The sequence below is a fragment of the Pantherophis guttatus genome, chromosome 7, assembly GCF_059756535.1.
Source record: "Pantherophis guttatus breed Tessera chromosome 7, ASM5975653v1, whole genome shotgun sequence".
NCBI lineage: Eukaryota > Metazoa > Chordata > Lepidosauria > Squamata > Colubridae > Pantherophis > Pantherophis guttatus.
In genome coordinates, this window is record NC_142069.1 from 18,824,063 (window position 1) to 18,896,151 (window position 72,089).

A 72,089-nucleotide genomic window follows, 5' to 3' on the forward strand; every position below is an offset into this window, starting at 1 on the left:
GTAGTCCAGGCGGGAAGTGACGAGTGCTTGAGTGATCGTGCGTAGGGAGTCCCGATCCAGAAAGGGACGCAACTGGCGTATCAGGCGAACCTGATAAAAAGCCCCCCTGGCCACGGCCGTCATATGCTCTTCTAAAGACAGCCGTGCATCCAGGAGGATGCCTAAGTTGCAAGCCCTCTCCATGGGGGCCAGTGATTCGCCCCCAATAGCCAGCGATGGCACCAGCTGGCTATATCGGGATGCCGGAAGCCACAGCCACTCGGTCTTGGAAGGGTTGAGTTGGAGCCTGTTTCTCCCCATCCAGGCCCACACAGCCTCCAAGCACTGGGACATCACTTCAAGGGCATCGTTGGGGTGGCCTGGGGTGGAGATGTACAGCTGAGTGTCGTCAGCGTACTGATGGAACTCCACCCAAAGCCACTGATGATCTCACCAAGCGGCTTTACATAAATGTTGAACAGAAGGGGCGAGAGGACCGACCCTTGTGGCACCCCACAAACAAGGCGCCTCGGGGTTGACCGCTGCCCCCGTCAACACGGATTGCGACCGGTCAGAGAGGTAGGAGAACCACTGCAGGACGGTGCCCCCCACCCCCAGCCCCTTCAACCAGTGCAACATGATACCATGGTCGATGGTATCAAAAGCCGCTGAGAGGTCTAACAGGACCAGGATAGAGGAACAGCCCCTATCCCGAGCTCTCCAGAGATCATCCACCAACGCGACCAATGCCGTTTCTGTGCTGTACCCAGGCCACAAACCGGACTGGAGCGGTCCAGATAGACAGCTTCATCCAGGTACCGGGGAAGCTGCCGCGCTACCACACTCTCAACCACCTTTGCATGGGAGATTTGGAATGTCAGACCAGACAATAACAATGCATTGTCTAATTGGAACCAAGGTCACCTCAACAGATGCTGGCCAGAGACTAAGAGTTACCAGGGAAACACCAGAACACCTAATTGGACAATGTGACCCGTGACAATGGGGGACGGAGCTAGTTAATTTTTAATTATGTTGAAACCATGGGAAATAGTTAAGAGTTGGTTTTGTTTTCATTCGTGTCAAAATGATGTACTAAATAAAACAGTTCTTTGAGGAAGTTTCAAGTCTCAGAATGCTGAGTTGGTTGGATTCGTAAGTTGGAACCTTGACAATAAAGATATTAGGGGAAGGGGTTCTTAGCTTTTCCATCATAAGTAATTGGTTACCAGGGTCTTATCTATCATCTTGACAAGTAGACATTCCTAAATACAAAGGCAGATAGTCTGGTTTCCCTCTAGTGCCGTGATGGCGAACCTATAGCACGCGTGCCAGAAGTGGCACACAGAGCCATTGTCAGCCTTGGAAGCCATATTAAGCTGGAAGCTTCAATGCTGCCATCTCCTCATGTGTGGGAAAATAGGAGGGGGGATTTAGGAGAGGAGAGGTAGTAGCCATAATAACAGTTTTTCCTATCGGTCAAGATCAGGGCGGTCCAGCAGCTGGAGGAGGAGTGGTCAAGGGCTGGGCCAAGGCGAAACCGACAGTGATTGGAGCATGTGACCAAAAGGGGGAGAAAGGGGTTGGTTTTGGGAGCTTTGTATTAGTAAAGGAAAGCCCGGGTTTTTCAGATTTGGGATTTCCCAGTGTGCCAGTTTACCTATTGCTAATAAAGAGAACTTTGGAAAATGCCTGCTTCCGCGTCTTTACTGGGAGTCGGGGGTTTTCTGGAACGCTGACAGCCATCTCTCCTGGCACGCAAGCTGTCACCCGTTGCTCGGCCAGCTGGTCTTCACACATCTGGGAGCGCTGAAAACCAGAAGAGCAGCCCTCAAGTACACATTTGTGTGCCGGGAAGATGATATTCTAGTTTCCAGCGCACGCATGCGCTCCAGCCACCTTGTCTTCTGCTTTCTGGCGTGCATGCGCATGCGAAGGCCAGCTCACTGGTGTGCATGTGTGCACCACAAACCGGAAGATCATCTTCCTGGCGTGTGCGTGCACACTGGGTGGCTGCTCTTCTGGTGTCTGATACACGCTCACACACACGCGCTCCTGTTTCAGCACTCAGTGCCGAAAAGGTTCACCAACACTGCTCTTGTGTCATCATATATACCAGTGATGGCTAACCTTTTCCAGACCGAATGTCCAAAGCGCGCGTGCATGCAAACTCCCCAAATGCAATGTGCGTGTGGCCCCATGCATGCATGCGCACCCCACATGCACTGTGCCCCCTACACATGCACACATGCCCCCCACCCTCACGAATGCATGCGCCTCACCCCACAAATACATGCGCCCTCCACATGCGCTGTCCACCGCGCATGAGTGACAGAGACCCAAAGACCAGCTGGCCGGTGGGAGGCGTGTGCACATGTGCGGCAGAGCTGAGCTGGGGTGACAGCTCACGTGACCACAGAGAGGGTGCTCCGTGCCATCTCTGGCACGCATGCCATAGGTTCACCATCACTGATATATACCGAACAAGTAGGTTCACCAGCAGAATAATTCCAAAGTATCAGAGCTATAATTATGTGCTAAATAATAAGCAATACATAAATTTAAATGGATTAAAGTGGGCTTTCTCATAATCTCTGCTGTTGTTCCATCTAAGGCTCCTGAAAGTTGAACAGAGGGTTCTTACCATCTTGCCTGGTGTGTTATGCAAGTTTTTTGACTCTGTTTAAATTTACTTGCTAAAGTAAACAATAAAGCTTTAAATCTCTTTACTAGCTGGTGTGTTTGTTTTGGTCTTGTGAGATTTAAATTTCTCAGTTTGAATCAACAGGAGACACTGAACAATACAAGAGCTTTATTTGAACTTTCGCAAAAGTTGGCCTTCTGTGCTCATATGGGTAGAGCCACACAAGAGCAATGATATACAAGTGAGTACAGAGTTTAAATACATTTCCAAATCCCCACCCCATCATTGGTCAGTTTGCATCAGATAAGCACAGTCTTAACCTCTGGTTTCCTAGTCATTCTACCCACTTGACAGCTGCTACATCCTGATAATAACAACATTATTAATTTTAGCATGACAACTGCTTTCCTGTTATGTTTAGTGTGCCAACTAGTTTCCCAGCATGGAATGTACTAATAAATTTATAGCCTTGTTATTTCCTTAAAATTCCGTAGCTAATGTCTCACAGCTCCTGTCTTAGGTTATACAGAGGATAAATATGGCGTTTCTATTGCTCTTTTCTTTACAGGAATAATTCTCATTTCTCTGAGTCTTTAAAAAAAAACCCCAATTATTCAGCAATATGCTTCCTTGAAGAATCTTCAGAATGACAGCAGAATAATTTTGGATTAACCAAAAAAAAACAAAAATCAGGGAAAGGAAATAAACCCTCCTGCTGCTGTTATTCTAGAAACATTGGAAATTCAGTTTAAATCTTTTTTTTTTTTAGCGTCTTTCCTTTCTTCTTATCTTCACGGCATTAGGAAGGTGGTTCTCAACCTTCCTAATGCCGTGACCCTTTAATACAGTTCCTCATGTTGTGGTGACCCCCAATCATAAAATTATTCCTAAAACTATTGAAAATATGTGTTTTCCGATGGTCTTAGGCGACCCCCGTGAAAGGGTCATTCGACCCCCAAAGGGGTCCCAACTCACAGGTTGAGAATCACTGTTCTAAGTGGGGAAGGAAGTCACTTACCAGTGGGTTCCCAAATGATTCCGATTCCGACAGAAACAGACCAAAACAAAAAACCAAAAAAACCCCCACCTTTACTGATTTCAAACAGTATTGAGCAGGCTAGTCAGAAGCTCCGGAGACCGAGATCATCGACGGCTCAATTCCCTGGTTGGGGCTATTCTACCGTCCGGCGTGTTTTCAGTCAAAAAAGCGTTCTCGGCTTCCAGTCACGGTTCTGCAAGAGGGGGGGGGGAAATGCCCTCAGCAAACATAGACGTGTCCTCACAACCTCTTTCGACGCTCATCCCGTTTTTTAAGTTACTCTTTCCTCACATTATTGCAGAAGCTCCTGCGTCGAGACTCTCGGCTCAGCGTCTGCGGGCCGGAGCGATATTCAAGAACCGACGCTTTGGTCTACCCTAAAGCCCTCCCACTCGTCTCTGGAGAGGTCGGGCCCAGCCTTGGGGACCTTCCTTTTCACCGCCCTCTTCCCAAGACCGAGGCGAGCGACGAGGAATGCGCGGCCTCGGCAGCAGAGAGCGCTCGCGGAGCGCGGCACGGAGAACGGCGTCCGCCTTGCCGCCAGCGCCTCGAGTCTCCCCGAGGAGGCTTGTTTTTCTCCTCCCTCGCCTCGTGGGCGGCCCCGCCTGAAGCTTTGGGGGCGGAAAAGCCAAGAGGAGCTTTTCGGGACTGCCGAACCTCAGTGCGGCGGCGGCTCGCAAGGCGGAGAGCGGGGGACGCTTTCTAGGAAGCCGCGGCGGCTCCTTGTTTTTCCTCCCCTCCTGCTGCTTCTTTCCTCGGCGCACGGCCGCCTTTCCTCGCTCGCTCTCCCGGCGGATTCAGCCAGGCAGTGGCTCGAACCTTCCTCGTCTCGGCGCTGGGCTGAAAGGGGCGCGCTCGCCTTTGGAAAGCTACTCTCGCCCCGCGCCTTCCTTTCCGAACCTGGGAGCCTCGGACGGAGATTTTTCCCCCGCCGTCCTTGTCTTTGGAAACTTGGCTTCCCGGGAGGTGGCTGGCCGTGCCAGAGCGCGCCCTCCACTTCTACCGCGTCGGTGGGAGCCCCGCCTGGCCACCGAGGGGATAGGTAGGTAGGTAGCGCCTCAGCCCCGGCGTGCTTCTCAAAGGGAGCCCGGAGGCGAGTTGTGGGAATGGACGGGTTGCGTGGGAGAAAAGGAAAGGGCTTGGGGGTTGGGGTGTCCGAAATGACGAACGGAGCGAAGGAAAGGCCCGCTTCGCCGCTCTTTTAATTGCAGCCGAGCGGGAAAGGAGGCGCGTCGTTGCCGGAGTCAGCTGGCCCTCCCCTAGCCGTCCCTTAGCGGGGTTGCTCTGTCCCTGGTGCAAAATAGCAAAGCCGGGCATGGGAATAGCAGAAGGGGAGGGGGGGGGGAAGGATTCAGGCGAAGGAAGCCCGAGTGAATTTTTTTCCCCGCCTGGCTGTTTTTTTTTGCTGCTTCATAACTTCCCAGTTAGATGAAAGTGTCTCGGAATGCTGGATGCTGATTTCGCTTTATCTCCAGAAGGGGAAGAGTTTTATACCAGTGGTTCCCAACACGGGGGCAATTTGATTTTACTTTTTTGTAAAAAAAAAAAAAAATTTTTAAACAAACAAACAATGCATCCTTAATCATACAGTGTGTCATCTGAGTACATATTTTGTGACCTCTACTTCCTCCTCCTCCTCCATCATTTTCTTACTGTGTTTCTATCATATGTTTTCATTTAATTTATTACAACATTCTTTCCAATTTTTTCCGTTTATGATAATGTGAATGATGTAGGAATAGTACAGGATCAGCTATATGAACACTGAAGGACCCTCTTTATTCACATTATTAAAGAAAGAAATGTGCTTGTTTAGAAATTACAATAGGTCAGCTAAATTCCATTCTTGGTTTTATATATATATATGTATGTATATATATATGTGTGTGTGTGTATATATATATATATATATAATATCTTCTGAGGAGCCTATCTGTCAAGGATGCAGAGACATCCATCTGAAACAAAAAGTTAATTATTATCCAAAAGCAGTCATGAATCTACGCATCAGCAAACACAGAATTGAGGTTGTTTAGCTAAAATAATCTCATGTACTAGAAAATAATGAAAGAATTTAGTAATTAGAAAGTGTCAATTATAATGTAACAAATGTATGTTAACCATATATGGAAAACTGCTGTGCTTGCAAAATCCTTTTTTCTTGGAGATGTATAAAAGCAGTTGTATCAGAGCTCTTCTTGGTTCAAAATTGTCCAATTGGTTCTGAAACTGCGCAATAAAACTGCCTCTGGCTGACCCAGGAATATTATTTGGTCCCATCATTCCATAACAATGTTAATTCATTTTATGCCTCCTTTCTCCCCCATTTTTCTTACTACATTTCTATCTTGCTTTTACATCTTCATTCAGTTCGTTACAACATTTTCCCCAACATTTTTAATTGTTTTAATGTTCGTGTATACCTCTTCTCCAACTGTTGATAAAATGGGGCAATTTGATTTTTAATGGGGGCAACTTGAACCTTGTTTAAACCAAGTTAATGGCCTTTTAGGCTTCCTCCCCGTGAGTAAAGTTCACTTTTTGAGTAAATAAAGAATTATATGTGGGGGGAGGGACAATCAGGATTTTAGAGATGCTTAGGTGGGGCATGGCCAAAAAAAGGTTGGGAACCACTGGTTTATACTAATTGGAACTCTCTTTCTTTTTCTCTTTGTTTCTTTTTGCCCCCCCCCCCCCCCCAAGCTGTGGAGAGAATTGGAGACCCGGACCAGGGGGCCTCTAGCTTTGCCTGGAGCAGAAGACTGCACATCACTGAGACCCCCTCACCCATCTGGAGGATTACTGATACCTGAAGGATAGAAATGATGTGCCTCTGAAATTTGGTGCTGCTTTGGAGAATGGGTAGAAAGTGAGTGGCCTTCCCACTACTGGGCTCTTGGAAGCCCCTCTATATATCAGTATCCTGTCAGTTTTACTCATTCCTATCACTTGCTTAAAAGGGTTTTTTCCCTAGGTGGCCAGGATATGAAGTAGCTGCAGCCTTAGTATACAGGTAGTCCTTGACTTAAAACAGTTCATTTAGAGACCGTTCAAAGTTACAACGGCACTGAAAAAAAATGGCTTATCATTTTTCACACTGCAGCATCGCTATGGTCACGTGATCAAAATTCGGATGCTTGGCAACTGGTTCCTATTTATGACGGTTGCAGTGTCCTGGGGTCATATGATCCTGTTTTGCGACCTTCTGCCAAACAAAGCCAATGGGGAAGCCAGGTTCACCATTTTACTAACTGAACAACTGCAGTGATTCACTTAACAACAGTGGCAAGAAAAAACATATAATGGGGCAAAACCCACTTAACAAATGTTTCACTTAGCAACATTTTGGGCTCAATTGTGATCGTAATTCGAAGACTACCTGTATCTGGAGAATTGGGAAAAGTGGAATGGAATATGAAGTTATGTGAATGTGATGCCTTTGCAGCTTAAGATACGTAGCTATATAGTAGGATGTTTTTAAAAAGCTGAAAGTACAGGTTATATATGGGTTGACCGCTATGGATCTTGTTTAAGTATACATCTAAGACGGTTATGCAAAGTAATGAATGGAAAGTTATGGAAGATAGAATGGATTTTTAAGCTATTTGGACAAACCCTAAAATGTGGGAGTTGATTGGCTCTGAATACCCTCCCCTCCAGAATGATGAAGGCCAAGGCAAAATTAGCAAAAGCAATTGGAAGACTTTATTCAAAAAATGGGAACCAATGAGGGCCAGCTCAGCTATTACAGACTTCTTTGTTTTGCTGGACAGAGAATCTGTCAGAGAAAATTGCACAGCAAATGTCCAAATGAAGTCAGAGACACTGACATGAACTTGTAGTTTTATATAAATAAATATATTTATCGTTTATAGTAGACTAGATAGTCAGGAACACAGATATATCATGAGGTAAATCTAAACAGCATACAGAGCACACAGAAAAAAAAAGGGGGGAAAGGGGAAACTCCACCTTAACACCCACAGCAACCAATCACAGCGTAGATTGCCTCATGCTTGAGCCAGCACTCTCCAACCAGTTGTAGTTGAACCACAGTTCCAACTACAACTGTGTGTTCTGCCCCATTATACACCTAACTGTTCCAGCTACTAAATTAAATACCTTAACAATCAGTTGGATTGACCACCTGATTCAGACTGAACCTTGATGATTAGAATGTGATTTTTTATTCAGATAGACTAAGTCTTTTTCTTCTGTGTTTATTTTAATAAACTTGTTTTATGGGATGTAACCTTATTCTTAGTAAACATTGAATCACATTCAGATTTAGAATTGCCCTGAGGTAACATGGGTGGTCAATAAATTTTACAAACAGATTTATTTATTTATTGTTTATTTATTGGTTCGATTTATATGCTGCCCTTCTCCGGAGACTCAGGGCGGCTTACAATGTGTTAAGCAATAGTCTTTATACTTTTGTATATACCTGCTTAGTAGGGCTTCCCCCCCCCCAAGCGGTGTTCTTTTTTATACGAAGTCAGCTTATTGCCCCCACAAACCGGGTCCTCATTTTACCTACCTCGCAAGGATGGAAGGCTGAGTCAATCTTGAGCCTGGTGAGATTTGAACTTGCAGTAATTGCAGGCAGCTGGTGTTACTTAACAGCACTTTAGTCTGCTGCGCCACCAAGGCTCATAACTTTTTTTGATCCAGTGAATGTAGAAAGAGAAAAAGTGTGTTTCCTCAGGGAGTCAAAACTATACAAGGTGATGGATAACATGGTATGGTAGAAGCACTGCCAGCTTTGTACACATGTGCAACATCAGTTCATGTACAAAAAGGGTAAGGCTTCAATCATTGTGCCCACCATCTTGTAAATTTTAATATGCCCCTCCTCTATAGATGTTACTGATGTGATATAGTAGTGCATGCATCCTTTATCAAAGCTTGATAAAAAGTTACACTGAACCTCTAGTGTCTGCATTGCTAATGCTTTGCAGAAATTGCAGGAATCACTCTAGACTCTTATCTTAAATTACAGTAGATATGGACTGTGAGATAATTCAGTGTCCTCAGTAAAGAATAATCTTTGATTGTTGGATATTTATGAGTTTTTTGGCTATCCAGATCTGTGGAACTATAATTTTCTAGGGAAATAATTATTTTATTGGGTTGTCCACCCTTGTAATTAGTTTCATCACAACCATATCATAATAAGCAAACTTTCAGATTTATTCAGCCACTGCTTGAAGTTTACTAAGGAAATTGTTGACTATTGGCAATAACCTGTAGACCTATCATGGTCCAGATATTTGCAGCCAGATCTAGTTACCTGATATAACGCACTGTGCTAGAAAAATAAATGTTGAATCTTATTTAACAATTTGATCTGGTTCTATCTTTTCCTGTCTTCATGGTAGTCCAGCAGTGATGATTGGTGTAGAAATAATTGTAGCTGTGGTTTTTCTTGCCCTTGACATTTTCTTATTTTCCTTTATGGGTCTATAGCAACCTACCCAACTGGTGTCCTCCAGGTGCACATAAAATGTTTGTGCTGCCTGTGGTTGATGGGAGGTGCAGGCCTGAAAAAAAAAAGCACCCACCAATTTGAAAAAGCCTTAAAGCTGAACATAGCTTCTATTTTTTGTGCTAATCCATAACCACCCAAACATCCACACAACAGACCAAGTAATGCTGTCCAATAGCTCACTGACAGTGGCCCTTTAGTTCATTGTTGAGTGCAATTATAGCTCTGGGATAAAAACTATTCAGAAAACGTGTGGTCCGAGTTTTAATTGTTCTGTATCTTCTGCCAGAAGGCAACAGTCCAAAAAGATTGTAAGCAGGACGGGAAGAGTCTCTGAGAATGTTATGCAACTTCCTCAAACAGTGAGATTCAAAGATGTCATCCAGGGCTGGTAGCTGGAGCCCGATGATATTCTGGGCAGTTTTAATGATTCTCTATAGAGCTTTTTTGCCCGCTACAGAGCTGCTCCCATACTGTGCAAGGATGCCATATGTCAGGACACTCTCAATGGTGCTGCGATAGTAGGACAGAAGTAGATGCTGAGATAGATTTATCTTTCTGAGCATTCTCAGGAAGTATACTTCCTGAAAACACTTAGCATAAAAAATGTCCCAGGTGATGTTGAATTATTGCTGATATGTTTCTCTGGAGACCTGATACTGTCCCTCTTTCACAGATGTGACTCCTCTATCATCTTACTAAAACCTTGTTTCCTCCTAACAATAAACACGATTTGAAAGCAAGGCCATAACAGCCTGTACTGTACTGTACCTGTTATTTTAGATACATTACAAACGTGCATTTTTAGAAGGCTTTCATTGTTTCATTTGGTCTTTGTGCTCCATAGCAAATTTCCTTTTGAATCACCGTTAGTCAAATATGCAGGAAACATAGTAGGAACAAGTGAAATTCATTTTTTTAAAAAATCAAATCATACAATTGATCCTGAAATTTTTGAATTAGTGTGTGCTAGGGAGCTGAAGCCATATTTAGATAATAAATTTGTATACTTTGAATATTTTGTCCCAGTCTTTTGCATCAGTGTTTTAAAATATGCTTTGCTGCTTTTAATGGGAGTTACTTTCAAGTAAATATGTTTTAAAATTTTAGGTGTGCAGCACAGACTTCTGCATGTTTTCTTGAAAGTCAGTCCAACTGACTTCACTGGGACTTACTCCCTATGGTATGTTATGATTGCAGCCTTCAGCTGCTAATTATAATTGTTCCTCCGTTTATAGGAATGCTGAGGGTTATATACTTAGAACCAATTTCATTTTCTCAGTTTATATTAAATTACTAGCTGGACGTCCATGCTTCGCTACGAAACTGTGCTCGGGCTTGATAAATTGACACTTACAGCCTGAAACTTAATGTAGAATGTGTAACTCCGTAGCATCAGAGTGTGTTAATATAATGCAACTGGCAGTTGGAGCAGAGGGGGAGGGGAAGGGGCAGTAGAATGTCCCAGCCTGCAGCATCCATCGTTATTCATCTGGCTAGCATCCTGTCAGTGTGTGAGAGAGTTGAGGGGTGTTTGGAAAGTCAAGCAGTATTTGCTTTGTGAGCAAGAAGGAGACAGGAAGGAGGCTGGGCATGGCTTAGCTGAAGCGTTCTGTAGTAAAGCTGCTTCCTGCTGTAAAAGTAAAACTGAAACTCCTCTGCTTGTGTTTTGCATTTGGAACAGATTTCTTTTCAGGTGGGGAGTGGGAGTAGAACTCCTTAGCATCAGAGTGTGTTAATAATAATATAGGAAATACTAATGCTCTGATGGTCATTTCGAAAAATCCTTTCTTAGTGAGCACCTAGAAGCCAAGAGGTTTTTCCTACGTAACCAAGGTTTTGCTGCAGCCCTAGCTCAGTAGAATCACATCCACTCGATTCTGGGCTTTTTTCTTTCTGGCAGCCAGCAAGTTCTTGCTGCCAGGTGAGAGACTTATATAGATCTATTTCTAGCTCGTTAGCCATCATCAGTAAGCCACACCCACATCTCATGTATCCTCCCTGTAAAGGTACAATATCTATTTTCTTACTTCTTCGTAGGATTTATGTGTGTTTTTCCTCTAGCCAGGTTTTTCCTACGAAACCAAGGTAAGAAAATAGATATTGTACCTTTACAGGGAGAATACATGAGATGTGGGTGTGGCTTACTGATGATAGCTAACGAGCCAGAAATAGATCTATATAAGTCTCTCACCTGGCAGCAAGAACTTGCTGGCTGCCAAAAAGAAGAAAAAAGCCCAGAATCGAATGGATGTGATTCTACTGAGCTTGGGCTGCAGAAAAACCTTGGTTACGTAGGAAAAACCTGGCTAGAGGAAACACACACACACAAACACACACACACACAAACACACACACACACATATATATATGTAGGTCTTTGGTTATTCGGGTTTTCTCCCGCATAAAATTGGAGGTGTCTTGGCAACGTTTCGACGAAGTATCATTCGTTTCGACGAAGTCTCATATATATATATGTTCAACTAGATGCTGTACATGATATGTCAGAAGTTTCTTTAGTTCCTGCTTTTATATGAACTAATGTTAAAACTATTGAATACTAGTAATCTTCTTTACTGTATACAAACTGTCCTATTGTTGCAGAAAATTAAAGGAGTCGGATTTTGAAGTCAAAAGAAGCTTTATTTTGGCCAAAATGGTTCAGACAGATAAAATAATCATCTAACATCTGAACAACGTTCTGTTTAAGACACGCGTTCTTATAGTCTTCTAAAGTGGCAAAAACAGGAAATATGTGAAATCAGTCCTAATGTCTAGGTCCCTTGTTGCTTAGGCAGAAAAGCTGATTCACGCTGATCCATGTGGTTTTTAGTTCTGCATTTTGACATGGAAAGAGAAAGTTAGCTAACTCTGCGGTTTGACTTTTTGAACTCAGCAACTGTCTCTTACAATAACAAATCAAGGGACCCTTAGAGATCATCCAAGCCAACCCCGTATCATTTCACTCTTATATCCAAATTTCACTTTACGTCCTACTTTACTATAATTTTCAGGTTAAGTTTAACATATTACTACAGGATTTGTTTTGTTCCTCCCTTTCTGATAAATAATTTATTTTTAGAGGCTTAAAAACAATAAAACCTCCACCAGAACTATTGAATATAAAATCAGATGATTTAATATTTGTTGGACTACTATCTTAGGATATATAGTTTGTATTTCATCTTAGAATGCTGTAGGGAGACCCACACCTGTTGGATTTTAACAGTACCCTGGAATTGTTTATATAATCTGTTTTAATTTGTTTCATTTCTCAACCTGTTTGTTAGATTTATATCTTACTTTGGGTTCAGAAATTCAAGCCAGCATACATAGTACCGGTCCTCCTGTTTTCCATACAATAATAACTTGTCAGGTGTGTGCAACATTTTTAAACAATAATTCTTCTAATGCACCTCCCAGAATAGTACTCAAGTTGCTGTAAGTATTGCTGCCCAACTAGGCTACACATTCACACAATACTCAAATACAATCTCAACACAGGTGACCAGAATGGGCTGGGAAGCAGACTTAGGGTGTCATCTTGCACTTCGGAGGTCTGGGTTCATTCCAGTCTTCTGTTTATACCCAACTTGTTTACTCTAAAATTCATGTGTCACATCAGGAACTTCACATGTTTACTCTCTGTTCTATGACCCCATGAAAAATGCAATCCATTGCATTGCTTGCACCCACTAATGTTCCAGCTGTTATCATCAATGATAAATTACTCATATGCACATTCAGGACCTTTTGTTATCATCAGTATTGCACACATTCCAGCAATGTAAGGTTCCCAGTGGATTCATGCAAAGAATAAATATGGCTAGACTACAAGCCCAATATATTTATCTATATATATAAAAGCCAAATACCACTCACTCATCACAAAATCTCCAGAACTGTAAAGCCTACAAACTTGAAATTTGGCCCATATGTTCCTCTTGGCTTCTAGGTGCTTGCTAAGAAAGGGTTTTTCAAAATGAACATTAAATCATTAGTATTTCATATATAGTATTATATTCACATGGTCTGATGCTAAGGAGTTAGATGTTCTACACCCCCTCCCCACCTGAAAGGAACTCTGTCCCAACTGCTAGTTGCCTTATATTAACATGCTCTGATGCTACCCCTTCGCTAAACCGGGCGTGGGCATGGCCGGTGCGTGACTCATCCGGCCTGTGGGCTGGGACATTCTACTTCCACTCCCCCTCTGTTCCAACTGCCAGTTGCCTTATATTAACACGCTCTGATGCTACGGAGTTACACATTCTACATTAAGTTTCAGGCTTTAAGTGTCAATTTATCTTGCCCAATCACATAGTGAAGCACCGGCGTCCAGCTACTTTTAATATATAACATAGATCATATTTGTAACATATTCATAACATATAATATTTAACATCTTTGGGATGGATATTTCATAACTAGAGGCAGCCTCCATGGAGAAATCCTGTTCCACCAGCTGTTCCTCAGCATGGAAAATTCTAGTCAGCATTTCTATTCTTTAGGACTGGGGTGGAAACACGGAGGAAAAGGTGTTTCCTCAGATAATGTCACCGCAAATGGGTAGAGCTTTACAGCCATCTTGATAAAAATTGCATATTTCCCTGAATGATTTTTACCTTTCTCAAATGTGTTTAAGACTACTGTGTATATGATTTTCAGTGCAGTGTGATCCCAAGGCTGGAAGATTGGAGGGAGAGTTGCTGTTATCCATAGGAAGTTCACCTTGGTCACCAGAAAATCTGTTGGAACTAAGGCAGGTAAGGAGTTGCTTTACTAGCTGAATAAGAAAGACTGGAGTTACTGTGGTGTATCACCTATTGGCTGCTCGATAGCTTCCTTGAACAAGTGAAGATGATTTCAAATATGTATATTGTTGGAGAATTCCAGAAGTGGTGGCTAATTCCATATGCTTGCCATGGAGAATACTGCACCGATTGCTGAACAGATTGGCTAAAATCTAATGTGATGGACAGCCCACACACTCAATGATTTGGTGCAAGGATTTTGTTCCTATCGAAATGATGACACAGATTATTAATGAGGTAAACCTAGGGACATTACAGCTAGTCCTGAAGGCACTTTGTCTCCTGGAGAGGAGACGGTGCTTGTCTTACTGAGAATAGGGCCTCTACCTGGGATTTTTCATGAGATCTCAACAAGATGGGGACCTGATTTGATCTACCTGTTCATTGCAGTAGGCAAGTGAGATATATTTTCTCCACGTCTAAAGACAACGGAGCAAAGGGGATTGATATCCCATGTTACTGTTGTGAGAGGTTCTGCTCTGTGTTTTTGGTGAATACCAACATTATTCAAAATATTTTGCAAGGTGAAAATATTCAAGACACGAAATTTAATGGTGGCTTAAAAGACGAAATCTGCTTGTTTGGAGAGGGGACTAACAGAAAGAATAATATTTGGACAAGCAATTGCTTTGGGCTCTGTTCTCCTAAGCAGGTAAGGGGTTTTTCTGACTGATCACTCTTCACTTGGGCCATCTCAGGAACACAAATCTTTCATCCTGGGACAGCTGTTACTCCTTTCTTCTTTTTGATAGTCCTAACCTCTGCTGAAAGGATTGGAAAATTCTCACAATTTCTTTCTGTCAGAGGGAATCTATGCATATGCCAAAAGGCAAGTGATATTAAGAGTAGATCCTTGTTTTTGACCAAGGTCTATTCTAAATTCTGTATCAGACAAGAGGGAATTGCAAGAATTTTCCCAATTTCTGCCCAGATCCTTCCCATCCTAGAGAATGTACCTGGCAAAGGTTAGAGGCGGGCAGGCTGGTAAGAACATTAGGAATGGTGCAGAAGGTGAGGGTTTGATAGCCCATTGGTCTGCTATAAAACAGGAAAACAGAGAAGGCTTACAAGAGCTGTTAATTAGCAAATGCATTGCTTTGGCATGCTCAATTAGCAATACCATTACCACCCCAACAGCTCATTTTAATTAACAGCAGGGTTTTACTAGTAGAATAATGATTTGGGCAGAATTATCTACTTGGATAAAGAGAAAGTTGTCTCTTTGCAAACATAACTTGGGCTACATGGTACTGCCAAATGTACTTACAATATTACTAATCCTCTTTGGGAATATTGCCAAAATATACTTCTACTGTCAGTTCCATCCCTGGGGACTGATAATTTACCATATAAATACTTTTTTTACTTACAAACAGTTGACACTCTTTTGAAGGGGGAAAAATTTAGAGTCAGTTCAAGCAATTAAGGAATCACTGTAAACTGCCTTACTCTGTTTGCTATTATGCATGGTTCTTCCATTTTTCCTGTTTTCTTGACTAAAACAACCTTTGTTATTTTGGTGAATTATTCAGTACTGTAATGAGTAAGCTGAATTGACCATAACTGAAAGGGATAGTTTCTGTCACAGGGCAGAAAGATTTATAAACCCTGCCTTCTAATTGGAGAAGGTGGCTCTAACTTTTTCCTGTTGGATCTGTCTTTTACTGAGCCCCCAGATGGATGCTCTCTTTTAGGAAAGAAAGGAGACTGCATCTCTATTGATCTTATTCATCAGCAATTTTTGATATAATCGACTGGTATTCTTCTGGATAAACTCTGTAAAGTAGCACCTGTTGCAGTAGCTTCACTACTGCAGTGGACTTTAGTCTGATAACAATGTCCATGCAGTTGTGCTATTATTTCTAGAGATCCAAAGTTCTTTGCGTGCTTGGTCTAGAAGCTGAAGTTGCTACAGAATGTGGCAGCCAAATTGTCTTTGCTGGGGAAAATTCCCGACACCCTTTTAGTGAATGGGAGGCCATAATCATAGCTGTGAGTTAAATTTTATTGAAATACTATGCAGAAGGATAATGTAAGATATGTAGACAGAGATTTTTATGGCTTTTATGATAGGTTTTCATCTTCAGGCAATTGAAGCAACCCTGCCCTGTTAGATCGTTTATAGCAATAGCACTTAGACTTATATACAGCTTCATAGTGCTTTATAACCCTTTCTAAGCAGAGTCAGCACATTGCCCCCAACAATATGGGGTGACCTCGAAAGGATGGAAGGCTGAGTTAACCTTGAGCCAGTGAGAATTGAACTGCTGGCAGTCGGCAGAATTAGCCTAGAAATTGCTAATTCAGCAGTTTCCCAGACTCTCACTTCCTTTTCCATGTGGCCGTTTCTAATGTTCCTTGCTAGATTCTTACATTTTTAGCAACTTAAGCAATTGCATAATATGCAGCCCCTCAGAGAGCAGACTCAAGTTACCAAACAGGACAAGGATCATTTATTTAATATTTTCTCTTTCATTTGCCTTGTTTCCTTTTTTCAAATACTTGTGTTTCATGTTCTAGACTGTGGGAATAGAAGAAAACAAGCCTCATTAGAGAAACGTACTGTTGTGTAATATATTGAAGAACAATGCTCTATTTATGATGTCCTGGGGCTAGTCAGCAAATCAGAAATTATTAAGGGACTTCATAGACTCTGTGAAATAGGGTTACCTGGGACAGTCTTCTTAGAGAAAAATACCGTATTTTTCGGAGTATAAGACACACCAGAGTATAAGACGCACCTTAATTTTGGGGGAAGAAAACAAGAATTCTGCCTCTGCCTACCAGCATCAGGATCAGCGGCGTCCTCACTTCCATTCGGATTTTGGAACTGCAGGAGACTGCGGAAAATGAGGAGGGCGTGCGGCTCTGTGAATTGCTTTGGGGAATCGGGGAGGAAAAAGCATTGCCTCCATGCATTGCGTTTTCCGGTGTTTTTCTCCCCAATTCCCCAAAGCAATTCGTAGAGCCGCATGCCCTCCTCCTCCTTTTCCGCAGTCTCATTTTCTTTTTCCTCCTGGCCAGATCTGTTTCCCGGGCCAGAAGGAGAAGCTGACTGCCCTCAGCCTGGGTTGTTTGGAAAAGGGGCAGGCCAGGCAGCGAGCCACCTTGCCTTACACATCTCGCACAGAAGCGCCCGCTTTGCAAGAGCATTGCCTCCATGCATCATGTTTTCTTTGAAACGTAACTTTAAAGAGACAAATACCCGACAGAAAATAGATTTTTAAGCAAACTATTTGGAAACCTTAAAAAATTTGAGAATGGTCAAAGGGTTGGAAAAAAATAAAGAGATCCTTTTTTTTTTTCTCTCTTTTTAAATTTAAAAAAAAAATAGAGAATGGATAATAAGCTTTAAAAAAGAAGTGATGTACAAATAAAAGAGGAAAAAAAAGGAGGGGGGGGGAAAGAAGTGAGATTGAATTGAACAAATTGATGACCGGATCAAAGCTCTGTTCCGAAAAGATGTAATTTGTATGTTTGGAAAAAAAAAAAAAAAAACTTTTTGCAAAGAAAAAAGAAAACGTGGCGGCAGTAGTTTTCAGCCAGTTCCAAGCGTCACCCTAACCATTTCCGCCTCCCATCTCCCAGCATGCGGAAACAGAAAATGCGATGCTCATTTTTGGCAATGTGAGGATCCCCGTCACCTGAAACCACCAGAAAATGCGACACGCAGAGGCCAACAACCTCCAAAGGGTGGAAGCCAGTGGGTGGGTGGGGCTACATTCGGACTATAAGACGCACTCAGTTTTTCACCCTCTTTTAGGGGGTAAAAAGGTGAGTCTTATACTCTGAAAAATACGATAGGTAGGCTGCTAATGCTGCATTATTCCTCAGCCATGAAACTATCACATCAGAATGGGCCTTTATAAAATGTCCCAAACCACAAGAATGTCACAATATCTTGCAAAACAATGCTTATTCGTGAACAGCTTCAAATTGTATTTACAAAAGACTTGACATTTCAGAATTAACAGAAAATGTCATATAACAAAAAGGTTAAAGATGTGGCCAAGTAGTCTTAAAGGAGCATGAGAGAAATAAGAATTATTTCTGTAAAAGTAAAGAGCAATCGTTACGCCATGCTTATCCTCTGTGTAACCTCAGAATCCATTTGGGAATATTAAGCAAGAATTTGATTTAGCAAAATTATCAATCTATTATGACAAGGACATTATTTGTTAAAAGCAAAATCTGGGTCAAAAAGCTAATTGCCAGGAAGTCAACTCTCATGACACCAGATGTCCTGTTAATAATTTATTGTTAAAATATGGCAACTGTTGTTAAGGATGTAGCAATGATTGTGTAGGGGGATATAGTCATATAACCATTTAAGAGAATAATAAGATTGTGAACCCAAAAAGGGGCAGTTATGGGGGCATGGTCTTGGAAAGTGTATTTAAAGGCCTGTATTCCTTTGTCTCATTGCCCTTCGGTCAGCTACCTAGACTAGCACAGAGGGCCAGCTTTTGCAAAAGCTTCAATAAAGGCTCTTGTATTGTTCATCGTGTCTCCTGTTGATTCAGCTTGAGAAATTCAAATCTCACAGAGCAGTAGGCAATCAAACTTAAGATTTTCATCTTGCTTAGAAAATATGAGATGATGATCACTTTTCACTAGGAAATTCTGCTGCAAGCCACACTGACATACAAGGGGATTGTCAGTCTAATATGGACGCAAGGATGTGTCAAAGTGCATCAAGCATTTTTAGCAGAAACTGGAGAAAGTAACCAAGAAATCTAGATGCAATTGGAAAGCAAATCTCTAATACCTTGGAGTGGCTCCAGCTTACGACAGGACTATAAATATGGTTCAGTTGCCTTTTTTATAACTATATTCATGGACATTTTTAGCCTGACATTTAAAGCATAATATAAAATGTCCATTGACCTAGCATGTGCGTCGTATAAAGATGGTTATTGATAACTTTGATCCAGCAAGCTGTAAGTGTATTTCACTTCAATATAGAGATTGCCAAACTTATTGGTACCACCTCCACACATTCCCCAAAAAATAAGTTGACATGGACAGAAGTGAATGGTATCCATCATCCTTTATTCCATAGACATTTTGCTTTTGATGTATGACAAACCATATTCTTGTAAATAATAAAACAAGTGAAAATGGTATGCAGCATGTGTTTTACAAACTCCAGTCTGGATTTTTATATCTGTATTTCAGAAGTAGAGTGTTCTTAGGTCTTCTATCGTGAAGGCCTCTTTCAGTTGGATAATGCATCAGCAAGGATGGTGTAAGTTGATATTGTGTTGTATCTTGATCTTGGGGTGGTCAGCCAATTTTCTTGGTCCTTTCTCTATAATTTGAATTATCCTTCTGTTCAAACTAGGATAGAGTCTCTTTGTAACCATGTCCATAGTTGTTGGCTACAGTTCCATGAACCTTGAGATTCTTGATAATGTTAATAACTGTGGTTACAGGAACATGAAGCTCTTTGGAGGTGGTACTGTAGCCTTAACATTGCCATGTTTGGCTGTTACCTTCCTTTCTTTCTCATATAACTCTGCTTTTCTTTCTGTTGTCCATGTCCATGTGTCCATGCTGCAATGAACACAAAACACCTGAGTGAATACTGTTCTGTCTTCAAATAGATTGAGTGATAGATTATGAGACTGAAGACACCTGTAATATTAACTGCTTGAGAGATCACTCAAATTCAATGTCTTAATTTCTAAGGGTCATCAATAATGTCCATGCCATTGCCATTATTCTTTACAAGAATGTGTAAAGTCGTACATCAAAAGCAAAGTGTTGTGGTCCGCCAGCAGCCTGCGGAGCTGGCAGTGGAGTCAGACAGTGAGGAGGCTGGGTGTTAGAGAAAAGTTATTTCTCATTTGCTGTGCCTATTAATGGCATTTGGAATGGACAAGTAAATAAGCCAATCAGAAAGCGGCTAATGGGTTTGAAACTCCCTGGCTTTTATATTCCCTCCCCTAACTGTCACTAGGACAGTATAAAAGGAGATTCCTGACAGAAAACTATTGTCAGTTAGTAGTTAATTAGTTGTCAGTTAGAGGGCAGCTCTGCAGTTCTAAATGTCAGTTAGATGGTAGTTAGAGGGCAGTTCTAAAGGGCAGTTCTGCAGTCAGTAAGCAGTTTAAAGGCAGTTCTGATGGCAGTTAGTCATCAGTAAATTGGCAGTTAGGAGAGTTCTGATTAGGGATCAGAGGTAGATCTGATGTTTTAAAAGACTCCTTCTGAGGAAGAATAGCCAGAACTATAATCACATAGAGTGATTACATATATATATATATATCTGACAGGATATTTAAGAAAAGGAATGACATACTATTCAGTATTTGAATAGATATTGTTTTTATTATTATGTAAATAAAAACAGTTTATTGTGAACTGCTAGTAAGTCTCATTTGTTATAGTAGATTGCTATAGAGATAAGGTTTTACGGTGCATTGATTTAACCTCCACGGCAATTGATAGCAGACCAAACCTTATCACAATCTACTAAACAAAAATGCCAAATCTCAAATCGATGAGAAAGACAAAGATAGCAACCCGAGCCTTCACCAGGTGCATGGCACCCCAACGCCAACTAACTGAACCTGGGGCCAGGCGACTTCAGCTGAAGTGCCACATGCTTCAATAGCAACTGAAGCCAGAGATATGACAGGTACCAAGGCGAATATACCGGTTCTAGAGGTTCTCGCAGCCACGAATGACAGCCCTCAACCTACAGAAGCCAAGACAGGAAGGACACCCTTCTAACCTCGAATATGAATTCTGCAGAAAGGGACGAGATGAGGTCTGCAATACTCCAAGCATTCAGCTTGCAGACAGCAAGCGAAGACCTGGTTGCAGATCTCAATGGTCTACTCCAAATTACAAAAATGGCGCCACCTGTCAATATGTCAGATACCAGCAACCCACAATTGCAAGTGGGCACTGGCATCGAAGCCACCCACTTGGCAGCATATAATGCTGCGGTGGCCCAAAGCGACCAGCCAGCTGAAGAGCTAGCTCCGCTGGCAGCAGTGGCACTGCTGGTCCCAGCCGTGCCGAGCATGACACCAGCACTGGCCGAATGGGCCCACGCCCAGGCGACCAGTCTGGTCGCAGTGGCCCAAGCAACAAAAACAAGAAGCTCGCCTACCGAGTTTGAGATAGAAAATGCAGTCAAAATACTGACAGAGGCTTTCGGGGCCACCTTCCAGCTCCCTCACACCTACCGTGTGACAGCGGCCCACACAGACACCCTTCCAATGACTGCGGCCTGCTCCTTACCTACTTCCATGATGGTGGACTCTCCTGTGGCGTCTCCAGTCTTCGGGGCCATTTCCGGGACTACTCCAGCCGAGGCTGAGGTCCCAGAGGCAGGCCCAAGGCCTTCTGCAGAGGACAACCTGAGGAAGGACAGGGTGGTCTTCCACAGGAAGGAAAGACCAACAAGGAGATCTAATAGCCCTGAAAGGGTAAACACTGTTGGGGAGTGTTTAAACTGTGGGTCCAGGGACCATTACAAAAGAGACTGCCCGCGTAATGCCAACGCCAGGGCACGTCAAAGGGCACCTTCTGGTGACAGGTACAGAAGGGGATCACCTACCCCACATAGAAAGCCACAAACTAATCCTGCAATCCAGAGAAGGGGCAGATGGCCAAAGAAAGATGACAAAAAGGACAAATTCAACTTTAACAATAATTTTGCTACTGTGATAGAGACTGAGGGTCCACAAGGAAAGAGGAGTTGTAATTACAATTGTAAATATGATTCAAAATGTAAAAAGTGTGTGGGATTCAATCTGGAGCAAGGCAATGAAAGGCCCGAGGATGCCAATGCAATTTCTATTGGCAAACCACTCCATGATGAGTGTGCTCACCTCATGCATCGCAGGATGGGTCATATGAGTTTCCCTGTGGTGCAGAAAGCGCCTGAGTGCTCCAAGGGGATAAGAATTAAAGACTGTAATATTTTTGGGGATTGTTCCATTTGCAGGAGTGCAAAATCCAAAGTGAAGCCAACACCCAGGAAATCTGAGAAGCACTCTGAGCACATATTCCAGTTGGTGCACATGGACTTGGTGGGTCCTTTGAAACCCTCCATTGGTAAGAATCATTACTTCTTGACCATTGTTGATGATCATAGGTTCGGATTTGTCTATCCCCTCAAATCCAAGAATCAGGCCTTATCCAAATTTAAGGAGTTCTGCAACCTGGTTGAAAATCAGCACAAGGTCAACATCCAGAAGATCTTGACTGACAGAGGAACTGAGTTCAACTCAGCTCAGTTCTCTGATTGGCTGAAAGAGAAGGGCATAGTACATTTGCATACCGCTCCTTACTCCGCTTTTCAAAACGGAGTGGCGGAGAGGAGAAATGGTGTATTGTAGCAAATGACGAGGTGCACCCTTGAGGATGCTGATTTAGATTTCTCATATTGGGCAGAAGCTGCTTTGTATGCAAACTACACTCTCAACCCGGTATGGTCCAGTGTGGTGCAGAAGACCCCATATGAGGTAGTGTATGGCCATAAGCCAAAATTAACACATCTCCATGTATTTGGAGTAATGGCAGATGTACACATCCCCAAGGAACTAAGAAAGAAGGGGGATAAGATATCAATTAAATTAAGGTTCATTGGATACGAATCTGGATCTAAAGCTTTTAGGTTTGTGGACTCAAACGGAAAAATTGTAATATCAAGGTCAGCTACTTTTCATGAGAGTACAAATTGGAGCAGGATTCATGCCAACGAGATCCTGACTCCCAGTCTTAATCGTAATTTGGACAAACAGGTAAAAGATGTGTCAGAAAATCCATCTAGTGATGGTGACACATCTGGATCTAAGGATGAGGGAGAGTGCATGCCCTCCAGACCTTTAAAAGGAATACTAAAGAAAAAGAAGGGAGTAGCATGGAAGAAGGGGCACTCCACTTTAAAAATTCAGAAGAGCAGTGATGAGGAGGACAGCTCATCAAATAGTTATGATACAGATGAGGAAGCAATTAAAAAGCCAATTCGATTAACTAGGGGAAAGAAACCCAAGAGATACGAAAATTATGTTACCTCTGTTAATCAAATATCAGTATCACCTCAAAGATATGAGGATGTGTTAAAGCTGCCTAAAAAAGAGCAGGAGAATTGGCATACTGCAATGGATATAGAATTGGAAAGTCTAAAGAAATTAGAAGTATTCACACCCACAAAATTACCAAAAGGTAAAAAGGTAATTGGCACTAGATGGGTCTTCAAGAAGAAGCCAGTTGAAAAGGGCAAATTTATTTATAAGGCAAGGTTGGTTGCACAGGGTTTCTCACAGAGATTCCCTGATGACTACATTGATACCTTCTCGCCTACAGTACGTCCTGAGAGCGTTAAGACTGCGCTCACCATAGCTGCCATAAAAGGGGAGAGTGTATACCAGTTTGATATACAAACTGTATTTACACGCTAAATTAGACAAAGAATTATATGTCAAAGCTGCTCAGGGTGTAGATCATAAGGAAGGTAATGTTTGGCTCTTAAATAAAAGCCTCTATGGTCTCAAGCAATCGGGCAGGAGGTGGTATGAATGTCTTACCAAACGTCTAAGGCAGATGGGTTTTTCTGCATCATCAGCTGATGAATATGCATTCATCAGAAGTTACCAGGGCACCAAAAAAACCGTTTTGGTTTATGTAAACGACATTTTGTACGTATGTAAATCAGAGAGCAGATGTAAAATATTCTCTGAAGAATTAGGCCAGAATTTTGCCCTAAAGCCTCTAGGACGAATTGACAAATTTTTGGGGGTTCGATTCGTTAAGACTGAGAAGAGGTTTGAGCTTTCTCAGCGGGATAAAATTTTAGAATTAATTGGAAGATGCAGCATGGCAGAGGCCAAGCCCTGTGACACTCCCATGCAAATGGACTTTCTCAAAAACATGTATGTTGAAAGTGCAGAGTTTGAACAGAAGACATTCTACAAATCCGTAATAGGATCACTATTGTACATTGCGGGATGGACAAGGCCAGATATTAGTCTAGCTGTAAATGTATTGTCCAGGCATTCTGAAAACCCCACTCAATTTCATTGGAATGGGATCAAAAGGGTTCTCAGATATCTGAAGAGTTCTGCAAATTACTCACTTCTATTAGAACTGAATATATCAGACAGACCAAATTTATGTTGTTATACAGATGCTGATTGGGCAGGGGACATCAAGTCCAGGAAGAGTACTTCAGGGTATGTTGTATTACTAAATGGAAGCCCTATCCACTGGTATTCAGGGAAACAGAAGTTGATTGCCACTTCTACTGCTGAGGCAGAATATGTCTGTCTGTCCAAGGTTTCAAACAATTTGATATGGTTTGATGACCTTTTAATGAATCTGTGGGAAGAACCTGTGTATCCTATAAGTATTCACGAGGATAATATGGCTGCCATTAACATATCAAAGGCTGGCGCCGTGGGGCAAAGGTCACGCCATATTGATATAAAATACAAGCATGTGAGACAACTATCTAAAATGGGTTTTATTAAGATAATATTTTGTGAAACTAAAGAACGGATAGCAGATATACTCATTAAACCATTACCCCAGGAACAACACCAATACCTCTTAAGTAAAGTACATTTAGTCATGTAAAGGATGTACTGTTTGTATTGTATGTTGTATATGACAGATGTATACTTGGCATCAATAGACACAGAGAAGGGGATTGTTAGAGAAAAATTATTTCTCATTTGCTGTGCCTATTAATGGCATTTGGAATGGACAAGTAAATAAGCCAATCAGAAAGCGGCTAAAGGGTTTGAAACTCCCTGGCTTTTATATTCCCTCCCCTAACTGTCACTGGGACAGTATAAAAGGAGATTCCTGACAGAAAACTATTGTCAGTTAGTAGTCAATTAGTTGTCAGTTAGAGGGCAGCTCTGCAGTTCTAAATGTCAGTTAGATGGTAGTTAGAGGATAGTTCTAAAGGGCAGTTCTGCAGTCAGTAAGCAGTTTAAAGGCAGTTCTGATGGCAGTTAGTCATCAGTAAATTGGCAGTTAGGAGAGTTCTGATTAGGGATCAGAGGTAGATCTGATGTTTTAAAAGACTCCTTCTTCTGAGGAAGAATAGTCAGAACTATAATCACATAGAGTGATTACACACATATATATATCTGACAGGATATTTAAGAAAAGGAATGACATACTATTTAGTATTTGAATAGATATTGTTTTTATTATTATGTAAATAAAAACAGTTTATTGTGAACTGCTAGTAAGTCTCATTTGTTATAGTAGATTGTTATAGAGATAAGGTTTTACGGTGCATTGATTTAACCTCCACGACACTGGGGAGGAACATGGGTCAGTCCTGGAGTCTGGGGGATGCCCAGATGAGGGTTCTGCGTCAGAGGAAGAGATGGGGCCAGGGCCATCTGGGAATGATGTGTGGATTCTGGAGCCTCCAGAGTTGGACAGCAGAGAGGGAGAGGAACAGGAGGAGCCTGTTCCTAGTGCATGTATGTGCACAGCTGCCAGAAGGCATGAACAGTTAAAACAAAAGGGACGATTCAGGGAGTAAGGCCTGGAGATGATTGGCCCCTCCCATAAGGCTTAAAAGAGGAGCAAAGGCACGTGGGCATTTTGCAGGAAAGCAATGTTGTTAATTCTGTTCCCAGTCGGCATCTCTGTTTGATTCTGGAATCTGTGTGGCTTTGCCAAGTAGGTCTTTGGCAGAGTGTCAAGGGAGATAAAGGTTGGTGATTATCCCGAAGGACTTTTTGCAACTAATTGGGACTCAGCTGTGAATGAACGTAATTCACAGCTGTTGTAATAAAAGAGGTTTTTGGGACTATTCGTGTGTTTTAATGACTCAGGAAGCCTAGGTCACAGCACAAAGATTCTGCTCTGTGGACTATGGAATACAGTTTGTGTCCATTTCAACTTATTTCACAGGAAATTGAAATTCTTGGGGAAAATAATAAGTGGAGTACACTTAGATCTGAGCAAAATTAACACAATTTCTGCAGTAAGAAAAAAAGAAACACTAAAGCCTTTTGTCTTGTACCACCTGCAGTAAAAGGTGTTCAGTAAATTTTAGTCCAGTATAAGCAAACTTAGAATTGCAACCTCAAGCTGTTTTACATGATGAATAGAGAGATATTTTGTTAATGACAAGTACCATTGTCAGAGGTGGGCTTCACATGATTTAACAACCAGTTCGCCTAGTGAGCCGAAAATGTGATAGCGCTCTAATTCCCCATTTTAGGACTACAATAGGGATCAATGATTGGTTATTAAACAAAATGGTCGCCAAGTGAAAAATCATGTGATTGCAACTGTTTACAATTTTACTTAAGCTTTATTTAAGCTTTCTTCACTTTACAGCATCAGAAAGACACCATCCCAAATAATATGGTGAACCCAAATGGTGGGGAAATTTCTTGAATTGGATAAATAAACTGGGTAAAAGTTATATAGATAGTCCTTGACTTATAACCATTTTTTTAGTGATTCTTCAACTGTGCTGAACAAAGGGACTTACAACCTGTCCCAGCCATTCCAGCCATTGTAGTATCCACCATAATGGTCATTTGTTCAAGATGTGGGTGCTTGACAACTCACCTGCACTTTTGACTGCAGGTGTATTTCAACTTATCCACTCAGCTGTCTCCTCCCAACTCTGCCCTTTTGGCCACAGCTTGCTCTGAATCCCACCATCCCAGCTGACTTTCTTCATCATCTTGCTCCCACTGCTGATGTGATGTGCCTGACCAGGCTGCTGGGCCAGACTGGGCTTCACATACCAATAAATCCTAAAGCAGTCCCTCAAATTGACTTTAGCTTTTAGTGACCACATGTAGAAAAATGGTTTGCTATTGTCTATTTCTGAAGTTCTGGTTTGACTTTCAAGCCTAGCTTACATCCATCCATGGAATTCCTTGTGGTCTTTTAACCTAGACTGCTTAGGTTTCAAGCTCAGATAAGGTAGTCATTCTTAATCAAGATTAATATAATAAATTGGAATTTTTTTCTTTGTAGCTCTGACCAAATATGAGGAAGCATTCATCAAATTTTAGGAACCATAATTTTCGTATTTTCTTTTTTTCAGAAAACATTGTCATGTGACATTAACAACACTGAAGAGTCAACAACATTCAGTAAAACCCATTCTTAAAAAACGTAAGTATTACATTAATATCCAAATATAATGACCATTAGTCTCTGGCTCATATGAGCTTTATGAGTGGCGCGGTGGCCTAGAAGTGAAGACACTTGCCTCCCACTTAGAAGGTTGGGTTGAGAGTTCAATCCTAGGCAGCGGCCGATGTTTCTCTGTCAGAGTGCAAAGAGAAAATATCTGCTAGAAACTCTGCATAGGTGTCAGGAAGAACATCCCGCCAGTAAATGCTCAGCTCCACTCAGTCGCCCTGACTCCACCTTGAATAAAGGGTCGTAAAAAGAAAAAAAGTCTCTGTGACTTATAGTACTGTTCCCCAACCTTTTTGGGTTGGCGGCCCGGGGTATGTGGAGGGAGAGAGGATGGTTTTGCGTGATAGTCAGGCATGCATGCACAGCTTCATTCGTGTGAGCGGTGGGCTCACACAAGTGGGGTGGGGCGAGTGGGGCTGCAAGTGTTGACTCAGCCTTCCATCCTTTCAGGGTAGGTAAAATGAGGACCCGGATTGTGGGGGCAATAAGCTGACTTTGTATAAAAAAGAACACCGCTTGGGGGGGCCGAAAGCCCTACTAAGCAGGCATGTACAAAAAAGTATGAAGGCTATTGCTTAACACATTGTAAGCCACCCTGAGTCTCCGGAGAAGGGCGGCACATAAATTGACCCAATAAATAAATAAATAAGTGCCAGTGCCTGCCGCTCGTGCAAGTAATGCTGAACATGCACTTACCTGCCCCTCACATGTCCCGGTTCCGAATAGGCCACGGCCTGGTAGTGGGCCGTGGCCAGGGATTGGGAACTACTGGCTTATAGTACCTATATACATTTCTTCAACGGCTCTTGATAAATGCTGATAAATGGCGTTTTATAATTTTTTGTACTTTATTGAAGAAGTATGGAATGAAACATGAAAACCAGTAAAGCTCATAAAATGCTAATTTATTAGTCAGGAATAATAGGTCTGACTCGGCTCAAACAGAGAGCTCTCTCTCAGTCACAAGTTTATTCAGATCTGGACAAAGATGGGTTCTTCCATTAGTCTGAGAAAGACCCCAAATGATTACTTTAACGTGCTATTATACTGTGTTGAATTTATATTAACATGCTTTTATACTGTACTTGGTTACATAAGCGGGAAACACAGCTGTCTGAATGAAAGTATAAAGAAATTACTAAAATATCTGTGCCCACATTCTAGAGCGATAAGTATTTTGACCGATTTTAATTACTTTAGTTACTTTGTGGTAACCACAAAGGTTCTTATTTTAAGAACCTTTGTGGTTACCCTATCATTCTTCCCCACACTCTAGATATATATCCTTTATTTCAGCCATTTCAGTATAGGAAACTTGATCATTGCCATCCTGATCAACACATTAGGAACTCATGATGCTCTGTAACCATAGGTTATAGAATTTTGCAGCTTGTTTTTAATTTCCATGCCTGCTACCTTTTGTAATCTTATCTTCCACACCGCAGCACTGTATTGTTTCTTGATTTCAGAGATAAGAATAGCAAATAATAGCTGTCACAGCACCCCCAGTTTCATGTTTGGCACACTGTAATTAGATGGTCATTGTATCATAGCACTTGAATTATTTGAGCAATCTAGTTGACATGGCCTCACTGTCTCATGAATGTATACATGAGAAAGCTTTCACGTCTCGTGACGTCTGGCCTGGGACAAGCTTGAGATATCACTAAAGAAAAAAAAATGCAGATGGTTCTTTAATTCCATAGGATAGCATATGAAAAGTAATTCACAAGGAAAGAGTTGCCTGTTCACATAAGTTTAAATACTGTTAAAAACTCAACTTTTACTTCTGAAAAAGAGGTGCTTCTTTTTGAAAAATTTACTTCCGAATACTAATTCCTGGGTTTAAGTGGGAGGAGGGAACATGTATGTTAGGGATGCTTCAGATATTATGTTTAATAAAATGCTATAAAAAAATGCAAAAATGCAAACAAAATACTTGTCTGTTTTGCCTAAGACTTAGCTAGAACAGTTTTGAGGCTCAATTCCAAAGCTTTGCATGCGTTCAACATGCATCAGCAGTTTACCAATTACTTAAGTTTCATGTGCTGGTGTGTTTTTTTTTAGAGATGTAGATGGTCTGGACACTTTGGGGAGTCAGTAAATAAAAGAAGTGAAGGAAAGGAATAATATATTGAAAAGAATAGTTCTAAAGTGTGGGGGTAAAACCAAATTGAGTTTGGGATATGAAACTGAAGGCCAAGCAGATGGGGCTTTCTTTTACTTGCTTTTACTTTTATCGTAACCTTGTAATGTAGACAAGACCTCAGAAGCTTTTTGTCTTGACAATCAAATGTCTATAATTTTCTAACCAGAAGATAAAAGAGGTTTTCTTTTGTGCGCTTGCAAGCTTAATACAAAGGGGTCTTTCAAGTGTACCTTCTAGAAGTTTCAACTGGGTGAAATTGTATTTTTTCACAAGAGTCTGTGATTCGGATCATGCCTTTTCTCATGCTAATGTTTTCTTTTTTCTTTTTACTTTTAATACAATGTTCAGTTAAGTGGTCAAGTGTGAGAAACACATTCACCAGACAGAAATTTAACAGAGTCATTAAGTGAAGCAGCAAGCAGTTTATTGTAAAATACTTTCTTGCCAGAGCAGGTAGCTACCCAAGAATAGTTTCCAGCAACTTATTCCCTCAGCCCGAAGTGCCAGTCCCTCCCTTGCAATCCCATTTGACAAGGACCACAAGTTCACAATTTTCACGGAATGCCTAGTCCCCTTCTTTGTGAATTTCCCCATGTTTATCTTTCTCCCAACCCTTTGTCCAGTTCCCCCTATGAGAAATGAAGCTCACACTCAAATTGTTGGAAATAACAAAATGTTTTATTAGAACTTTTCCAAAAGCTGGTGGATCTCCAAGCGAACAAGCAAGAGAGAGACAACACTGGTTACAGATCTCAGCATATTTTATATATTCATATCACCAGCCACTTTTCCATCCTTCCTTCCTTCCATCCTTCAGGTCTGTCGCATGCTAACAGTCCGCCTATAATCTAATATCACACCTAAATGTTTAAAATTATTTAAGCTCTTGTTATCACCAAAACTTGCTAAGCACTCAGCATCTTCATTTCTCACCTCTTTGGTATTCCCTTATCAGTTCTCTTGTTTATCTGTACAATGCAGTATCCAGTACATATCTCAAACCAGAAGCTCTTTATGTCACTGCTTAGCAGAGTTCATTCATTGGGTAAACATGGCGGTGCTTTGGATATGTAGTAGTGTAGCTTTAAAATAATAAGCTATATGCTAGTCCAGTGATGGCGAACCTTTTAGGCACTGAGTGCTCAAACAGTGTGCACATGCATGCCCAAACTGAAAAGTGTGTGTGAATGTGTGCATGCGCAGCAGAGACCCAAAGGTGGGGCATTCCAACACCGGCAGCGTGGCAAGAGGTAAGATCTTTTTCTTTCGTGAGCTTCTGTTTCATCGTTTGCAGGGGAACAAAAGCTGACAAAAGAAACACCATTCTCCAGGTGCCTGGACATGTTTCCAGCCATGAGGCAGAAAGCCATGTGGCCCGTTGGAATCGGCTCCCCCACCCGCCTCTACCCGGCTGCTGCTGCTTGAGAAAAGGAGGAAAAGGCAGGCAATTCTGAAAGATTGTGGGATGCATGTGCTTACTGTAGAAGGTTTGGGGCGGACGGCTGTGCGGCTTGCTCAAATTACAAACAACCTGGGGATTTGGGCGGCCTTTATATGGCCAGTATACCTGCAAGATCCTTGGTTTCTGAGGCTGGTAAGGCTCAGCCTTTGGGCTCCAGTGCACTCTTCTCTTCCCGGGCAGTGGCTGCATGTGTGCGGTGCCTCCAGCTCACGGTCTGATCTCAACTAGCGGCTCTGACCTGATCCTGGCTGCCAACGCTGCGGGCAAGAACTGGCCATGCTGATCCCGCTTCATGGCCACACAGATGGAGCCCGCACTGGCTGCTGCTTCACGTGGGAGAGGCGGCACTACAAGGGAGCCCATTTGTCGCATTGGCCGGGTGGGGGTCGCCCACGCAGGTGCCAGGCCTCGGGGCGCCACCCTGAGCAGGTGTCGAGCTGGAGGTGGGGGAAGGTCAGCCCCCTTACTTGGTTACCTGCCCTCCAGTGTTTCTTAACAAATGTCTGTGTTAGGATATGGTGTAAGTCTAACAAGTTGTCCAGGCAATATATGTGTTCTATAACTTTAAATGTATTCTGTAACAATATATGTGTTCTATAACTTTAAATGTAATGCTGAGTAATTGTACTGCTGAGACATTGTAATGACTAATGACTGCTGACTGTGCTGAATGCAATTATCCTAATTGTTCTGTTGAGTCATTGCACTGCTGACTTCACTTATTTTAAGTGGATAATTACTAGTGTAAACTGTATATAAGAAGGAAGCTGAGCTGTAGTCATTGTTGACCTGCTCTCATCATTGCTTGACTTCTTGCTTGACTTGTTGGTTGGAACTACTCTCATCGTGTATGAAGGAGTTCTCATCGTGGATGGATATGCTACCATCGTGATTTGTTACCAGCATTGAATTGCTGTTTATTACCAACTGCTGTTTGTATGGTAAGAAAATATCTGTAACTTCGGACTGATTTGAATGGCTAAAGACTTGGATTGACTAAAAGACTATGCAATTGTTTTTCACTACAAAGTAAAAGCTTTGTTGAACCAGTTTGTATGTATTGTATTCATTGCTCTCAGTACCGTTTCTCTGTGCACTTACTCTGCTGGTTGGTAACACAACAATATCCTTAACAGTCTGTGTATGTGAGAGAGAGAGAGAAAGAAAGAGAAACAGCAGAGAGGAAACCCTTTCAAATAGCATTGCCTGCAATTCTTCTTACTCCCCTCTGTCATTACTCTGTCTGTCTCTCTCACACACAGACATTTGATTGCTTGAAAGGGACAGGCTGCACTTTGCTTCTACCGTAAGGCTCTCCCCCCCCCCCCAAAGCCTTCAGCGTATCCTAGGATTGCAATGCTGGAGGCTCGGCAGGAAAATGCTGTTTAGAGAAGACATCCAGGCTCAGATCAGCAGAGCTGCCGCCCTTTTCGGAGCCTGAATGTCCTTCGCAAAACAGCTGAGCTGAGCCTGTGTGTCTTTGCTAAACAGCTGATTTTGTTTTGTGGAGCTATTTAGCGAAGACATGCAGGCTTGTCTCAGCTGTTTTGTGGAGAACATTCAGGCTGTGAAAGCGGTGCAGATCAGCTGTTTAGTGAGGACATAGAGGCACTAAGCGGGAAGAGCAGCTCGCTGCCCCCACTGTTCCTGGTACAGTGAAAAAATGGGGGAAAATATAATACCTCCCCGAAACTAAGACCTGGTGCCTTTTTTTGGTGGTCCAAAAAATATAAAACCCTGTCTTATTTTCGGGGAAACATGGTACCTTTGCTTTTCCTAAGCTGGTTTCTTCATATGCTTGCAATTTTGCTTACCCCACAGTTCCTGTTTCTTAGGATTTAGCTGCATAAGCATAAGGAACTGAAACAAGCGGTTAACTTATATACTATGTGGTTAAAACTGCCATCTAGTTTCTTTTTACAAGCTGACTTGCTTTTTAGGATCGCAGACATTTCCTGTTTTCCAGTCTTGACCCTGTTCCAATGCCCTATTGAACTTCTAAGTACACACCTCTCAAGAGGCACTTGCTGTTTGCAAAAACAACACTATCAGTGTCTTACATCAAGCTTAATGTTATACGATGTTTAACTAACTGTCCATGTATTTGATGTTGTTGATCAGGATTGTGATGTTCAAGATTCCTATACTGAAATAAAGGACATACGTTCCAACTATGGGGAAGGATGATAGAGAAAGGCTCTGACTTATCACTATAGGATATGGGCACACATATTTTAGTAACTTCTTTTACTTCCCTACAGACAGATGTGTTTCCTGCTTATGTAACAAAGTACAATATAAAAGCATGTTAAAGAAATCATTTAGGGTCTTTCCCAGCCTTATGGAGGACCCATCTTTGTCCAGATCTGACTCAGGATGTGACTCAGAGAGAATTTGGACTTTGCCTCTTCGTTGGCACTGAGCCAGATTTACTACTACTGACTTAACAGTATAACTGGGCAGGATGATTTCTTCCATCCAATCAATTGTTCTGTTGTACTTTTTTATGCTGTAGTGAATATAAAGGGAAATTTGAGTCTTTGTCACAAGAGGCTCCCTCTTTTCATAGACAGAAACCTTTTTGCTAGAGCAATAAAAGGTTATAAATGATCTTCCGCTTAGCTGACTATTGGAAAGAGTGTGCTGAGGTAGAATCTAGAGCCAATTTTGGCTCTCAGAACAGAGAGCTGGATAATTAGAAAGTGAACAGGCAAGTTAAGGGGAGGAAAAAGGACTTCATTTAATTTGTGAATGAAGCTGGAATCTAAATCAAATTGAACTTGTAATAGTCGTGACACCAAAATAATGCAAGGATTGAACAAACTTGTGTAGATATATAGGAGGTTGATTGAACTCCTAATGTGTAAGCACTCTAATGTGTAAATAATTTAAGCCATCAAAAATTCAATATAAGAAATATCAATCTTAATTATGGTTTAAAATATCAAAAATCCTAATACTGGTAGATCTTTAATTACAACCACAATTGAGCCTGTACATTATGATGGTTGTTAAGCATAAGTGCCCATATGATCGCCTCACTTAATGACACCCACTCGTTCTCTCCCCGAGTCAGTCATTAAGCAGAGCACAGTGTGCCTCAGGTGGAGAAGGCCTTTAGAGGCCTAGAAAGACCTGGTCCTGCCTGCCTGTCCCAGTCCTCCCAAGGTTTTAGCTTCATGCTGTTCGACAAACACGTGCTATTCTCATGATTTTTTGGAAGCTTCTGTTTAAGGACTAAATCTCCTTAAAATGGAGTCTGCTTAAAAATAAAGCCTCGCATTGGCTGTTGGAACCAGCAGAAAAACAGATAAGTTAGATGCTGGATGTGGGTGGTCCCTGGAGCAGTCTGAGTGGCTTGGTTGGGAGCAGGCTGAGGCCTGGAAGCTGTAACAGCCTCACATATGTCAGTAGCCTCTGCATCCAGCTTGAGGCTCTCTTGAGTAGTTAAGCTTTTTTTAAAAAATGTATTTATTTGTATCTACCTTCATTATTTTTATAAATAATTGAAGATTGGGAAAATATCCAGCATGCCTTCCTCCTCTTTTACAAATGTGTGTCCCAGAATAATGTTGCAGGATCCAATCTGGGTCAGTCACCCGCACCAGATTTGTCTCACCACATTTTGGTGAGAGAGAAGTTCCCTGAGGATGGGCTCCAGTACAAGACCGAAAGCTCGGAAGACTAAACTTCCGAGCCTGGTGACCGATCCAGATTGGATCCTGCTCTTTTCCCCACAATAAAGATCCCGGAGGTGAGAGAGGGCTGAGAGAGAGTGACTGACCCAGCTGACTTTCATGGCTAAGGTGTATAATCTCCCACTTACTGACCTAGGGTCTTAATCACTAGACCAGGGGTCAGCAACCCCTGGCTCTGGAGCTGCATGTGGCTCTTTCATCCCTCTGCTGTGGCTCTCTGTTGTTGGTCGGCTCCACAATTGATAGGGCTTTTGGTTAGGACAGGTAAAGGAAAAAGGATGCCATGCTAGGAGGAGGCTCTGGTGGGGGAACTGGCTTCCAGTTGGCAGAGGAAAGAGGACATCGTGCTAAAGAGACTATGGTGGGGGAACTGGACTTCCGGTCAGCTCTAGAATTGAACGGGGGCTTCCGGTTAGGACCTTTGTGGCTCTTTGAGTGTTTAAGGTTGCCGACCCCTGCACTAGACCAAACTGGTTCTCAGCAGGCAAATGCGCACTGGTAGTCTCTGGAGTCGGCTTGAGGTGCTCTCAAGTAACTTGAGTTTCATGCATTAGGAGCAGGCTGAAGGCCTGTGGAGACCCAGCAGGGCAGGATAGGAGAGGAGATAGGCAGGGGAGGCCTTTGCAGCATCCGTACAGTCAATTATTCAGTTGTACGGGTGATTGACTACAGTGACTCTGCAGTGGCTGTAAATTTGAAAATAGGCTGTAAGTAGCTTTTGAGAATGTCCATTGTAATTTTAAATGGTTGCTAAGTAACTGGTAGTAAGTAAAGGATTACTGGAAGTATTTAGCTTCTTCATCCAGAATCATGGATAACAGTAAAAATATTTTGTGGGTGGTATCAATGTGTTCGTTATGATAGAGAAGGCTCACTTCCCCAATAAAAAGCTAATCCAAGTTTTGGGACAAGACTCAGTTCTTGGCTAGCAAAATTGAACCCGAAGCATATAATAGGACAAGACATAGACAGAAAGGAAGAATGATGAATTGCAGATATCATAGCTAAACATAAATTGCTAGTTTTTGGATGAGACCAATAACCTTATGAATAGGTTAACACATGTTGCAAAAATTTGTTATGATTTTCTGTTAAACTCTCTAAATTATAGTTTTCTTGAGTGCTATACAGCATTGCAAAAGCTGTTGTTATTTGGATACAGGAAATATCTTGTGATATCAGATAATGCTCTGACTTGTGGTAAATATATAAAGCCACTAATTCAGCATTGGTTGGTTCACAAGCTTTGGAGAGAGATCTTGTGGATATCACCATTGTATTCTTACCTATCTGTTTGTATATACTAAAAATGAATATGCTATTTGGGTGGCTATATGAATGTTTTAAATAAATAAATAAATAAATAAGTAGGATAACAAATCTTGTTATACAACAATTAGGATACCAATAGATTTTTTTAAAAGAAAAAACAAAAGAAAAAGCTTCTAGCTTTCCCCTTTTGTGCATCTGTTAACTTACAATATTTGTAAACAGTTAGGCTCACTAAGAAATCAAACTTTAAGTGACTATATTTACCATTCTATGTGATGTATGTATGGGGACCATTCTTGCTTAAATTTGATTAAACTACTATTTTGAATATATACTGTTAATTTTGCCAAAATCAGAACGTTGTTGTGGAATGTGAAACTATTGAGATCTGTTAACTTCCCTATATTAGTGCTAGCATTTAGAAATTCTTAAAATACTTAAATGTGGGATAGAATGATAGCAGAAATGTTCATTTAATTTATATGGGGCTGGGGAAAAATAGCTTATAAAATAGCATTTTGATAAGGAGCTGCATGGTTTCATTTGATGGACCTAAATGAAATTGTATTATTTCTTTTTTCTCCTCTTAGATTCCTGAAAATTAAAAGAACTTTCAGCAAAATGGACTGGAACGTAGGGACAATCAATAAGATGCAAACAAGTGATCCCTTCTTGATGCCCCAAGTTCCTTCTGCTGCTTCTATTACGTCCCAAACAAATGTCTTAATGCAGAATTTTTGTAATTCTGGAAATAGCCAAACCACAAATATTCCATCAAGTATGAAGTATATGTTGACAAATAAACGACAATTTCGAAATAACAGGGCTTCTAAAAACTTAAGGCCAGTGTTTCCTAAAGTAGCAGTGTCTAGAACAAGTTTTGGACTAAACAATAATTTTTACAAATTGTCACCATCTTCACTTTCCACCATGACAGTTGAAATGGCAGCTGATGTACAGAATCCAAATTTATCAAGGAATATGCAAATCTCTTCCTCTTTACCATTACAGGGAAGTACAGTTAATTCTGTGCAAAATATGCATCAAAAGACAAATGCATATATGGCCGTGGGCAGTTTCAGTAATCAGACACTACAAAATTGTTCAAATTCTATGGGAACCTCAGTTTATCAGCAAGATCCTCTAAATACTTCATCTCCAAAAAGGGCCCCAACACAGATGCCCTACTATTACATGAATGGGCCTGCTACCTCTCAAGCAGATGCTAGAGTGTCCCTTAACTCTGCATCAAATTATTATTTATCTCCTCAGCAAAATGTCCAGTATCCTGATTACTGTTCAGCAAAGAAGTGCCCAAATTCAGCTATTCCAGTAACGATGCAATCACAAACTTATGCTTCTGATCAAGTAATTCCTCCACCATATCCAATTTATTCTCATTATAATTACAGGAATACAGTCCAAGCTACTAATATAAACTCTTCACTATCGGACTTGATGGTTCCCATACAAGCAAACCATGGACAATTTGTTCTGCAACAACCAACAACAATTTTATCTAACGAAAAAGTTGAAAGTTATCATAATACTCTGATTGATCAAAATAGCAATTTATATTCTGTTCGGCCTGATCAGAAATCTCAATCTCTGTCATCCTGTACAGAAACAAATGTGGTAGGCCCCACTGCCTATAATGTAAGTGGACCAAAAACTACAATGCAGCTTTCTAATGAATCAGTAAAGTCATATGTTGAAGCTGAAGGTAATTTTTCTAACAGTATACCAACAACTACAACAGTTAAGGTCGCTGAACCTTTGCAACAGACAAATCAAACTTTGCAACTAGAAAAGAACATAAGTAATGAGAATTTATCTAAGGATAAAGTTAAAATAACCAGAGAGAGTTTATCACTAGATGTTCAAGCCTTGTATGAAATGAGAAATGCATTATTAAAACTTAAAGAGAATTTTAATTTAAAACAAAAAATATATTTATCTTCTCTACAGAGTGGGCAGACCCCTAATACGTCCGTAAACAATCAAAATCCTAATTTATTTTCTCATAATACTAACCCATCAGTAGAATGTACTGCCCAACCAGTTCTCTCAGATAAAGTCACTCCAAATCAGTTTTCATCTAATTCACACAATTCTTCAGTTGTACCACAGAAAACAAAGTATCATTTATTGCCAATTCTGTGGAATCTGCTGAAAGGTACTGATGATGAAAATATGTTATTTAATGCTGATGTTGAAGGTGGAGATAAATACCAAAATAAGCATTTTATTGTTCAAGATAATTCATCTACTGATTCTAATGATGATGCGTTTGGAAATCCTGTTAACACTGATGGAACTACTAAATTAAGCTATAAAATCTCTCCTGTTGGTTCTACTCAGGGAACAAACATCATTAAATCTGCTCATAATCAATTAGAGAAAATATCAACTGTACCTAATAGTGACTTACTTAATTCTTCTGAACAAAATAAAAATTCAGAAAGTGGTGGTGTTCAGTATTTAAATGATAGCATTCAGAGTTTAGTTAAGAATTCAGATGTTTCTCAGGAATCCTCCTCAATGAAAAATTCAATAAAAGAAGAACATGGTAATTCTACTCCTGCATGTCATATTCAGCATGGTGAAAATACTTGCCTTCAGAAACAAACGAATAGTGAAAAGATCGCTGATACGTTTAGTTCTTCTATCTCCAAAGGAGTTGAAGCTGTAACTGGAACTCCTGGTTTAGAAGTAACTTTGGAAGAACTGAAAACAAGCCTGGCTTTATGGAGAAAGTGCCTCCCAAAATCCTTAAATGAACTACTAAATAGAAATACTGAATCTTCCAGTGATGGGATTGATGGCAAGGGTCCTGCAAAAATTTTGGAAAACCTCCCCAATATATTGACTCAAAATTACGACACTAAAATTACAGTTGAAAGGACTCAGATTTATGGTTCTTCATCTTTTGAAAAAAACCTTGATGGAGTAAATTCCAATTTGCCAAAAGGCTCTGAACCTCAAGTAGCTGTTGTTACTCCACGAATATTATCAAAAAATAATGATGTGCAGAAAAATAATGAAATCATTAATCCAGCTACCGATATTGAAGAAGGCACTGTCCATACTTTAGAAAAAGTGATATCTACAAAATCAGATAGTAACGAGGAAAAAAGAACTATTTACTCACCTACAGATTCCTATAAATATTGTGATTTAAATGTGCACCAGGGAACAGATAAATCCACAGGAAAAAATAAAATAGTGAAAGCAGAAGTTGGAACAAATCACACTTTCGATTTAAATCAAGAGAAAACAAATTCCTCGCCGCTTGGATTAAAGGAATATGACCTCAATTCAGGAGTCCAACATCAATGTGAACTGATCACTAATGATTTAACTGCATCATCTCAAAAATGTGTAACATCAAAAAAACATGCTCCAAATTTGGATGAATCCAACAATACTGCTGAAGTTGGGTTGAAAGACAGTATGTTGCAAATATCTAGTGTATGTACTCTTGTACAGGGTGATGCATTTTATAATTCGCAAATAGCAGACATCTTTAGTACTAGCCTTTTGAAACCTGGTATAAAGCTTGAAACTTCAGGAGAACACATGCCTTCTCTACAACACAACGAGGATGAATCTGGCCTTTTGAAAAATGACCCTGAAGTTGGGATGAGTCTTTCAGAGGAAGGCGGCATATTGCTACCATCAGGAAGTTTATCCAAAACTTTCACAGGAAAACCTGAAGACTTGCAAACATTAGAAAGCCCTCAGTGTGACAAAACCTCAGTGGAAACAAATGCAAGCAACTCTGAGAAACAAAAGAACAATGACTTTTTAGAAGTTGCTTCACTTTCAGGAAAAAAAATAGAGCAAGATATATCTTACGGTTGCAATACAGATTTGTCCAATAACGAGATGTTTGAAAATCAGGAGAGTCTGTGTGAGACAAACAACATGTCCAGTATTAGAAAAGCAGGTGACTTGGAGCATACCCTGGATGAAGGCAAGGAAGCCCATTTGGGAAGCAGCACTGAATCCTCTGCAACCTTTTTGAACAATCAGCTAACTGAGCTTTCAAAAGAATTTCCCTACGGAATTGGTTATTTGAATATGGTAAAGGAAATAGAAAACAAAGATTCTAGAACTATGCTGCCAGAAAGAGAAGATAAAGAAAATACTATGAGCCATGAGAAAAGTCTTGATCCTAGTGATGCAGTAGAGCAAATTAAAATAGTAATCCTAAATTCTCAACAGATGAGTGAAGTGTTTCCTGAATGCAGTCAACAATCCTCCAACAAGCTAGATAACCACGGAGGTGACCAGATGAGAATGGATTCAAAACATAAAGATGTAGGACACTACAGGAAGTCTAACGAGGACTTAAATGTTGACAGCAAAGTTATCAAGTCTGAAAGACTTGGAAAACCAGAACGGACATACTGCTGCTTGCCAGGTTGGTTAGCTTCAAAATATAATGTGGAGCCTTGTTCATGTATGCTAGCTAAAGAAACTAGTTTGAAGGAAAAAACTGATTTGTATTCACAGTCTAAAGAGAGATCAAAATCCAGTGAGTCTGATTGTAGCCTAAAAAATGAAGTACAGAATTCCATATTAGATACAGGCAATAATATCTTTCTTTTGGGAGATCAGAGTAACAAAGCTTTAAATAAAACTTTTGGATGTAAAGAAACTGAACCTCAAGTAAAGGAAGATAAACTACCCAAATTAGAGCAAGCAACTACTCCACGTTCTTCATTGAAAAATTCAAATTCACAAGAACCTAAAAAGCGGGGTAAAAAACTGTCTCATTCTGCAGATTCCCAGTCTCTACAGAGAGAAAGAGTTGGAACTAATAAAATACGCAACCAGAAAAATGGTAGAAGGAATATCTCAAAAAGTGAAGCACAGTATCATTTAAATAGAGACTTCAAAAAGATAATTATCAAAAAACTTGCCAAAAAGAAATTGGAGAAAAAGTCTTTTAATAAAACTCTGAAATCAAAAATAGATACTGATCGCCACAGAGGAATAGAAACTAAGAATAGTATCAATTTTGAAAAATACAAAATTAAACGAGATACTAGTGAAACACACGTGATTAAAGGACCAATTTCAAGCAGGAGTCTAAAGAGACAAATGATGAAGGAAACAAACGTGAAAGGATTGGAAACTCAGCCTAGTGAGGTCATGCCCTCTTCAACATTAAACAGTGTTAGCTTTGCTTCTGAAAAACATGAAAATTCTGAGCATAATTCTACCTTGGGTTCACAAGTACATTTAAATAAAACAAAATTGAAAGGTTTGGAGAAACAATACGGATACAAAAAAGTACAATATAATGAACCTATTTGTCCTAAGCAGCGTGTCGAACAAAATCTCACACAACTTGTTAAAAGAATAAATCTAGAGAAATATGCATACAGAAAAGATAAGAAAAATGAATGTCAAAGCTCACATTTCGATAATAGAATTCCTGCATCCCAGAATGAAAGAGATAATCCTTCCAATGAAGTCCACTCTCCAGTCAAAGAAGGCACATTGGATAGTAGTAACCCAGACAAGTGGTCTGTGAAATCACTTTCTGATAAAAAATGTTTTAAAAGAAAAAATAAACACACAGTTTTTCTGCAGAAGGAACAAAAGAAAAACTATTTGAACAGAGTGGCATTTAAACGGACTGCCCAGAAGACTATTCGTTTGACAAGCCTGGATTCTGTGCACTCCAAACCCCTTTGGCACGTGAAATCAAATAATGGAACTGAGGATTCTGAACCCCACCAAAAAGGCAGCTCTTCATCCCAAATGTCTGAAGCAGAGAGGCCACAAATGCTTGAATTCAAAATGTGTCCAGAAATATTATTTAGGAAGTCCACCTCTGAAGAACAAACTCTAGAAGCAACAAAGCTTCCTGAAAAAAACAGGATATCTGTTACAGGTACAGTTGGGTTTCCTTTTAATCAGCCAAAGTAAACCATAACAGTATTTTCTTTTTAAAATATTACAAATGCAAGCTAATCCTGCATTTATATTGCTATGTCTAAAGTGTTAAATATCTATAAAATGCCTTTTAATTTGGCTAGAAAGCTTTTTAAAATATCCTTCAATCAGTAGAAATCTGTAGCAAGATACTAAAGATCTCAACACCACAGTAGCTAATAGTATCTGTTACAGTTTGGATTTCATCTGGCTATCATCTTGTTCTGATGGAAATTCCCTAAATTTCAAAAACTTAATTGTCAGAGTTTGTTGCAAAAGTCACTTCCAGAAAGTACACACAGATAACTGATTCAGCAGGATTCATTAACTTCTTTATATACATAATAACACATGAGTAAATGTACAATACCAATAGTGGTTCTTCCAACGTGGTAGAGAGGACAGATTAGTTTTAGTTCCAGCAGCAGACTCTGAACTTAATACGGACAAGGTGAACCACCTCTATACAGGGCAGTTGAGCTAACCATAAGCCATGCCCAGGCTCCAAGCTGTTTCAACTCCCAAACAGCCCTCATTGGCTGATTTAGTTGCTATGGTTATATATTGGCTATCCTTGTTACCATGTCCTATTCCAGCCAGTCGCCAATGGCTGACCTGTTGCCATGTCTATCCCAGTTCATTAATATTCTGACATTAATATAGATAGTAAAATAGTATATATTCATATAGTTTGTTTAGAGTTTTAGCCATTAGGGCAAATATATATAGTCCTTGACTTACAACCACAGTTGAGCCCAAAATTTCTGTTGCTAAGCGAGTCAGTTAAGTGAATTTTGTCCCATCTTACAACCTTTCTTGCCACAATTGTTAAGTGAATCACTGCAGTTGTTAAGTTAGTAACACAGTTGTTAAGTGAATTTGGCTTCCACATTGACTTTGTTTGTCAGAAGCTCACAAAATGTGATCACATGACCGCATGATATTGCAACTGTCATAAATATGAGTCAGTTTCTAAGCATCTGAATTTTTATTACATGACCATGGGGAAGCTGCAATGGTTGTGTGAAAAACATAAGTCCCTTTTATCAGTCCTGTTCTTACTTTGAATGGTCACTAAACGAACTGTTGTAACTCAAGGACTACTTGTATCTTAGCCATTGTACTATATGTAGTAAATCTGGCTCGCTTTTTACATGCTCTTATCAAACAATAAGCTTCTAATTCTTATTTACAGCAGTCAAAAGTAAAAGAGAAGATTGGTTAAATTATTGTCCTGTGAAAAGAAGAAAAACGGAAGAAAATGAAATTCAAGGTAACCATTAGCCAGGTAAAACTTAGCCATTTGATTTAGGAGGTGAGCAGAAGTTTCATCAACACCACTCAGATTGCCAAACAATACTTTGTTCTTCCTTCCATTTCTATATATTTTGTGAGTAACATCCCTGCAGATTGATACTTTTGGAATTACTCTTGCTAGACTAATCTAGCTATCAAAAATGAGATAAAAATGAGATATGGTAACACAGTTACCGTATTTTTCGGAGTATAAGATGCACATTTTTCCCAAAAAAAAAGAGGGTGAAAATCTGGATGTGTCTTTTATTTATTTATTTATTTATTTATTTATTTATTTATTTATTTATTTATTTATTTATTTTTAAATTTTTTAACCACCCTTCTCCCGAGGGACTCAGGGCGGTGCACAGCCACAATAAAACACTCATATCCATAAAATTTAAAAACAGTTTAAAAACATATTAAATATTTTGGCCCCTATAATATTAAAAAAAAACTAAGACAACCATTAAAATTCAAGTTTAAGCCAGCCCAGCTTGTTGAAACAATAATGTCTTGAGGGCACGGCGAAAGGTGCGTAGGTCAGGGATCATATGAATGTCCAGGGGCAATTCATTCCAGAGGGCAGGTGCCCCCACAGAGAAGGCTTTCCCCCGGGGGGTCGCCAGTCAACATTGTTTGACCGACGGCACCCTGAGGAGTCCGTGTCTGTGGGAGCGTATTGGCCGGTGGGAGGCTATCGGTGGCAGAAGGTGATCTCGTAAGTACCCAGGTCCTAAGCCATGGAGCGCTTTAAAGATGGTAACCAGCACCTTGAATCGCACCCGGAAGACCACTGGGAGCCAGTGCAGCTCGCGCAGGAGAGGTGTTACATGGGTGCGCCGTGTCGCTCCCATAATCACCCGCGCGGCTGCATTCTGAACCAGTTGGAGCCTCCGAGTGCTCTTCAAGGGGAGCCCCATGTAGAGAGCATTACAGTAGTCCAGACGGGAAGTGACGAGGGCATGAGTGACATTCAGACCGTATACTCTGAATGTAGAGCCACCCAGCTTCTCAAATGGAGGTTTCAGAGGCTGAAATAAGCATTAGAAAAGAAGCTTCAGAAAAAAAGCCCCCAAGCAGAGCTTCAGAGGCTTTTTTTCTGTTTCAGAGGCAGGAAGAAAAGCAAGGCACAGAGCTCACAACCAAGGAACCTGTTACTAAAATTCACCCCTGGGAACAGCTGATTGGGGGTATTCCGAGAGGCCGATCCACCTGCCAATCAGCTTTTTTCTTATTTTCCTCCCCCAAAACTAAGTGTGTCTTATACTCTGAAAAATATGGTAATCAATGGATAACAGGAGAGACTTGCAACCCTACTTGTTGGCTTCTCAGAAAAATCTGGCTGGCTGTGGTGGATTAAAGATGCTTGGCTAAATAGACCTGCAGACAGAGCCAGATGGATGATTTGTAATTTGTAATTTGATTTTGAGGACTGTGCAGAAAACGTATTTGGTTTTATTTGATTACCTTCTCCAGGAGATAAAGCTCGGTGTTGATGTCATTTGGCTTTGGAAGCATAAACCTTTGTGTTCCATGATACCAGTAAAAAGCTGTGAGATTTTACCAGTGCACCCCACAGGCTTTACTGCAAGGAGAGAGTCCCAGTGTTAGTCTACAGATAAGGGAAGGGATCAATATCAGATAGGTGCGTGGCAGCTAAAAGGAGATAAGATAAAGTTGCTACAAATATATGAGGGCAAGGCTCACAGTCCCCATAGAGGAGGATGGGACAGAGTAGCCTTGTCCTGCTTATTTCCAAAGCTTTTAACAATTGAAACAATTCCAGTTTTGGTTCACCCAGACTGCAATCTGCTCAGAATGGTTCCACTGAATTTTTGGATACCATGCATTTGTTATCTGCATGAAGCAAAACACACATTCTGTTTGCATATTTCTATTGTAAGACACCAAGCTAAAATAATAGGATGGTTTTGTTGCTAATCTTGCAGTTAATGATGAAATTCCACTTGACGCTGCAATAAAAATACTGGAAGGAAATGAAGTATTCCATGGGTCCATGAAGGATTCCAAAGCCACCTTTGAAACCTACCGGAAAATGCATCTAGAAAAAAGAAGCCGAAGCCTGGATAGCAGTCCCATAAGCTAGGATCTTTCTTTTGTAAACAACATATTTTGGACTGCATGCGCTTATATTAATGTCCTAATGACTCAGGCCTGTAATAAGATGTAACTTTCATGTATGTGACCTTCCATAATTTATTTCATGCCTACCGGTATCTTAAGTTTGCTTATTTAAGTACGTAGGTATGCTCAGCGTTGAATTCTGGAATGCGTTATAATTTCAACTGTTGGAGATTTTGTTAGGTACAGTTAAGTTCAATACCCTGCCAGTTCAAAACGAGGCCAAATAGTTTTCATTTTTATGTAGACGTTTTAAAGGAATGGAGCTGTACTTTATTAAATGTTGTGGAAACAATTAACACATCAATAAATAAGCTTTAGTAGGTTTTATCAAGGAGCATTGGAGTTTATTAGCTGCTACCTGTTTTGTTGGGACATTAGAACCATACGAGAAAACCAACTTTTGCTTTACTGTACTGTAATCCATTTGCATACTGGGTTTTTGGGGGAAGAGGGTTCTAGGTAAAAGCAAAAGGGCTATTTTTGAAATGGTTGCTATGATTTAAATGAAAATATATTTTAAATTTTTCATTCAGAATCCTTTTAACAAGCATTTCATTTGGAGTCTTCCAATTATTTTTACAAGACAAATCCCTCAGTAAGCTATATTAGCTAAATGTAACAGAAATTTGTGCCTCGAAACTATTGTGGTGTTGAATGTTGTGCCTTTTATTGTTTGGCAGTTTTGTTACTTTGTTTATTTTGACAGCAATATGTATTTTGAGTAAATGTTTAGTCACTTTCAAATGGTATTATTTGTTTACAGAATTAAAAACATATTTTTTACCATAAGTGTTTTTTCTGTATTTGTAAAAATTACTCGCTTAAATTTTAAGTTGGTTGGCTAAGGTTATAAATGACATCTTGTGCAAGGTGACTCATCTCCAAAATCTATTTTTTTAGTTCTGCTTTTATAGAGGTTTGCTTTTTTGACTGAAAGTTTACAATGCTTTTGAGCAAAACAAAAACAAAACCACACAACATAATTAAACGATGCGTGTGAGACTTCCAGTTTGGGTGTGTAAGCACATCTCTTGCTACTCTCCGGATTAAAGGATTTTTCAAACACCAGGTTTCCACTTCAAAAGTCACCACTTCAAAAGTCACAGTATGTGTGCCAGAGAGGGTTCTTCTAGGATCTGTACTGTTTTTCTGGCAATTAAAAGAGAAAAAATGACAAGAATGAAACATTTCAACAGCAAACATTTCCTTGTTGGACACAAAACTCAGCAGAATTAAACAAAGTTCACCATTATTTTTCCAGAATAGAAAACAATACAGAATAGAAACACTTTTAAACTTCGTGAGATCATTCTCTGCTGAAAAAAAGATAAACCATAGAGCTGCCCAAATCATAACGATTCTATTGATAACTTAAGTAAAAAGAAGTTCTACAAAGAAGTGTGATTATTGGCTCAAATTGCTCTGGGTAAAATGAATCCAGTGTTGTGCTGGGCCAACATTTAATGCTGCATCTTTCCCATTTAATTTTTCTGCTTCCTCAGTTTATACAGTTCATTCAGTAAAATGAATCATTTCTCAAAATCCCATTTCCTCCACTCTTCTTTGAATCTGCCTCTGTTCTTTTGTCATTGAATTAAATGTATTAATTTCCCCTCAGACTGTTAACTGCTGAAGATCTCTCTGTTAGTTTGCAAACTGTAACTATTGAATACCAAGTGATTACCTTTAATGTTCATTGATAAAATACTGGATATTAATTGTAATTTCATTTTTGGACTTCCAATATGCATTAGCTTGGTTCCAAAAATGCGTTCAGTCCTATTCAATTCAGAGAGAACTGATACTGACTGGTCACAGTTTCTTTTGTTAGAAGAAATGTCCATCTGGGTTCAGTTCTAAGTGGGGAGAAAGACACTGAAAACATGGAGACTGCTTGGAAGGATGGTTTAATGGTGAAGCAGAACCACCAAGCACGTGTGATTCTGGGTAGCTGACCACATGGAGAGAGAAATATATTTATACCCTCTCTTGGGCCTTGTCCTAGAGCTTCCTATTCCTGTGCAAGAAATATATCCTATTAGTTGTCAGACTCCCAGGGGGTTATGCAGGGGTCCAGCTAACCTGTAGGCTGTCTGTCCCAGGCTTGGTTGAATCTTGCTGGGTGATGATGTAATGAAGAGGTTTATGTCCTGAAAGGGTGTTGGGCAATTCCTATTATGGCTAAATGGCTTTTTCCTGGTTTGGATCTTGAGTGAGGGCTAATCCTATCAATCTGGAGCTGAAGGCCTTTTGTCTTGTAGATAAGATGGCCCAGTCTTTTTGGGGCTATTAACAAAGGTAGGGGCTGCTTTCCAAGAGCATGTTTCTCCTTTTCTAATCCAGGGAAATATAATATCCTGCGTTTTTAATATTTCCTAAAATATTTCATTCTTCTAAGAGAGGTAGGTGCTAACTTTCTTCACTTTACTTTGTAGATAATGTATATTCATATCTCTATCTCCTGCAGAGGATGAGGTCCTGCAATAGGCTGCTGCTTCTATTTATTTTGTAGAGATTTTCTGATTCATTTTTAGCTGTATTTAGTTTTTAGTTTACTTTATTGTCATTGCGCCTTGTAGAACGAAATTAAATTCCATCTTCAGTGTACATTATAACTGTAGTTCATAACTATAACTAGTTATAACTAGTTCATTTTTGGTAAATAAACCATTATTAAGTATGATTATATAATATTCAGATTAATAAATTTAAGAATCGATTTTCACACTGATCGTGTTTATTAACCATAACCTGCCTAGCCATTGATAACAATTCTGGGAGTTCAAATCCATACACTTAGAAGTTTTCAAAACTTGCAAACAATGAAAAAGGAAGCAGCTGATTTATCTCCATATGTCATAGGGCTTCCTTCTCACACTCATCTTTTTGATAACTCCTTTGAAATCCACGCTATATGAGAAACTTTTTTTAAAAGTAATACCTATTCAATCATATCACTCAGTCTGAATGATTAAAACCACTTCCTCTAAAATCTCATTGAATGAGATAAGAGTTATGAGCAATGCTAAAACCAGATAGGAAACCACTTTTAACCTTTAGTCAATTTCCTCTTTTTCCAAATAATTTTATTAAAGGGAAAAAAAATAACACAGGCTAAAAAAAGGAGTAAAAGCAGCAGAGGAATAATAGGAAAGACATAAAAGAATAGAAAAAATGAAACAGAACTAGAAATATAGTAAAGAAAAAGAAAAGATATATAAAGGAGTGAATCTCAACCTTCATCACAAAAAGTATAAACAATTTTAGTAACTTCACCTCTTAAATTACAAAAATGATTGTGTCTTCCCATATCTCCTCTCTTTATCTGTAAACAAATCCATAAAATATTGTCATTTCAGTCTTGGTGTTAGCAAAAATTCATGATGGGTTACCAAAAATAACATTTTTATTTATTTATATTTATATAACCATCCATCTCCCTCAGAGTTAAACATATCTATTTTAACCTTGAACAAATTAGACCAACTTTATATTTCTCCCTTTTATTTCTAACAATCTTTATCTTTAGTCCTTTCAAATAATAACATAGAACTTTATTTCTTTTCATTGATCTCTTTAAATTTCTTCGTTGTCTCTTCTCATGAGATTCTTCAAGTCTTTTGTAAATCCCATATAGAAAAATTATCCCGGTTACTCTTGGTTTATTATTTATCCCTTTTAATTATTAAAACAGCCAACTTCTTTTCTATGTGTAGTATAACATTTTTTCCATGTAATTTTTGTGGCATTTCATTTGTAAGTCCACTTTCAATTCAGCCTCTGTCTTGTTAGGTAAAACTTGTCCCTCTTTCATAACTTGTTCCTCTGTGAGATTGGTAGCACAGGAAAACTGATTAAAGGTGGAATAATGACCTCTGGAGGTACTGTGATGGCGCCAGCTATGAGGAGGATGAGTTCGACCCTCCAACAGGGATGACATGATTGCCCCATAATGCCTGGAGAGCCCAGGGCCCAAGAACAAACCATTCCCAGGCCTGTCTGGCATGGGGAGGGCAGTCAACTAGATGATAGCCGCCTGCATGAGAGGACCAGCTACCAAGGGCCAGTGATGATTAAAGGCTACTGATCACTTTGATGAAGAACAGCTGCCTCCTCCACCAGATCTTCAGCTGAGAAGAATGGAGCAAAGGGAGGCACAGAGGTTGTCAAGGTTACTCATAAGGAAGCAGCCTCGCCTTTTCTCACTTGGAACACCTAGTGTGGGGTGATTTAGGCAGGGGGAAGGCTGTTTGTCAGGAACAATTGTTTGCTTCCTGGCCTTTGCGGACTGTGAATTGTGTTTTATGGCTTTGTGGACTCTGAACCTCGAACTTGCCTTGCTGATCCTAAACTTTGCCTAAACCGGACTTAGCTTTGCATTTTTGGAATCTAGGACTTTGATTTGTGGACTAGGAATTGTGTTTGTCACTGCCTCAGGACTCAGGTTGTGGGTCTGTGTAGTACTGCTGTCGGGGTTTGGGTGGAGCCTTATTAACCCCATTGGGAGGGTTGTCTGTCACTGTGCAATAAACTGACTTAGCTAGCATCTGCGCTTGTCAGCGTGACCCGAGTCAGAACAGATACAGGCCTTTGAAGTCCCATCCGTTCTTGCTCTTGTCTACAGCTTTTGATATCATCAAATATTTACACTGTCATTTAGAATTCCTTTGGAATTTATTATGCAACTGGACAATTGTGAAAACAGAGTTTTCACACCTCAAGTTGAAGGAAGAATGTAAATGCCACAGATATGCAGGCCATCCTGAAAGCAATTGTTCTTCCAAAAGCCAAAGCTGCATTGTTCTGAAAATAGCAGGAAAACAGATTCTGTAAGCCCATGCAGCACCCATGCAAAATAGCCTGCAGGCTATCAGAGTTTGTTGCAGCACACACAATCAGACACACAAATAATTCTGCAGGATTCAACTACATAAGAAACTTCTTTATATACAATATCATGCAGCAAAATTCAGCATACAATATCAGGAACACAAAAGCAATATTCATAGAAGGGAGTCATTACAGAGTAGAGAGATACAGAGGGTATATATTATACAGAGGCAGCCATTACAGATGTTGTGGAAAATGAGAGTCTGAAACACATTCCTGGGTCAGACAGATGCATTTATTTGCGCAAAGGTTCAGTGCAGTGTTTGGTTCTAGCAAATCTGAACAAGAATTAATTATGATTTCACGATTTATATATGTTTTCAAGACAAAGAGTTCTATGAGCCCTTCCGGCTTCCATATATGGTTACATTAAAAATACATTATACTTACATTACACTTTACTAATTACCAAACCATTACATACTAGTTAATAAAATTATTGTGGCTTACACATTTTCACTACTCCATCAATTACTAATCATTAAACTATTACAACTTTACTTAACCCATAATTTTATAGTTTACAACTTTCCTTTAAGTGCTGTAATGTTTAAATGCAGAAATTATGGCTATACTTTAAACAATAAGTAACTTTCTGTATCCTTTCAGATGTTCCCATAGATCTGAATTTCCGTAGTTTCTGATTCTATTAAGAAGCAGTGTGTTTGACACAGTGTCATAGGTCAAGTAATTATGAGGTAATCCATGACCGGATGGATGACAGCTGGGCCTCATCAGAAGATATATTTACCAATAATGAAATTCAGCTGCCTCTAACAAGCACGTATACTTATGTGAATAGATAGGTTCTCTCAAAGTTTAATAGAGAAGGTTATTCAAAGTTCATATATTTGATCTGACTTTATGTATCTGACTTGGAGTGATTATTTCTTTTATTCACCTTATTTGCTACTAATTACCTCATTTCTACCTCACAGAGGCCAAACCAACTCTTCTATACAGTTCAGCAAGTCCAAGCCACGCCCAGACTCCAAACTGTCTCTTATGGCCCCATACAAACAAATACTTCTAAACAGTCCCCATTGGCTGACCTGTTACCATGTCTATCCAAACGGTCCCCATTGGCTGATCTCTTGCCTATTCCAGTCTATGAATATTCATACTGTGACACAGTCTTGAAGTCATTAAATTTTAATTTTCAAGTGACAGTTTTCACAATAGCACACTTTTTTTTTGAAAAAAGTTCTTTTTATTTTTTTAAACATAAAACATAAAATACATCTTTTTAGAGCAAGTACAATTACTCACATTCCCTCAACCAATTTTGTTCCAAATTTTATCCATTTACATCTTTAAAAAAAAAGAAAGAAAAAAGAAAAAAAAGTCTTATTCTAAACATTTATCATTCTACTATATCACCCAAAATTCTAAACAATTATTTCCAAATAAACACCATTCCAAATCTTTGTCATTTTAACAATCAATATTTCATATATATCCCTCATTCCTAAAACCCATTACATCAAATCTATATTCTACTTCTCTTAAATGGCAGCTAGTATCCATGATCTTGACAAAAAATATTTTCCTCCTCTCTTAAAGTCATTTCAAAATCAATCAACATTTCCATCTATAATTTGTTACTCCCAAAATACTTTATTTTGTTTACTTCAGGCTTGTTCTCAAATACTATTAAGTCTGATATTTAGCTGATTCATAATTTAAATAGCTATTTCTACAGTAGCACACAACTTGTGTTCCTGCAGCCAAAATCTATCCATGGAAGAAATCTGAGGCAAAGCTAAGGAAGCAAACGTGGAAATTTCCAGATTATTGATCTATTATACACAACACTATTTTAGGACTGTTTTACAGTTGATTCACCTGCAGGAGCCCTGTGGTGTGGAAGGACCTGTAGACCTGTGTTGAAAATTAGTTGATAAAGATTCTCAGTCAGAGAAGATTCTCTGGAAGTTGAATCATGTCAACTGGATTTCTTTTCTTGTTTGTTTGAAACAAGAAAAGTAGCTTCTTCAGTATATGGAAAATTAGATTTTCCCCTGAAATATATCCTGTAACAAAGCAATTGATAGTACTGTTTCACATGTAATGACTTTAATGCATAAAAAAAGAAAAGGAGCCCAGCTTTGGATAACTCAAACTTTTGAGAACCTGCAAATAGTCTGTATCACTCTCCCTGTTGAAGATGGAGACACATATTATTTTTCAAAGAAGAACTGGATTGGTGGATGTGAGAAAAATAGGAATTATTCCTGTAAAAGCATAACCTGAGTTACGCCATTTTGAAATCATGTTAAGGTTTTGTTTTACTTTGTATAACCTGATTATATAATTTAGCTGACATTTAAGAACATGAGAAAGGAAATGTGTAATTCCTGTTTTTGAGAAGATGTTTGTTTTGCAGGAAATACGTTCCTGGGTTAACTTGCCCTTATTAATTAAAGGAAGTACGCAATTGATGTTTTTGAGGGGTATTTCTGTTGGGAATTGGGGAATTTCCAGGGTGGAATTATGTACTGCATATGTTATATAAGATGTTATGTAAGATCTGGAACTGATTCCCAAGGTACTTTATTGACGTGTATTCTGAATGTCCTGAAGACTATAAAAACTTGTGTAAATTGTTTTATTTCCGTCTTTCTCTACTTTAGAGAGAAAGTCCCTTTGCAAAGAATAAACTCTGTACAGGCTTATTTCGGTTTTTGTCTCTTTAAAACGATAATGGGATTTACCTGTCTACCACAATTGGCGCCCGAACAGGGACTGAAAACATTCTGTCTGGAAGGGATTTCCCTGCGTGCGCACATAACACTGATTTCAGTGAGATGGGGTTATTTCCTTTCCAGCCGGAATTGCTTTTCTATGAACCTTGAGGCAGAGACCTGAATGCCTGGACAGAGAGGAACGTTCCTGAAGACTTCGGTGCACCAGGAGTGAGTATATGTTTTCTTTTTGGTGGTTTGGATTTGTGTATGTTTGTGTGTGTGGCCTGTATGATTTGTGTGTATAATTAGTGTAATACAGGTTGGGGAAAGTATGGGGACTTTACTAGGGAAAAGTGCTGCAGAGACTGAAATATCCTCCATCCCCCATATCTCCATTAGTGGTTAGAGGATTGGTTGGAAGCTTGTACAAAGGTATTAGATAAGGTGACTATGATTAATTATTGTAAGGAGGTTTGGCTGACGTTTGTGTTGATACAGCCTAATTATAGGTGGAGTAAGTTTGGGGAGTCAGACCCATATTGGATCAATGCTTTGAAGAAAGTTTTGGTGAAAGAAGAAGTTGAAAGTTCAATTGTTATATGTTGAACCTCAGTTCCATGTTCAGTAGTTTAACTCCTCTTCCCCGAGAAGTTCTAGAGTTTTGTATGGGAAGGAAGAAGAAGAGGAAGGTTGGGATCCTTTAGCTTATGCTACATGCCCACCTCCCACTCCTTCGTATAATCCAAGTTGTGGGTGAAATTGATGTTGTTGCTGGGAGCCGAAAGGAAGAGACTTTAGCAGGGCAGTAATATAGGCAGCTGGAAAAGGAGTTGGGTGAATTGTTAGTAACTGTGAAACAGAATCCATCCACTTCTCCTCATGTTACATGTTCACAAACTAAAGGAATGTTTCCTTTAAGCTGAATGGTATTGCGGCTTTTGTGAATGAGTCTTTGACATCTTCTGATCTGGAAGATTACAAAAGAAATATGCCGTCTTTCTAAGCGGATCTGATTAAGTTGTCTGAGTCATTGGATTTGTTCTTGAGACCCAATCTGTATACTTTTGCAGAGTTACAGTGTATATTGGGTTATTTGTTCTCCCCTGGGGAGAGGTCACAAATTTGAAAGGCAGCTATGGTTTTTTTTTTGGATAAAACCCAAGTGGGGGCTGTTCAGCCCGTTGCTGCAGATGTTAAGTCTCCATTAGTTGATCCTGGTTGGAATAATAATAATTTAGCTGATCGGGAACAAATGGAGGGAGTTAAGACAGCTGTACCTCAAGGAAGAAACAAAAGTTTTTGAGGTGGAACAGTTGTGGGAAGAAACACCGTTTGTGTTTCTGGAAAATATTAAGGACAATTTGAATAAGCACACTGGTCTTTCTCCTGAAACGCCGGCTTATGAGTCCTTAATGAAAATGACATTTGTGACGAAATCATGGCCAGACATACAGAAGCTACTACTGATATTGCTGCTCTGTTGAAAGAAGCTTAAAAGGTCTATGTGAATAGGGATGAGGCCAAGACTAGAAGAGGAAAAGGTTTTGTGAAACTTCGATTGCAATGTGGCGACAGTGTCCTGGAATTGGGAGAGGATTACACCAGTGGAAAAAAGTCTAGTGTTGGTGGATTGAAAAGCAAAAAGTGTATTATACGTTTGGATGTGATATTTGTTCTAGAAGTAGGTCTTAATCTGCTTGGGAGAGATGCATTGTCTCTTCTGGGATGTGAGCTTGGTATACAGATCTTTATTGTTCTTGGATGAGGCAGAAAACTCTGTAGGAATGTAGTAAGGAAGGTTTATTGTTCTTCTTACCTGAGGTTGAATGCGAATATTTTGTCTTTGATTAATGTGATGAGATGGTGATATGTGTGTGCTGGCTAATTAAGTGACCTTCTTGGCTTAAGTCTGGAGCTGTGGAGGACAGGTGTGGTTAGGGCCCAAAATCAAGTTTTTGATTAAAAACCGCATCCTGAAGTTTTCCACTGCTTGAGGAATGGGCTACAAGATGTCAAGGATAAAACTGAAATGGGTATCTGAAGGGATGGAACCTTTCCAGGTTTTATTCCAGGTTTGCAAATGTTGTTAAATGGTATGTGTGTGTAATGAGAGTTGTTTAGGCAATAGAGCTCATTGTCTTGAAAATAATAATAATGAGAATGATAATAAAGCTCCCTGAAGTATTTGTATTGGTAGGGAAAAGGCATGTGTGCGTTGGAATACACTAAAAGGTCTGATTGCAGAATAAATATGAGTGTATGTGGTAAGCCCTTAAATGGGGGTGGTAAAGTGATCCTGATATTTGTGAATGCCTGTGCGTTGAACCCCTGAGAAATTTCCTTTTGTATATTGAAATAGTGAGTGGCAAGAGTTTGTTGTTGTAGTTGTTGTTATGTTGTAATAGCAAGTGTGTGAATGAGCAAGTGAGAGATGAGAGAGATCCTATGGAGAAGTAGGATTAGGTAGAGGTATTTGCGATGTTAATTAGAGACAGGAGTAGTATTTTTCTTCTCTATATTTTTCTCCGTCTTTTTGTTCTGAATAAGAGAAGTAAGAAAGGGGGGAGGGAAGGTGCGGTTTGTTTTCCCTTTTACACATTTTTTTTTCCTTTGTTGAGTTTGTCTGAGAGAAAGGAGGGGCGAATGGGTGATTTGATCCTGCATTGTTTCTGACTGCATTGGCAGCTATGCAGATGTATTTCCTGTTCTGCTTTAGAGAAGTGACATTGAAAGTTTGAAAAGTTTTTGGGAGTAGAGATCCGGAGTACCTCTATTAGGTGATTTTCTTTTGCTTTTTGAAGTTTTTTATTATCCTCTTTTATGTTTTTGTGTCTGTGTATTTTGAATGATTTTGAATGCTGAGAAGGAGATTTCTAGATTTCTAGATACTAGATACTGGATAGTTGACTATGTTATTTTAGCTTAGTGTTGTCTAGGTAAAGGATGTTTCCTTGAGGGAAGAATTACTGGTAGAAGGTAAAGATGACTTTTGGTCTGGTTAGCTAGGAAGTTACTTGTAAGTTTGTCTGTATAGACTAGTGAATTTAGATTAAGCTTTGCATTTCTTTGAAGCTTGTGGAAATAGTTTAGCTAATTTTTGATAGAAGTGTGGTGTGATTCCTCTGAAGTGGGGAGAGTTGAGTATTTATTGAGACTCTATTGATTTATTGATAGTTAATTTTAAACTAAGTTGTTTGGAAGAAAGGTTGAAGAGTTGAAGAGTTGAAGAAAGTAAAAATATAGTGTTGCTCCAGTGTTATGTTTGCCTGGTTTAAGGAAAAATTTCCACTTGTCTGTAGTAGTGGAAGATGGTATAGCCAAAGGAATGTTGGTTTGCATGTGAACTGGGAACTAAAAAGGTGGTGCACAAATGCTAGGTTTTTAAAATTGTCTCAAGAGAGTTTGGTTCTCTTGACCAATAGGAGAGAGAGATGGGAAGATGTGGAATGAAATTGTGTGGTTATGAATAAATGAATTGAGAATAGGATGAGACTGGATGAGATGCAGTTGTGAATGGAGGCACTATTGAGATATTGGAAGGTGGAAAGTTACCGTTTGAATGGTCAGTGCAGATATGTGAGGTTTTTGCTTTATTGTAAGCATTGCACATATTAATTAATGAGGTAGGGAATATTTATGCTGATTTAAACTATGCTTATGGTATCTTACATACTTTTGGAAAAATCTGGATTGAAAGGGGGTTGATATTTAGTAAAAGGAATTGCGATAGGTGGAAACTATCACAGCTGTTTTAAAGGCAGCTGGGGATCCTTCTAAACTTGATATTATATAAATAGTGGATGAAGGGGTGTGTAAGTGAATGGGAAATGGATTACTAAAATGGAGTGAGAATTTTTACTAAAGTTGTGATGTGGAATGTGATTGAATGAGTGCATGAGGGAACCTATTGGGGAACGCAAGCACTTATTGATTTTATTAAATGTATATGCATATATGTGTCTAGGGGTGTGTATACAATAGTTATACAAATGGTACGGAAATGAATACATTGTGTATGTAAAAAAATATGTAGAGATTTGACCATTTGGCCTTTTCAATGAATCTAAGTAGATTACATTGAAATGCTGGTGGTGTGACCATTGATATATGTAATAATAATAGTGGATTATTTTACTGGATAGGTTGAAGCCTTTCTTTGTGTAAAGATAGGTGCTCAGAAGATTGTTAAATCATATTAGAGCGAATAATACCCAAATATAGTGATAGGGGTATACATTTCATTGTCCAAGGTGATGAAGGTTATGGAACAATTAGGAATTGATTGGCAATTACATTTATTGTTTAAAAATTAATGTTAGAGTTTCAACTACTTTGAATGAAGTGTTTGCCTTTAGCTCTATTAAGAATAGGAACTAGTCCTAGGAAAGATCTGGGGATATCTATGTATGAAATGATGTTTGGATTGTCATATGTGGGGAAAGTTGAGATGCCTAGGATAGAATTGAAGGATGTTTTTTCTGAAAATATATATACAGGGACTGTCCCAGTGTTTTTCTCATTTAAGGTAAAAAGGACAGAATCTACCTCTTGATTTCCAAGCACATGAATACAAAAGTGGAGACTGGGTCCGATAAAAGCCATTACTGAGAAGAAGTTGCAGCTGGTGTGGAAAGGACCGTTCCAAGTTTTGCTGACTACTGAATCGGCTGTAAGGACTAAGGAACAAATTTGGGTATGCTATTCCAGAGTCAAGGGATTGGTGGCTTTGCCTTATGGAAGGACAGTTGCTACGGAACCTGCAAACCCTCTTAAATTGACTTTTTGATGACAAACCTTTAGACGATTGATGACCAATGGATGGAAGAAGAGTTTTATGAAGAGATTTGTATTTGGCTAGGAGTGGTAATATATTCTTGTTGTGTTTTTGATTGTATTGAGGAAAGATATTATTGATTGGTGTAAATCTATGTTTTGATATCCAGTGGATGTAAGTTCTCCTTGATTGATTGATGTTGGGGGAGCTAGTTCACTAGGAATAATGGGGTTTTTTGTGGTAATGTTTGTTATTCTACAGGTGTGGATAGGAATGGGGATTTTGGCTGTGTTGCCTAGTTACCCTATAACATGGTAGCAGCTATGTTTCCATACTGAATTCGAGCACCGTTATTCTTTTATAGAAACACCACTAACTCTAATAGACACCACTGAGGAAGCTGAGATATGTATTAAGTCATCTTTTGAAGATGGTGTGTGCCAAGTGCAAACGTACATATGAGATAGTTCCTCAATACATTGGCCTTACAAATAGAATGGAATTTTTATATAAGCAATGTACTGAGCTATTTGGTAATTATATACCTTCATACAAGAAGTTTTGGATTTTGGAGGAAGGGTTACATTTTCTATGTCTAAGGATACAAGTTCCCTCCAAGTTAATGTTTTTATGTGGTAACATGGTATTGACCAAATTACCTATTGTATAGAGAGGAGTTTCTATACTGTTACAGGATATTCTTAGTTTACAGAAATAAAAGATAATGAAGAGGAGAATTGGGGATTGTGAGAAAAATAGGAATTATTCCTGTAAAAGCATAACCTGAGTTACGCCATTTTGAAATCATGTTAAGGTTTTGTTTTACTTTGTATAACCTGATTATATAATTTAGCTGACATTTAAGAACATGAGAAAGGAAATGTGTAATTCCTGTTTTTGAGAAGATGTTTGTTTTGCAGGAAATACGTTCCTGGGTTAACTTGCCCTTATTAATTAAAGGAAGTACGCAATTGATGTTTTTGAGGGGTATTTCTGTTGGGAATTGGGGAATTTCCAGGGTGGAATTATGTACTGCATATGTTATATAAGATGTTATGTAAGATCTGGAACTGATTCCCAAGGTACTTTATTGACGTGTATTCTGAATGTCCTGAAGACTATAAAAACTTGTGTAAATTGTTTTATTTCCGTCTTTCTCTACTTTAGAGAGAAAGTCCCTTTGCAAAGAATAAACTCTGTACAGGCTTATTTCGGTCTTTGTCTCTTTAAAACGATAATGGGATTTACCTGTCTACCACAGTGGAAGATACTCAGGCTTCAAAGACTGACATTTAGGATCTGATTATGGACATTTAAACATTTAGAGCATTTAGGACATGACTGAAAAATATTGTATCTAGGAATATTGTATCTAGGTTTGGCTTGCTATCCATTATACATTTAGTGTTGTTCACAGATATCATGCTAAAACAGGGCTGTCAAACTCAAGGCCTGGGGGCCAGATCTGGCCCATGGAGTGCTTCGATCTGGCCCACAGGGTCACCCCAGAAACAGCAAAGGACTGGCCCGCAGTGCCTCTGTCAGCAAAAACAGCTCCTGAGCTCCGTTTTCGCTGGCAGAGTTGCAGGACACCGTCACAGTCGAAAATGGAGCTCGTGAGGGCCATGGTCAGCCCTCCTGAGCTCCATTTTCGCCGGCAGAGGGTTGCAGGAAGGCATGGCAGCTGAAAATGGAGCTTGGGAGCCCATTTTCACTGGCAGAGCTCTTAGGCCATTACAGGTGCCCCCGGCATGAGTGACATCAAGTTGGCCATGCCCACCCTGGCCCCCCGAGGTCAAACACAAGCCTGATGCGGCCCTCAATGAAATCGAGTTTGACACTCCTGTGCTAAAGGAACTGGCAAATGCTTTGTGAGTAGAACAGACATTGCATAGCCCCTATTATCCACCATTATCAGGAAAAGTTGAATGAACTAAAAACTGCTTTAGATTCACTAGAATTTTGTGTGAGCAAACTCCAAACAGTAGCAAATGACACACCAACTTGTTTTGTGAGCTTACTAATTCCCAAGCTCATAGAAACCATTGTAGATCATGTGTGGTCAAGTCCAGGAAATAGACAATCTGCCTCTGGTTTGGTGTACAAAAGATCTCTATTCAACATTGGAAGGTAGTCTTTACTGATATCCTTATCTCTATTTCCACTCCTCACTCTCAGAGTGTTGGGAGAGCCCCATAAGGAGGTTGAGGCTTTGGGTCAACAAGATGGCTGATAAAGGAAGCCTTGAAGAAAATTCTATGAACGACTTTGCTGCCTTTGGCAAGATATATATCCAGTGGGATGGAGTATAATATGATCATGCCTTTCTCCCGACACTATTTAAAAGCTGAATATAATGCTATCTAGGTAAGTTGTCTAACATGCATCCTGACTAAAACCTCAAATATTACTTTAGTCATGATTTCAGATCTTCTAGAACATGTGTCAGCAACCTTAACACTCATAAGAGCCTTGGTGGCACAGCAGACTAAAGCACTGTTAAGTAACACCAGCTGCCTGCAATTACTGCAAGTTCAAATCTCACCAGACAAAAGGTTGACTCAGCCTTCCATCCTTTCGAGGTAGATAAAATGAGGACCCGGGGGCAATAAGCTGACTTTGTATAAAAAAGAACACCGCTTGGGGGGGGGACGCGAAAGCCCTACTAAGCAGGTATATACAAAAGTATGAAGGCTATTGCTTAATGCATTGTAAGCTGCCCTGAGTCTCCGGAAAAGGGCGGCATATAAATCGAACCAATAAATAAACAATAAATAAATAAAAGAGACACAAAGGTCCTAACCAGAAGCCCCATGTTCAATTCTGGAGCCGACCGGAAGTCTGGTTCCCCCTCCATAGTCTCATAGCGCAGCATCCTTTTTTCCTCTGCCAGCCGGAAGTACAGTTTCACCACCACCATCACCATAGAGTCTCCTCCTAGCGCACCATCCTTTTTTCTCTTCCTGTCCTAACCGAAAGCCCTATCAATTGTGGAGCTGACAGGCGACAGGGAGTTGCAGAAGAGGGATGAAAGAGCCATAAGCAGCTCCAGAGCCACAGGTTGCCGACCCCTGTTCTAGAAGAAGTCAGAGAGGGGCTGAATTAAAGAAAATCTGTCCTGTTCCAGTCCACAAGCACACACATGAGATAAGGAGTTACATGTGTTTATTCACACAGCTGACATTCCCCAAGGCCCCTCTGCACATGTAAAGATTTATAAGCAATCCCATTTAAACATTTTTCAAAGTGCCATCTCAATAAAAGCAACCATGGCTCCCCACTAGTTCAAGGCAGTGTAGAGGCAAATGTGGCTCTAGCATATTTGAAGCCAGACTAACACCAGAAGCCAAAAGATGTCCCCAATAAGTTTGATTGTTTAAAATTTTATTTTATTATATAAAATATAAAATATACACAAAAAAGAAAAGAAGAAATTAAGAGCAGGAAAGGGAACAGGAAAAGGGGATGTAGAATACAAGGGGGAAGAGAAAAAGAAAGAAAAGGGGGCATTAACTTTCAACTCTTCCTAGCTCAGTACAAGATAAACACATTCCAGCTTCAAGTTTTTGCTTTTACACATTAATATATAATTAGCCATTTTTATAACACCAAATCTTTCTGATCAACAAAACGAAGATCAAAGTTTCATTTTTTTTCATCACAAGCATAAATTCCAGATGTGATATCCAAATAACATATTTTCCTCTTTAAATAAAGTAATCAAGTTAACCATTCCTACTTTATCTTCCTTGCTATAGAAATAACATGTATTTCTATTTGCACCTACTAATTTTTATAAACTGTGGCCATTTTCATTTACAAAGCTGCTTATATTCTTTCAAATTCTTTGGCCCTCCTTTTTTCCTTCAAAGTACTAAACTTTTTTAAAAACAAAAAAGGCACTTTTTTTTCTTTTAAGTCAAAGCTATATAATACATCTTATTCTTTAACTTTAACATACAGTATTGAACTTAAACTTCAATACTGCATTTAGCTCCCTCCCTACAAACTACCCTTATAGAATAATTATTTTTTTCTGACTTCCGGTTGATGTCCCGGTGGGATCGGACATCCAGAGCAGGTCTCTACACTCCCATGCAGAGTTTGTGGGCTCTGGAGGGAGCCAAAATTGCCCTGTAGGGGTGGTGAAGCAAAGAGGGGCCACAGCAAGAAGAAGAGGCAGCTAAAGATGGCTGCTACAAAGCTGGGACAACCGAAGATGTGCTGGAGAGAAGTGGGTGAACAGTGTTGGAACTGGGGGAGAGGATTTTTCTTTTGCTCTAAATTTAACCCCAAGAAATAATTTAGAGCTATTTGCTCAGAACTATGTGTTAAAGCAATGTCTAAACATTTTGAGGCATTCAGAGGAAATACCTGATCGGAAATGAAGGCACAGGAGAGTAAAAAACAGATTCTGAAATAAATAGAAATTGGACTCCTAACTTTGGAAGACGTGGTACTGGGAAGGCATTTTAAATGCTGGAATTACTTACTTACAAAACTTACAAAACTTATTTTACATTAATAACTGTTGTATATCCAAAATGATGATGGACAATGGACTAGTAAATTGAAATTTAAGTGGAGAGTGTCACCTGCTGACAAAAGGAAAATTTACAATCTGGGAATACCTATATGAAGAACAATGAAAATGCCCATTGGATTACTTCTAGTTACCCTATGACTACTGAGACCCAAATATGAAAATGAGGAAAATATTCAATTAAAGAGACACTTGAATGTTATACTAGAAGACTGAATCTGTAAAAGGGATGTAAAGGGGCTTTTGATAATCTCTGGGACTACTTAAATGGAACTGATTGTTAACCTAGGGGACATAAAAAAAACTGGGACTAAAGCACTCCTTGAAGGGTAATTTAAAGACTGGATAAAAATTGAATCTTTTAAAATAAAATGAAATACTTAAGAAGGAAGAAATGAGTAGAATTGTGAAGGAGATGGACTTACTTTTTTAAAACACAAAAGACATGGAAAAAGGATTTAATAAGATTATGGAAAAAATTGAAAATACCATATGAGGGATGATGAGCAAAGACCAAGATGCCCAGGAAAGGGAGGAGTCAACAGAAGAAATGAAAAAGGAAGAAGATAAAGAGGAGACAATAATGCAAATGATAGTGATTGATGAATTGAAGCGGGGGGAAATATATTAAGAGAGTGGGAAGATACGTTTGAAAGGAAAACAGAGGCTTGGGTAGAAATGTTAGAAATTAGGCAGTGGAAGAGGGTAGTGGTGGGAGGAATACCTAGACTGAACATCCAAAAAGCAAACATAAGAGAAAGATTCAAGAGAGGAATTCAAGAGGCAAGGGGGAAAAAGCATAGCAATTAAAGTATTGAAGCAGGCAAGAGATGATGGATAGATGATTTCTCTTTTTTTGTTGTTCTGAGTTGCTTTTCCTCTTCTCTCTCTTTTTCCTTTTTTTTTTTTTAGGTAGGTGACATGAATAGAAGTTAGACAAGAAAGAAAGAAAAAGTCTTAATATGATAAAAAACTAGAAATAATAATTAATAAAAGTGATATAAATAAGAGAAGGGGGAATATTGGTGTATACATTTTTATTTCATAAAATAAAAGTAATAAGAGAAAATGTGGAATATTGTTCACACATTGATTTGCTATTTTTATAAAAAAATAAAAATAAAAAACTTGAAAAAAAAGAATAATTATTTTTTTCTTTTATAAACATCCTTTTTAACATAGAGTTTTTTTTAAACTGATAGATCATTTTCTTTTACTTTATCATAATACAGGTACTCTCAAATACATTTTAAATAACTTTTGCATACTTTAAGCATTATATATATATATATATATATATGTAAAAAAATACATTTGCAAATTTTGGGTTAAACCTTTTTTTCAGTTGCACATATCAAGCAGAGAAAAATACATCCTGATTCCAGGTAACTCCTTAAATTTAAGTCACTCCTTCCAGCTTATCTTCATGGAGTAAAATCTTTTTCTGCTCTGGAAGTTTCAAAGACTTGTAGTCCTTACTTTTTATCATGAGATCCTCAACCTTGTTAATGTCCTTAAAGAAAAAGTTCCAAATTTGTCTTATTTTCTTGAAGCTCTTTCAATTGTGTTGAGAGGTTTACATTTGAACCAAAGTAGTGAGGGTTTGGGTTTATTTGGGTTTATTTAGATTTATATACTGCCCTTCCCCCGAAGGACTCAGGGAGGTGAACAGCCAAAGATAAAACACATACAATATAAAGTTTAAAAATAATTTAAAACATATTAAACAAATTTGGCCCATACTAATTAAAACACCCCATTTTTAAAAGCAAATTAAAATTAAACAATTAAAAACAATTAATTGTTTTTAAACAATTCTGCAATTACTGTAAGTTCAAATCTCACCAGGCTCAAGGTTGACTCAGCATTCCATCCTTTCTAAGGTAGGTAAAATGAGGACCCAGTTTGTGGGGGCATTAAGCTGACTTTGTATAAATATACAAAAGTATGAAGGCTATTGCTTAACTCATTGTAAGCCACCCTGAGTCTCCGGAGAAGGGTGGCATATAAATAAATAAATAAAAAAAGAGTTAGGCCAGCCCAGCTTGTTGGAATAAAAAAAGTCTTGAGAGTACGGCGGAAAGTGCATAAATCTAGGATCCTCCGTATCTCTGGGGTGAGCTCGTTCCAAAGGGCAGGTGCCCCCACAGAGAAGGCTCTCCCCCTGGGGGCCGCTAGTCGACACTGTTTGACCAACGGCACCCTGAGGAGCCCCTCTCTGTGGGAGCGTCCTGGCTGGTGAGAGGCTACCGGTGGCAGAAGGCGGTCTCGTAGGTACCCAGGTCCTAAGCCATGGAGCGCTCTAAAGGTGGTAACCAATACCTTGAAGCGCACCCAGAAGACCACCGGGAGCCAGTGCAGCTCGCGCAGGAGAGGTGTTACATGGGAGCGCCATGCCGCTCCCATAACCACCCGTGCAGCCGCATTCTGAACCAGTTGGAGCCCCATGTAGAAAGCATTATAGTAATCCAGGTGGGAAGTGACGAGGGCATGAGTGACCATGCATAAGGAGTCCCGATCCAGAAAGGGATGCAACTGGCGGATCAGGCGAACCTGATAGAAAGTCCTCCTGGCCACAGCCGTCAGATGTTTTTCTAAAGACAGCCATGTATCCAGGAGGACATCCAAGTTGCGAGCCCTCTCCGTGGGGGCCAACGACTCGCCCCCAATAGTCAGTGATGGTACCAACTGGCTATATCGGGACGCCGGAAACCACAGCCATTCGGTCTTGGATGGGTTGAGCCTGAGTCTGTTTCTCCCCATCCAGATCCGCACGGCCTCTAGGCACCGGGACATCACTTCAAGGGCATCAATGGGGTGGCCCGGGGTGGAGATGTACAGCTGAGTGTCATCAGCGTACTGGTGGTACTTCACCCCGAAACCACGGATGATCTCACCCAGCGGCTTCACATAAATGTTGAACAGAAGGGGCGAGAGGACTGACCCTTGTGGCACCCCGTACACAAGGCGCCTCGGGGTCGACCTCTGCCCCCCTGCCAACACAGACTGCGACCGGTCAGAGAGAAAGGAGGAGAACCACCGCAACACGGTGCCCCCCACCCCCAACTCTTCTAACTGGTGCAGCATGATACCATGGTCGATGGTATCAAAAGCCGCTGAGACGTCTAATAGGACCAGGACAGAGGAACAACCCCTGTCCCGAGCCCTCCAGAGATCATCAACCAACGCAACCAATGCTGTTTCCATGCTGTACCCAGGTCTGAAACCCGACTGGAATGGATCTAGATAAACCGTTTCATCCAGGTACTGGGGAAGTTGTCGCGCCACCACACTCTCAACAACCTTCGCCACAAAGCGGAGGTTGGAGACTGGACGATAATTTACTAACGCTGCCGGGTCCAGGGAAGGCTTCTTAAGGAGAGGCCTCACCACCGCCTCTTTCAAGGCGGTGGGAAAGTCACTCTCACTCAATGAAGCATTAATAATCCCCTGGAGCCAGCCTCGTGTAACCTCCCAAGAAGCTAGCACCAACCAGGAGGGACACAGGTCCAATAAACATGTGGCCACGCTAAGTCTACCCAGAATCCTGTCCACGTCTTCAGGAGTCACAGGGTCAAACTCCTCCCATATAATATTTTTACATATAACAGTAAAAATGAAAGTTAATATCTGGCTTTTCCAAAACTGCAATACACTCCTCTGCATTTTCATTTTCAGCTACTTGTGAAGTTGGTGCGGCAGTTTGGTAACATTCTCCACGTTTGTATATCAGAAGTACTTTGAGAGGATTTTTTATCCACAGAGAACAACTGATCCACAAAGTGATGTGTTTTATTTAGAGATCTTTCAAATATATCTCTAATACTTCGCTCCACCATCCTGGCTTCCTCTTTTAATCAGAATCAAAAGATTTTAGCCACCCACAGCTGAGAAGATCAAGCTACTAGTTACTACAATAGTAAACTAAAACCACAGATTTAACTTTTATCTTTTTCTGTCAGTTCCCCCCCCCCAATCCTCGGCCCACTTCTTTATTTGGCATGCCTTAGCAGCCTTCTTCCTTGTTCTTTAAAACAAAAAGAAATCCCTAAAATGGTACAGGTCTTCAAAAAGATATAGCAAGCTGTTGCTAGATAGGGCCTCTTTTAAATTGACAAGTTAGAATAATAGTCTTTGAAGGTGATTAAGATAACTTATTGTCGGTTTTTACTTCTCTTCAACCCCTGAACAGATTGCAGCTCCTCCCCTCCCAGCTTTTGGCATGCAGACAGCTTCGGAGTTCAACTCCAAAAGCAATCTGCCGGTTTACAGCTGTATTGAAGGGTTTCGAGGGGAAGTTCTTCAATACACCCAGTCCAAGTGGGTCATAAAAACTGATGGGATATCATTCCGTTCAGTAAAAAGGCAGAAGAGCAACACTCCAGGAAGAAATCCTTCACAGATCTCTCCCTGTGCATGTGTTCAGTTAGCCATGTTCCCTGGAAGTCGATGTCCCCAATAAATTTGAAGGAAAATGAAGGCAACTGCAACTCCTGAGTTCAACACAGAATGAAGGCAAACATGACTTCAAGTTCAAGGCAGGACAAAGGCAAAATGCAACTCCCAACGAATTCCAAGCAAGACAAAGGCTAACAAGAATCTTAATAGATTCAAGACAAAGGAACAAGGATATTTCCAAACATCCACAGCCAATCAGATTAAGGGAGTTGTCTCCAACATTGACCAAGTTCAAAACCCTAGTTAAATAGATACCGACTGGTGCACCTTAGTAAGAGAGGCGAGACCCAAATCCGGATCCATTTCATTCCAACGTATTTTCTCATTTTGTAGCCCTTAAAATCCTATCTGACCTTGATTGCTGAAAATTGACAGAGTAATTCCCATTTTGAGATAGGAAACACATAAAGGGCATAGTTCACAATCTTTTTGTAATAGTTCTTACAAGTGCAATTTCCTGCTAAAGCGTCCGCACATTTCCTAGAAAAATTGAATTCCAGGACTGATAAGTTCTATGTTGGAGTAGAATAATGACTATTCTCAGGTTTTGCCAGGATGTGAAAGATTCACAAAACTCCATCCCAACAATGGTGAGACAGAAGACAACAAAGACAAGAGTAGGTAAAATAAAAGATACACAATATACTGAAAAGGATTACAGGATATTATTGTTCCACTAGATGACAGTATAGTTGCTACATTCTGTACTAGGGAAATTTCTGTTTATGGAAGCTATTTTGTATTAAAAGCAGGAAGAATTTCTGATGCATCAGAATAATCCATCCTGGCATCACAAGGGGTTAGTAAACATTACCCACAAAACCTTTAACAAAATTAACTTGCTTCACATCAGTGGATGAGTGTGTGCAATAAAGATTAAAATCACCCCATATGCTATGCAATCTAAGTTGATGATTGACTTTACATTTAATTGGCATGCAGGCTAAACAAAGGAACTTTAGTCCTTGTATTTATGATCATTGCAGTATCCCCCAGTCATGTGATCGATACTTGGGTACTTAATAGCTGGCTACCAATAAGCAGAGTCAACTGAGAAGCTGGCCTTAAAATGGCAAGTGGCAGTCACATGATGTCTTATTTAACAACCTAAGGGATTTGTTTGACGTCTGTAGGAAAAGTAAGGTCATAACATCACAATCCTGTGATGCTTTGCTTAGTGTTGCCAGTCCCAGCTGTGGTTGCTAATCCTTTTTCGGACAGTATGACAAACCTCAAATTTTAGATGATCTCATGCTGACAGGCTGAATAGATAAAATTTATTTTGATTTTTTTAAAAAAAACCTTCCCCAATCAGTTACCGTATTTTTTGGAGTATAAGATGCACTCTCCTGCCCCTCCCCCGGTGGCGGTGGCGAACAGGCCGCAGCGACAAATGGAAGGTTTGTTCTGGAACGGAAAAGAGCCCTGGTGGCGCAGCAGACTAAAGCACTGTTATTAACACCAGCTGCCTGCAATTACTGCAAATTCAAATCTCACCAGGCTCAAGGTTGACTCAGCCTTCCATCCTTTCTAAGGTAGGTAAAATGAGGACCCAGATTGTGGGGGCAATAAGCTGACTTTGTATAAATATTCAAAAGTATGAAGGCTATTGCTTAACGCATTGTAAGCCGCCCTGAGCCTCCAAAGAAGGGTGGCATATAAATCAATTTTTTTTAAAAAAATGGCTGGGGATGGCGAATGGGCGATGGCGGTGGCGAATGGGCAGTGGTGATTAGACCACAGCAAATGAGCTGCAGCAGTGAATGGGCGGCGGCAAATGGGCTGTGGAAAATGGGTGGCGGCAAACGGGCCAGATGAATACTGGATGGATGCTGGGAGGCAGAGACAGACTTTTTTTCTTGTTTTCCTCCCCAAAAGCTAGGTGCATTTTATAGTCCAAAAAATACAGTATATTTCTTTTCAAGCATGACAAAACTGGCCTATACCTTTTTCATTTCCCTGAGCGGGTCATTCAGAAGGTAACTTCAGCCTTTAAATGATTTCTGGTTTATGTTTTAGACTCAGGATGTAAAAAAAATGGAACATTTTTATTGACAAGGCACCTTCAGTTTCCTTAAAGAGGGTGGTTTTTTGCTCTGTTCAATCAAACTGTAGGATTAAGGAGGAGGATGAATGAACAAGCAGTTCCCTTGTTAAAGATGGCATTGCATAAACATACAGCCACCACCCATTTTCAAACTTACCTAAAGTTGTATTAAGTATCCATTAACACTGAGGAAAAAAACTCAAGTTTAATCCCTTGAGAATATATAAACATGTCTGAGAACTTTACCCTGCAATGGGCCATTTTGTGCATGTGGCCCAGTGGTGGAATTCAATTTTTTTTACTACTGGTTCTGTGGGTGTGGCTTGCTGGGCATGGCAGGGGAAGGATACTGCAAAATCTCCATTCCCACCCCACTCCAGGGGGAAGGATATTACAAAATCTCCATTCCCACCCCACTCTGAGGCCAGCCAGAGGTGGTATTTGCTGAGTCTCCGTGTCAACCTGCAAAGCTTTCAAGTTGCCATGAGCAGGAGGGAGGGAGAACTGATGGAGCTGATTGATTTTCCTAACTGAAACTACATTCCACAGATGCTTTCTTACCACAATCAATAGGAGAGTGTTGGGTTTCACAGCCAGCCAAAGTGATTATTTGGAGAATGTGATTTATGACATGGCCAGGGAGGAGGGGAGAGACAGGGTCATAGGGGAAAATAAATCTATGTGGGATTAGTTCTAACTATATCCGAATATTGCCGAAATGGTGCTCCTATTAAATGACTGTATTTCTTTTGAAGTTTGGCTCGTAGTTCATGAATTAATTAGGGCATCTTTCGGAAACTTCACACTCCGAACTGCTCAAATTTTCCGCTACCAGTTCTCCAGTAAAGTAGGAAAAGCGGGTCCAGCTAGATGATCACTGAAGGGCCCTCTTTGTTCATAGTATTGTAGAAGAGAAATTGTGCTTGCAAATGTATCCAGTTGAAATAAAAGGCAGACACATTCCTTCTTTGATGTAGAACCAGTGAGGAGAGGCCCCTCAGTTGCCCCTCAGTTGTCACAGATAAAGACATTTTGGTGAAATACAGTTGAAGGTTAGAGAGGTCAAGTATGACCACATGTAATATTAACAAGAGATAATTTGAATTTATGCTTCAGTAATTGGCTAAAAGAATTATGACTGTTGGCAAAGAATAAAATGAAAGTGTCAATTAAATATGACAAATGTATATGATCACATAAACTGCTGAGTTAACAGAATCCTTTGTCTAGAAGGGTATAAAAACCATTGTACCTAATTTCTGTCTTTTGTTCAACGCTTCATGTACAGAGCTTTGAACCTATTGCGCAATATACATTGTCTTTGATTAACTCAAAAGTTGTGTTAGTCTTATTAATTCCACAACACCAGAACCTGTCAGAACCTGCTGAATTTCACCCCTGATGTGGCCTCATTTCTGTCTGCAATCAAAATTCTGATCTAGCCAAACCGTGCTTTGCAAGTCCTCTTCCAAGTGGAGCTGAGACGTTGAATTGAGGGCCATGTATCAGGAGATGGGTGATTCCTTTTACAGTCTGGTATGAAGTTGTACAATTTGGCTGATCATTCTATACCCATTAATATAGGAGAAGAGTCATGTAAGATCAACACAATGGATACAGACCCCCTGGCAACTCCATGGCAGCCAATCAATGCCTTGGTCATTGGATAATTCAGTGGCAACATTTTTCGATATTATGAGCCCTGGTGGCCCAGTGGTCAGAATGCAATATTGCAAGCTCTTTGGAGTTCAATCCTGACAGGGCTCAAGATTGATTCAATCTTCCATCCTTCCAAGGTCAGTAAAATGAGGATCCAGTTTGTTGGGGGCAATATGCTGACATTGTAAACCACCCAGAGAGTGCTGTAAAGCACTATGGGGTGATATATAAGTCTAAATTCTATTGTTATTTTTTCCAGGTTTTTAAAACAATGCAGCATCGGCAGCAAGTCCAATATACACTGTAGGAAGTTAGCACCCACCCCTTTTCTAGAGGAGTGAAATACTTTAGGAAATATGAAAAAGGGCAGAATATTATATTTCTCTGGGATAAGCATGTTTTGAAGCAGCTCCCATCTTCCTGCCCTCTGTCAAAGGGCCATTAAGGCCTGGGCCAGTCTATTCTACATAACAAAGATCTGCCTCCTTCAGGCAGAGCCACAGTAGGAATTGCCAAAGATCCAACAAAGATAGGATTAGCCCTCTACACAATAGCAGCAGAAACTCACCACATGTGACCTGGGAAGCACATGTGACCATCAGCCAGCAAGGCCTCCACCCCCTGGGAGTCTGACAACCAATCAGGACACTCTTTTGGGGCCCCAAGAAATGCAGAGCCAGAGAGAGCATAAAAACCCCAGGATTTACTGTATCTGCCCCCTTTTCTGTTCAGGAACTCAAGCCATGTGATCCTGTCTACCATTAAACCATCTTTCCAAGCAGTCTCCATGTCTCCAGTGTCTTTTTCCCCACTTGGAGCAGAACCTAGAAGGATGTTTCTTCCAACAACACATTGCACATTTGTTGAGAGGGAATGAGTTATGGCAGCCTTGCAAAGTAACTCATTATTGTTGTGCCCATTTAGAGGTGTGGGTAGAGTGGAATGTAACCCTCTGAGATATATTCCAGTGTTTTTAGCTACGTTCAGGATATACGGGAATAGTAGTATGTATTTGTGGGAAATGAAGTGATTGGTAGCCCTGTAAATTCATAAGGGCTGCAGGAGATTGTGATAGACCTATGTAGACAATGAAGCAAGCCTACAAGTTTCTTTTCCTCCTGAGTAAGGCCTCTTCCTCTCTTTTGGAGCAGGGCTTGATGCTAAAGCAATACAGATGCAACTGTTCAGCAATTAGTGTACTCTCAATATTGTAATAAAATCTTAATATGAAGATACCTGAGTCTCATGTGCGTTATTTAAAAAGTAGAAAGAAATTCAAAGCTAAATCAGGAGGCATTATATAGCTGAAGGCAGGAAAGTATTAATTACCATATTTTTCGCGGTATAAGACGCACTTTTTTCCTCCCTAAAAGGAGGTGAAAATTTAGCTGCGTCTTATACACCGAATGTAGCCCCGCCCACCCACTGGCTCCCACCCTTTGGCCTCTGCTTCCCAGCAGTTTATCTCCTTGCAGCAAGCAGCAAGAAGAAGCTCGTTTCAGCTTCAGCACAGCCTAATTAGCACAAGTTGATTGTATGTTGGATCGGACTCCTGACTCTCCGCTGTTTTGCTCTCCGCTGTTTTGCGTGGGCCTCTGCTGCTTGCTGTAAGGAGGAAAATTGCTGGGAGCAGATTTTTTTTTTCCTTGTGCTAATCAAGCTATGCTGAAAATAAAAGTAAAGCAGGCTATTTGCTGTTTGCTGCAAGGAGGCAAAATTGCTGGGAGGCAGAGGCATATTTCTTTTTCTTGTTTTCCTCACCAAAAAAGGTAGGTACGTCTTATAGTCTGGAGCGTCTTATACAAAGGTGAGTTTCAGCAGGTTCTGACCAGTTTTGGAGAATCAGTAGCAGAAATTTTGAGTAGTTCGGAGAACCGGTAGTTAAAATTCTGATTGGCCCCGCCCCCATCTATTCTCTGCCTCTCAAGTCCCAGCTGA

The 72,089-nt window shown here is 40.1% G+C and overlaps 1 protein-coding gene and 1 long non-coding RNA gene across 9 annotated transcripts; one reads left to right on the forward strand and one right to left on the reverse strand.

Annotated features, from left to right (window-relative positions):
- Positions 1-2,366: 2,366 nt before the first annotated feature.
- On the forward strand, positions 2,367-45,879 carry RESF1 (retroelement silencing factor 1). Of its 8 annotated transcripts, none has more exons than XM_087873096.1 (8): positions 2,367-4,708; positions 6,366-6,531; positions 13,819-13,916; positions 21,928-22,037; positions 27,019-27,089; positions 36,291-41,608; positions 42,845-42,922; positions 44,898-45,879. In XM_087873096.1, the coding sequence occupies exons 6-8, from the start codon at positions 36,322-36,324 to the stop codon at positions 45,053-45,055; spliced, it is 5,523 nt and encodes a 1,840-aa protein (XP_087729222.1). In that variant the 5' UTR covers positions 2,367-4,708; positions 6,366-6,531; positions 13,819-13,916; positions 21,928-22,037; positions 27,019-27,089; positions 36,291-36,321; the 3' UTR covers positions 45,056-45,879. The 8 variants fall into 8 exon arrangements, with proteins under 8 accessions (XP_087729222.1, XP_034259264.2, XP_034259263.2 ...); XM_034403373.3 differs by having other exon boundaries at positions 2,367-4,704; XM_034403372.3 differs by lacking the exon at positions 21,928-22,037.
- A 233-nt stretch (positions 45,880-46,112) lies between these two features.
- LOC117655717 (uncharacterized) lies at positions 46,113-51,012 on the reverse strand. The gene is made up of 3 exons (XR_004588774.3): positions 50,904-51,012; positions 49,810-49,896; positions 46,113-46,242 (listed from the first exon to the last, which is right to left on the reverse strand). It is a non-coding gene; the product is annotated as an uncharacterized LOC117655717 (long non-coding RNA).
- Positions 51,013-72,089: the final 21,077 nt, after the last annotated feature.

Excerpts from the sequence above, each read along its gene's own strand:
- RESF1 (XM_087873096.1), top strand. The coding sequence starts at position 36,322 with ATGGACTGGAACGTAGGGACAATCAATAAGATGCAAACAAGTGATCCC. Across the intron at positions 41,609-42,844 it reads AAACAGGATATCTGTTACAG|CAGTCAAAAGTAAAAGAGAA; the intron begins GTACAGTTGGGT and ends TCTTATTTACAG. Across the intron at positions 42,923-44,897 it reads GGAAGAAAATGAAATTCAAG|TTAATGATGAAATTCCACTT; the intron begins GTAACCATTAGC and ends CTAATCTTGCAG.